Source organism: Vicia villosa, unplaced genomic scaffold (assembly GCF_029867415.1).
Source record: "Vicia villosa cultivar HV-30 ecotype Madison, WI unplaced genomic scaffold, Vvil1.0 ctg.000926F_1_1, whole genome shotgun sequence".
Classification (NCBI taxonomy): domain Eukaryota; kingdom Viridiplantae; phylum Streptophyta; class Magnoliopsida; order Fabales; family Fabaceae; genus Vicia; species Vicia villosa.
In genome coordinates this window covers 580,477-652,565 of record NW_026705416.1, presented here as the reverse complement: position 1 = coordinate 652,565, position 72,089 = coordinate 580,477, and the positions used below count along the sequence as shown (strand labels likewise).

Here is a 72,089-nt window from a genome sequence, read left to right as displayed (position 1 = left end):
CCGAAGCATCATGTTAACACATCAAGCATTAGCTCAAGAGAGCTCACAACATCACATATATCATCATGGTGTTCACCATATTCAAGTGGTTGACAAACCAACATCAAATTTCAAGTATTAAGGCAGCAGCATAAACATGTCGATGTTACAACACCAAAAATTTAGATCACCAAAACACATATGGCATGACACCAACAAGTGTCCAAAGATAAGCCTTCAAGGCTTCTAATCAACTCCTAAAATTCTCCACCTAACAAGGCAACAAAGAGTTCACCAACTCAAACACACAAGCCAACTAGTTCATTAGCATTTAGGTAACAACTAACATGCATATCAAGTCATGGAAATAAGAATGCATGCATGTGCCATATCATGTCATGGTAAGAAGGATAAGGGATAAGCCCGTAAATAAAGAGCTAACAAGCAAATTTAAGCAACACTGATCACACACATGGCACGAGCTAGCTAACACAAGAATCCAAGGTGGATTGCGGCGTGGGAGTCAAAGGACTCTATTCCATTAGAATATGCTCAAGCAAAACTCGAGTGAAGACTCGAAGCGTCAACGTCTAAGAGACGCGATCTAAGTATTGTAAAGATGATGACAAATTGTGAGGTACTGAGCGCATGCCCTTTCCACTTGATCGACTCGATAACAAGAGCAACATTGTTCAAAGCTTCAACGGGTGACGTGAGCTAAGAACGACTTGGGACTTGAAATGTGAAGGTCAAATACGGACCCTTTCCACTTATGCCTTCTTTGAGGACTTATCAACGGGGAATGGGGATGGGGATGCCTTCTTTGAGGTCTTTAGCACAAATGTAAACACACCGAATTGCTTTTATTTGAGGACTTTAAACAAGCAAGCACAAGTAGGAATTTCCTTCTAAAGGTCTTTTAAAACATCAGTGCCCACCTAGAGTAGGGACTCCCAGTCATGCACATCTATTCCTACTTCTCATGGAAAGGAAACAGAAAGACAATGCCGAGATAAGGTAAACAAAGAAAGGTACCGAACGGAGAAGGTTCGTTGCCTCTTCAAAGCCAAGCACGCAATAAGAAAACTCTACAGCTGCTTCCCTAGTGATCCAACAATATAAGATTCAAGCATTTGAGATCAAAATAATCGCATCAAACTTCTATATCAAAATCAAAGCAAATGATTAGAAACAATGATTATATTCATCCTCCATAGAAAATAATAGAAAAAAATTCTAATTACATTCTAAGGGAAAAACATAACAAGATTTATTGTTTTTTATGGCATTTATTAGTCTCTTTTAATCACCTAAAATGATAGGAACAAACTATGTAGCAAAACACCTAAATTCTAACAAGAAAATAGTGGGCTCAAAGGGTATATTATGAAATTATGGTGTATGGAAAACAAGAATGGCGTAGGGGCCCAAAGATTGGCCCAAATCTGATTTTTGTTATGGCCTAAAAAAGAAGCCACAAGGGGAGGTATGTTGGGCTCACAAGAGGAGGTATACCATGAACAGTGAATACAAATGCCAACAGATAACTAGGGGTGGGAAAATGGGCCCGGTCCGCGGGGAAAGCCTATTTTTCCCGCACTTTTTCGTGGGGCGGGGCAAGCTTTTTGGCCCGCTCCCTTTAATGTGTCTGCCCCGCCCCGCCCCATTTTTTGCGGGCATGAGCTTTTTCATATAATTTTACTGTTTTTAGGCCTCAAATATTCAATGCCAGCAGGCTTTCCCCGCCCCGCCCTCATTATTTTGCGTGGCGGGACAAGGTTTTTGACCCGCCCTCTCAAATATGCCCGCCCCGCCCCGTTTTTTCGCGTACTTTTGCGGTGCGGGCCTAAATGGGGCGGGCATGCCCGTTTTCCATCCCTAATGATAACTCCCTCATCTCGCTCCCTCTAATATCTCTCATCTCATTCCCCCTTTTTTCGATTCATTTAGCATCTCAATCCCTCATCATATCTCCCTCTCATCAATCTTCTTTCAATTGCAGGTTTAACAACATTAGTATGGATACGACTTGTAGAAGGAATACGGCTTATCGGTCAGAGACACTCCGACGGTGCTTCAACGCCAATTGTAATGGATAAAAAACCAGAAAATCTTTAGATAATACTTCATGAATCTGCTTCTTCACTTCTTCTTGTTCTTCTTTCTTTTGGTTTCTAGATGCGTGAACATTGTTTCGCTTTTACTGATTTTCGTTGTTGTTCCTTCGAACAAATTTTTGCATATCATCGAAATTATGCTGCAGAGTTTGTTCTTGCGTTGAATTCAAGATGAAGATGGTTGATGCATAAAGATGAAGGTTAATGAAGTGATTGTTGCAGATTTAGCTATGGTGATATTGAAGTTGCAGAGAAGCTTGAAGACTATATTGAAGGTTCACGATTTTTGAGAAAAAGAAGATGAATTTGTTTATGATTTTCTGCAGAATTGTTAATTGTTGAAGATTGGTGATGAGATATTGGAGATCGACAATAGAGAACGGAGGTGAAGGATTAATAAATCAAAATGGTGAATGAATGATCGAGAGCATTGAAGGGAGTGTTGAATCTTTTGATTTGGAGAATTAGAAGAAGAGAGTTTTTCAAGATGCTTGATGAAGATGAAGAATGGATCCAGATGGGAGATCCCAGAGGAATTTCTGTTACAAGTTTGTTATCATTCAGTTACCAGATTTTATTCTCTTCATTTTCTGTTATAGCTTTTCTTTCCCCAAGTTCTATTATGTTGCTTTTTTGTTCATGCAGGGTTTTTTGTTACGATTGAACTGGGGATCGATTCGGTTTTAGGTGCAGGTGAACCGCTTTTTTCTATGCAGATTTTGTATTATTAGAATTGAATGCAGAGTTGTTTGTTTAAATTGTTTCGGAACTGCGACTTTTTGTCAAACCAGTTATTCGGATTCGGTTTAGTGATATTACAGACTTGGTTTTATTTGGATGCAAGTTCGATTTTATGCCAGTTTTGATGAGCTAGCAGGTTAGTATCGATTTTATTTTGGAGTTCGATTAGCTTTATTTTTTTTATTTGGAATTGAGACTTATTTCTGGTGTAGAATTTGGTTATGCAGGTATTATAGACTGGTTAGATTTGGTATCAAAGTTTGAAACAACGACCAAGGGTATATGTTAGAAATTTGATTGAAGACGTGAAGTCAAGCTTGGTCATGAATGCTATTTGAGTGGCAACTTGAAGCTTGGCAAATGTATGCTCCAAGATATTTTGATGTACTCTCTTTCTCTTTTGTGTAATGTTTCAAAATGAAAGGAACGATCTACCAGATAACTTGTAACTTTTGAATGAAAAGATGGTGTTTGTAAAATGTAACTTGGACTTTCTAATGAATGAAAACTCCTCTGACTTGAATATACTTTTCTTTCTTTTTGTTCAAATTATTCAGAATTGAAGTTGTAATGATGGATGAACTTGAATCTTGAAACTTATGTGCCTAAAAGGCCATATGAATGAATTTTCCATATTTTAGCAAGCTTGAATTATTTCTTGATAAATCACATGTTTAAGAACTTGGATTCAATCGATTAATCTTGAACATAAATTTGATTTTATGTGATCACTTGAATCAACAAACCTTGGTACACCACACTTGCACATGAATTTGAATTAAAACCTTGTATGCCACATTTGATCTTTAGTAAAATCTTAGTTCAATACTTGAATCCAAAGTTCAAGTTATCTTGCATTTTGAAGCGAAACACTTGATAAGCATAACTCCTTGACTTAGAAGTATTCAACCCTTCTTCAATTGTCCCACGAAACATGCCTTATGACTTGAACAAGAAAAATTCTTGCATTAATAACCAATGTATCTCTTGTCTTGACAAACTCTGAGCACAAAAGTCTAAAACACTAATCCTTAATCCCTGGAGAAAACCTTGCCACCTGGCGCTGGGAAGAGGAGAATAACCTCGTAGCTTAATGACAAAGAAGTCCACAGTAACCTTTAATAAAAACCTTAACTTCCAACCATAAGCGATAAAGAGACAACTTAAATCAACCTTGAAAGAAGATGAGAGCCTCAAAGAAATAGAGAAACCCTAACACTTAAATATCCTTGATCCCGATGCTGAGTTATTGGTTAATGATGCATGAGTTATGTTACTATCCTAATGGGAAGATGTACATGAGTGTGAAGCTTAAGCCAGTTAGAAATAAAATTGGGAGGGAAATTTTTGGGGTGTAACACCCAGTAAAAGAAAAAAATAGAAAAAACAATTGAAGGAAAACGAAACACCACCACAGCAAAAAGGCCCATCACCAGAGCTCTGAAACACCACTGACCAACCAACCGAAGTACAAACTAGAACTCAAACCACCAGGCCAAAAGAAACTGAAGAAGAGAACTACAAGTTACACCAAAACCACGAACCGCTAAAGAGGTGGACTAGACTACTCAAATCGCTATTGACTAATGCACAAGATAGGATTCCGTAGCCAATTTGCAAAGGAGAGAGAGTTCAGCCCAGACGTATTGAGATATCAAGACCGGGCCAAAAGATACTCTTATCCCCCACCTCTTTCACATTAGAAGATGAAACAGAAAAAAGCTTATCATTCCGCACAAGCCAAATAGACCAAATCACCGCCTACCAATTCATAATAAAACCACCCTTCTTATTAGCCCTTCCTCCTAACAAGTAGACAAACTCAAAGACTCCCTAACACCCTAAGGAGAACCACTTGAAAACCTAACCATCCAAACACCCGAAACAGCACACGAGAAATTACAAGTAACAAATAAATGGGACACATACTCCAACCGGTGAGCACATAATATACAAGAAAGCCCCCCAACTCTCTAATAACCTCCCATTTAAAGAGATTTTCCTTAGACGAGAACCTGTCTTGCAAAACTTACCAATAGAAAATATAGATTTTTGAGGGGGTCCAACACTCCCAAACCCGCGGGAGATTTGGATTCCCCCCCCCCCCCCTCCAAAAAAAAGGTCTCAAGGAGATCCCGAGAGCCCAACTATGACAAGTAAGTAGAAGAGACCGAGAATAACCCATCATTAGAGAATTTTCTGCCTAAACTGTCCCTTTCCTTGGAAAACTGAAAGTCACTAAGGAGAAGGAGAAACTCGGCCGCTAACAATTCTTCATGAATGAAGAAATCTCTCCTCCACCCAAAATCCTATACAACCCTCCCATCTACTAACCTCCCCATCTCCCAAATATTGACGGATTGTCTTTGGGAGATAGTAAAAATCCTATGAAGCCTCGATCTCAAATGGATAGGACCCACCCCGATATCCTCCCAAAAAGAAGTCTGCAACCCAAACTCAACCTCGGGCAAACACGAGACATATCCGAGCACGCTGAAGTCTCGTGCTCGGTAACAGCCAACTCGTGTATTTCCTAGCCTGGCGCTTCGCGTGGGTCCTCAAAAAGTGGAGTCCTTTCCGCATAGAACAATCCTATAAATGGCCCTCTGACCCCAGAGGGCAAGGTAATCTATTTTTTACCCAAAATCTCTCACTTTGTTGTTGTACCTTGTTGTTCAAACACTTACTTTGGCATCGGAGTACCTTGCAGGTACAACCACCTTTTTTTCCTCCAACCGTCCGGATTTAAAGCCTCACCGTTGCTGGCCACCTGTTCTGCTCGGAAAGATCACTTATAATGAATTAGAGAAGAAAAAAAATTAAATAATAATAAGGGTTAAATATGTTATTGGTCCTTATAAATATCTTAATTTTGACTTTTAGTCCTTATAAAAAATATTGACTTTTAGTCCCTATAAAATTACTTTTGCACGCAGTTATAATATGTGTAGAGTGACTAAAACTATGTGCAAAAATACTTTTATAGGGATTAAAAGTTAAAATTTTTTTATAGAGACTAAAGTCAAAAGTAATAATTTTATAGGAGCTAAAAACATATTTAACCATAATAATAATAATAATAATAATAATAATAATAATAATATTAATAATAATAATAATAATAATAATAATAATAATAATAATAATTAATAATAATAATAATAAAAATATTTTAACCCGAGTTTGTCAAAGGGTAAGTCGTTTATATTTTCATTTAAAAAGAAAGTTTTAAAAGAGATTTTGTTGATTCCTTATGTATATTATTACTTTATGTTTCATATATATTTAAAACAATTATATTTGTTATTAAATAACCACAAAAACTCATTCTTTGTATCGGTTGATAATTTTGGATAATATAAAAATAGAAAAAAAATCGAAGTGGAAATATGATAAAAGTTGGTGTCCAGTCAATTAAAACGGCTTGGCAACAATTGATATAAAAGACATTTTATCAAAATCAGTCCAATTTTTATAATTAAATTAAAATTAAAATTTATTATAATATAACTACAATGTGTGAATTAGGAATATATCCTTATAAAGTTAATACTCTGTATTTATTTTTATAAACTAAAATTACTTTAATATATAATATATTTTGACTATCTGACATATATATTAAATAAATTGTTTTTAATATTAAAGATGGTATCAATTATATATGGAAATTTTTTTAAAAAATATGTTGGTACCTGAAGTGCAGGATGAATTTAGACAAAATATTAGCTAATCACCTTGAGTTATTTTATAAATTTGAATTTTCTATAAAAGAATATATTAAAAACGAATTAAAATAATATCTAAATCTATAAACAAAAGCAAAAATTCTCTCTATAAATTAAAGCTCTCCCTAATTTCATTTTCACATTTCATATTACAGTAACTGAGAGTGAGAGAGAATTTCCAGTGTGATATAGCGGTAGCATTGATCGGCTGTTGGTTCCTAGCATCAATCCATTCTCAAAGCTACTCATCAATTGAGGTATATTTTCTTGAACTAAAGTTTTGATTTTCATGCATGATATTAAACTTTTTATTTTCATTTTTTTAATTATCTTATAATCATTTTCGTCTGAACTCGGTAGAAGAAGTTCACTTATAATCTTATATTTTTCTGCTAAAAAATTATTACTGCTGTCTAATGTATAGTTGGTCGTAGAATTGAATTTTACAATTGTATAGTTAATTTCCACAAAAATAATAAACTTTGAGGTCACAATTGTGCTTTTATTTTTGGTCTTTAGCAAAACTCTGTCCAATTTATTAGTAAAACTTGAATTATCAATTATTTTCATGTGGAAGAAGTTTTCAATTAAAAGTTACTTCACTTGTCTTTGAGAGAAGTGTAAATTACGATTGGTGTCATTTTATTTAATAAATAATTTCTCTTTAACATTTTTCTAAAAAAACATATTATTATTTTACATGATTTTCCATTACACTAACAATATATTTTTTTTAATGAAGGCTCATATTGAAAAGAAAAGATAATAAAATGAGATCACAAAAAGGACAACTAAGTTAGCCCTGTCAAAAGGAGAAAAATCTAACGAAAGGTATACCTATTCTATTTTGATAATGAAGTTGATAAGAAGTTGAAGATATTGAAGACATGTTTACATTTCTGGTTGAAAAGTAGATGGGGGGGATTTGTGAGTCATCTTAAGGTTCAACCACCTTGTGAACTTTGATTTGAACTCTCTCCTCTCATAAAATCTTGTGATCTACTTCTCTTGACAAAGCATTACTAGTACCAGTAGAAATAACAGTAGCAGGTGTAACAACATTATTATTTCTACCATTATTGAATGAAGTAGAACTGCCATTATTATTTCTTGTTCAACTTTGAACTTGATGATAGTTTGATGGAGCAGTTCCAAGTTGTCCAATGCTTGAAAACAAAGATGATGGTATGCATGTTGAATTGATACACTGAGCAATACTCCTTCTAGTAATAGGAACTAAAGTGAGAGGTGAACCAAAGAGTATCGGTGGGGATGAGTCAGAAGAAGGAGGAGTCTGATTATCATTATAATTGGTGATATTGATGGTTGTTGGAAGTACCATAGCACAAGAATAATGGTTTTCATCAATATATTGTATATTAGTAGTTTTTGTTGGTTATCACTAATAACACAACAAAAACTACTACTACCCGTTTTACTAATGATAATCATTATCCTTCCGCTATGGTACTTCCAACAACTGTCAATATCACTTTTTATAATGATAATGAAACACCTCCTTCTTCCGACTCTTCCCCACCATGACTTTTTGGTTCATCTCTCATATTAGTTCATACTACCAGAAGAAGTATTGCCTGGTGTGTCAATACAACACGCATGCCAACATCTATGTTTCCAAGCATTGGACAACTTTGAGTTGCTCCATCTAACTAACATCAAGTTCAAAGTAGAACAAGAAATAATAATAATGGTAGTTATACTTCATTCAATAATGGTAGAAATAACAACATTTTTACACCTATTATCGTTACTTCTATCGGTACTGGTAATGCTTCGTTCAAGAGAAGTAGATCACCAAGTTTTGTGAGAGGATAGAGTTTAAATCAAGGCAAAAAAGTTGGTGGAACTTCAAGAAGACGCATAAATCCACCTCCTCCCACTTTTTATCAAGACAAAGTAAACAATAACATGTCTTCAATATCTTGGACTACATTATCAACATGATATAATTACAATGGACTACATTATTAAGACCAAAAACTTATATACCACGACAACCACAACTGCCTTTTGATCCTTCAATAAGTAGTTACCACCTAAAATCTCCACCAGCTCCACCTGGACCAGGATTTAGTGTTGTTGTAGAATCTGACCAACACGTGCAGACCAGTACAACATTGGCTAGATCGAAGAATCATCTTCGTTGTAATAACCACATTCTCATCAGAACTAATCCTCCACTTAGGGCTTTGAGGAACATGGGATGAGGTATTTTCACATTACTTTCTTAATTACTTGTTTATAATATTTTAGTTGAGGATTAGTAACAACTAATTTACTGCCATTAATATACTCACTTTTCAAATACTATGGATTTATTTACCTTACATATAGATGTATCCATGCATTTCGAAGTTTAATACTACAATTGAATGGAAATAATGAAAAGTCTATTATTTACATTGATATGATTAAATTGGTAAAATTATATCTTAATTAGTATTATAATGTTTACTAATGTAGCATTAATCTATTCAAATATTTAAGTATATAATATATGTAACAGGTTTTAAGCACCCTACAACATCTACACATTACAGACTCAATGAAAATAGAGGTAAATAAAATTTTATACATTATACATTTTTCATCTTCTTTCTTATGACTAAGTTATTTGTTGATTTATTATACCAAGTAATTTTAAACATATATTTCACTTGTTTTTCATGAATCTTGAAAATGTATGACATATGACTTGCTGATATTAGATTATTCAATTGTGTTAAATGAGCTTGATTCTCCAAAATGTACAAATGTGATAAATAGTATAGATGATTTGAGATATGAGGAAAAAATTATTATGCATTTATCAATGTATAATTTATTATTTATTTTTGTCTACTTACTCTATTTAGCATTTTCGTTATAACTTATCTGGTTCGAATTTCAAATTTAGTTTTGAATAAATAAGTATAATAAGACTTGAGCTTAATTATGATTAATAGCCATACATTCAATTGAATGTGATTAATTGTCCTGTTTGAATTCAGTTTGAATAATTTGAGAGTTATGAAAACTCATTTAGACAATTATATATGTTGCAAAAGATTTCCTATAATTTATTATTTTTAATGTTGAACTTAAAGCACATTCATTTTCATTGGTATATGAAATGTTTGTAAAATTTTTGTAGTTAAAGCATTTATCATTTCTTTATAAGTAACATATATGAAGTGCACTTTGTTAAGAAATATGTCAAAATCCATAGATTTGCAAGTTTCTCTATGTATGTTGTTTCAACTAGATAGATGAAAATCTAGGTTCACAAATTCATTAACTAAGATTTTCATACATGCAGTCAATTTGATTTATAGCCAAAGTATACTAGTATACCAATGACAAGGTGAGTTGGAGCTTTTTAAGATACATGTTAAATAGAATAGGGTTTGGAGACAAGTGGATGAAATGGATGGAATTATTGGTGTTTAATGGTAATATGCCAGTGCTTGTTAATGGGTGTCCAACAAAAGAATTTATGGTGAGTAGAGGTTTGGGACAAGGCGACCCTCTTTCTCCGTTTCATTTTGTTTTGGTGGCGGAAGGTCTAGCGGGGCTTGTTAGAAAATCGATTGAGGTGAGGGAATTTCAAAGTTTTAATATTAAGGGATCTTGTCCAGTGGATATCCTTCAATTTGCGGATGACACTTTAATCGTGGGAGATGGTAATTGGTAACACGTTTGGGCTATGAGAGCGGTGCTTCGGGCTTTTAAGCTAGTGTCGGGGCTTGGAGTTAACTACCACAAAAGTAAGTTAATTGACATTAATTCTAATATTCATTTTTTGGAGGAGGTTTCTCACTTTCTTTCATGTAAGTTGGAGGATAGAAAATTTTATTTTCTTTGAATACCTATTGGTTTCGATCCTAGGAAAGAAGTTACTTGGAATCCTCGCTTGTCTAAGTTGAAGAACCGTTTGGATGGGTGGACGAACCAATTTTTAAACTTGGGTGGTAGAATTACCCTTTTAAAGTCTGTGCTTAGTTCCTTGACTATTTTTACAATGTCTCTTTACAAAATGCCGAGAAAGGTGGCGAAGAGGTTTACAAGTATTCAAAGCAAATTTTTATGGGGAGGTGTAGAGGAAAGAAGAAGAATTCATTGGTTAAAGTGGGATGATGTTACTTTACCATTGAATAAGGGGGGTTAGGAGTTATAAATATCGTTTTGTTTAATTTGGCTCTTCTTAACAAGTGGAGGTGACAGATTCTACAATGCAAAATTCGTTGTGGTATAAAGTATTGAATATGCGGTATGAAGATTTGTCTTAAAAAATGTTCGGCGGGGGAGGGGAATGTAAAGTAACCTCAAAATGTTCGTTTTGGTGGAAGGATATTTTAAAGATTATTTCTTCTTATTCTCTTGATCCTATTGTTGCTTATAGTAGGTTTTCCATTCATAATGGCTTTAATACCCCTTTTTGGGAGGCTATGTGGTTGGAAGATTTTACTTTGAAAGAGGCGTTCCCGGAATTATACAAGATCTCTCGTTTAAAGAATGTTTCGGTGGCGGCCATGGAAGGATGGGATGATGGAGAGTGGAAATGGGGAGATTTTGGTGTTTGCGACGTAGGTGCGGATGACTTTATTTTAGTGGAGGAAGCTGCGACTTTGAAAGGGCGGGTGGAGGGGTTTAGAGGTTGGTTGGAAGGGAAGGATTCTGTTGTTTGGGGTGAAAACTTGGATTCGGAGTTTTCGGTTGCTTCTTGTTATAATTTTTATGATAAACTTCGTATTCCGTATGGTCCTTCTACTAGGCATGACGAAGCATTTGGGTTATTGTGGAAATTTGAAGTTCCGTTCAAGATCATGGAATTTGGGTGGAGACTTTTTCACAATAGGCTATTGATGAAGGATTTGTTGGTGGTTCGAGGTATTTCTATTCTTTTGGATGATTTAAAGTGCATTTTTGTGTGGATATTGTTTGGAAAGTAGTAATCATTTATTTTTTTAGTTGCTTGGTGGTTAAAAATATTTGGAGGAAGAATGCTTTTGGGTTGGTAAAGGGGATAGGGTAGAGAAAGAGTGTTTGTCGAATTTTATGAATTGACACTTCTTTTTTTCATAGAAAAAAGGTGAAGTATATGAAATTGGGAGTAGTTTGGCTTGCTACTACTTGAATTATTTGGTTGGTTAGGAACGAAAGTAGTTTCTGGAAGGAAGTTTGGAATGTGAATAATACCGTTTGAAATATTAAGCTTTTGGTTTGGAAATGGTCGTTTTGCGGGAAAATTACACACCCCAATTATTCTTTCCACGAGTTTTGCAAGGATCCTTTGTACTTTTGTCGTATAAATAATTGGTTTGTAATCTTTTCTTTTTGCCGGATTTTCCCGTGTAACTGTGTAATCGGATTGGAGAACCCTTAGTTCTCCCTTATATTAATTCTTGCTTACACAAAAAAAAAAAAAAAAAGTCTCGCGGCACTTATATATACACTTTATTACCAAACTTTAACTTATGAAAATAATGCATAGGGGAATTAAATATAAAATTTTAAACTTGTCACGTATAAAATTTATGTCTCACATAAAAAATATAGTCTAGATTATATCTACTAATAAATTCTATAATATAGTAAACTATAAAGTAGAGTGCTAATTTATGTCTGATATCAAGTTTTTTGTAAGCATAGTAATCAATTGCAATTCATAAATTTTAAACTTCATATATAAAAGAAACATGACTTTTCTCTCGCATTAACTTTGAAAACTGTTCATGACTTTTCTCTCACATTAACTTTGAACACTCTTTATAATGCTATGAAAATTAAATGATTTTTCTTGTATATTACTCCCTCCGTTTTTTATTATAAGTCATTTTAGACTTTTCACACAGATTAAGAAAAATAATAATTGTTGTATAAAAATGAGAAATTATGAAGTTTTTTACAAAATTATCCTTCATTAATGACATGTCGAAGATAAATTTATATAATTGAAATGAGAGAGAATAATAAATATTTAAGGCTATAATAGGAAAAATAGCATTAATTATTCATTGGAATAGTAAAACGACTTATATTAAAATACAAAATATTTTTCCAAAACGACTTATAATAAAAAACGAAGGGAGTAATTGATAATACAACTAAAAATTATTAATAAAAATGATATTAATTTAATTAATATAATTTTGGCTAAATTACAGTTTTGGTCCCCCTGTTTTAGGTTTTTCACGATTTTGGTCCCCCTATTTTCTTTTTATACAGTTTTGGTCCCCCATCCCAATTTTGATGCAACTGTTCATGTACTGTTCATGTACGGACATGTACTGTTCATGTACGGACATGTACTGTTCATGTACGGACATGTACTGTTCATGCACTATTCATGGACAAAATTGGGATGGGGGACCAAAACTGTTTAAAAAGAAAATAGGGGGACCAAAATCGTGAAAAATCTAAAACAGAGGGACCAAAACTGTAATTTAGCCTATAATTTTAAAGTTTTAATTAAATAAAATGTTAAACATATTATAAGATCAGATTGAACTTTTAAAAAAGTCAAACCCGACCAAAGATATCTACTTGCAATTCAACTTTTTTTAGAAAGATTTAATATTAGGAAAATATAGATTGTTTCTTTAAGCTTAATATCCTTAAAAAAATTAATTTCAAAGTTTAACATCCTCCAAAGATATGTACTTTCAATCCAAAAGATCCACTAATCCTTGTTGAGATTGACTTAACATTCTTAAAGATCATAGATCACTTTATCATGCTTAACATCGGGAAAAGAATATGAATGCAGAAGCTTAATATATCAAGGAGGTATGACTTTAATAATTTTGTTCTCATGAGACAAACCGCTCCAAACTCTAAAGGAGTTGATTCAATAGAATTAACTGTCTAATTAACTGTTCTCATGTGATTAATTCGTTGAAGGTAATGTGGAATCTTAAACTTCCTCCCAAGATTAAGGTCTTTACTTGGCGGCTTTTTATTGACCGGCTCCCTACTAGAGATAATTTGTTGAAAAGAGGTGTGACTAGTGTTGTGTGTCCGAATTGTGTGATGTGCGGCTCCTCTCTTGAATCTTCTTCCCATTTATTCTTTTTTTGTCAAGAGGTGAAAGCGGTTTGGAACTATGTTTTCACGTGGCTTGATATAGCGGAGGAGATTACTGTGGATGATTTTCTTAGGTTCGAAGTCATCCAAGAAAAGGCGTTAGGTGGCAAGCGTAGAATTGCGATCAATTTTGTTTGGATAGCTACTCTTTGGTGTATTTGGCTTATGAGAAATGCCATGATTTTTAGGGGGGAGATTTTTAGTTTTGAGGTGGTGTGTACTAACATTGTGTTTCTTTCTTGGAGATGGTTAGGTTGTGGATATACGAAGTTTAAACCAAACTACTACGAATGATTTAAACTTCCTTTATCCGAATATCGTATACCATAGTGCCTTGTTTTTTGTAAGGGTTGCACCCCTAGTGCGAGCTTTTCATTCAATCAATCAATTGCTTATTAAAAAAAAAAAAAAAAACTGTCTAATGAATTTCTAACCCAAGGTGTCATTGTTACTATCTTGTGAAGAAGTGTTCATTATCATCTACCTTAGTTTATTTTGACGAAGACAAAAATTTATCAAAGAAGATATATTAAAAAAAGAAATTTAGAATCAAGAATAAAAAATTCAAACACTTATGAATATTTTGGAAGTAAAGAAAATTGATCTTGATGCTAAGGTAGTCAATTGCAATTCATTATGTATTAATCATTTATCTTTTCATCTCTAATGTTCCTAAGTATTATTCATTAAAGCATTTTCAAAACATACTTTTCAAAATTTATAGGGTGATAATTGATTACACTTTTGGTGTAATCGATTACATACTCATTCAACCAGAAATTTTAAAACGTTGAATATACACTATTTAAATCAGGTAACTCATTAACCGATTTAGGAAATCCATTATGTTTGTAATTCAAAAACTATTATGCAGTTTTTAAATATGTGGTGACCGTTTAACTGATTTAAGAAACTGGGTATATAATGTAAAATTGTGTCTTTTTATGAATAATTTTCTATCTAAACTATTGTGAACCATTTTGGAAATGTCTCAAACTTGTGCATATATTCGTAGAGGTTTCTTCGGATGTATTTAAAGCAAAATACATCAGTTTTCAAATTAACTCTTTCTTACACAATTTTTCATACAATTCAAATTCATTTCAAGTGTTCATTCTCAAATATCATTGAAACTTTTTCTGCATAAATTGTCATATATTTTCAAAACGTTTATGTGGAATTAAGGTTATTATATTTAAATTATATATTGAAAGAGAAGAACAATTTTTTGTATTGAAATTGATTCCATAACATTACATATATGCAAAACCTGTTTCAAGCTTTGTTTTGATTATCAAGTGTGTGATGACAATTACTTGTAGTAGAAAGTGGTGTATTTTCTAAGTGTTATAAACAAAAGTATTGTACTTTTTGGTTTATGTGAGAATCATCATAGTGTTTGATGATTTCAGAAAAGGTCATTTGATTCAAAGAGATCCCGAATCCACCATAAGTTTGGTGTTTAAGTTGGAAGATTGTAAGAGAGGCCTTGGCGTGAGGCTTGTACAAAGATCTTGCATGGTAGAAAATCCTTCAAGGTGTTAAGGGACCAGATGTACCATTAATTGATAAGGAGAACTATGATATATACTTGTATCATTAACATTTTATGCACTTTGACTTTCTGCACTTTATATTGCTAAGAATATATCATTATCATATCAAAGGAAAGTTAAGAACAAAGCGAAAAAATGAGAAAAATTGGGCCACCTTTATTCACCTCCCCTCTTAGGTTGCATCTCAAACTTGCAATTGGCAACAGAGCTGGCTAATGTAACTTGTTCCTTGATCCGGGTAGATATAGATTCCACAAAACTGCTCTTGGCAGATGGGGGTAGAACCAACAAATCACCATATTTTGTTTGTGAACACTATGATTTCTGTAAAATTCATATGCAAATGTACTTAGAAGCACAAGAGGATGAAATATGAAGTGTTGTCAAGGATAGATCCTTCATTCTTACAACTATCATAAATAATGTAAAACAACAAAATATGGAAAGTTATACGAACAATGGGAACAAGAAAAATCTTATATAACAAGAAGGCAAAAAAATATACTTGCATCTACCTTAGAAATGAATGTATTTTTTTCAGAGTCTTAAGTTGAAAACAACCAAGGAAATCTGGATTAAATTGGAATAAGCACATGAAGGAATTGAAGAAGTCAAGCCACAACAAACTATCTATAGCCACCACTATATATTTTTTTTGTGAAAGTATTTTCCTTGAAAACATTTGCTCAAGATCATGAAATTTTGGAACTTAAAGAAGCTTGGAAAAGTTTTCTATGATGTATTACAAGTGCAGAAAAATATTTCTAATGTTAGGAACTGATTACTCCTTACTTGGAGCAAATAGTTCCTTATAAGTTGATTGCATGCAATACATAGAACTCTAAAATAATGAGCACAAAATGTATTGCATCCAACATTTTATCTTCTTTGATATTTCAAGAAAATGAGAATCCAATATTCGATCTTCACCAACAGTGATGACGATGAATCAGATTCGGAAATTGTTATATATATATATATATATATATATATATATACACACACACACACACACACATACTTAAAGAAATATTTTGTGTAAAAAGCATAGTATTTAGAGTAAACAATTAATTTATTTATATTTTGTAGTTTGTAACGAGTTTAAACAAAATAAATAAATCTTACCCCTCGGTTTTATTTATAAATAGAGATATATGATGTGCTAGTTTTAAAAATATTAAAAGTGCAGAAGCTGAGGTTCGAACCCATGTGCATAAGATTTTTTCCCTTGGTGTTATAAAAATTGAGGGGTAAAGTTCATACTTTTCATGACGCCTTTCGTTATCTCGCTTCTATAGACGATGTTAAATGAATTTCGCGCCCGAGGTGAAACGTGTTATTTGCAGTACTGCCTTGTTCTAAAATTATTAAATAAAGATTGGTTTTCAAGATAAAATAAGACCATATGATATGGTAAGATTAAAGTTTCATTTGAATTAATTCATTTGAAAAGATTGACACTTTCAGAGAGCATATCATTGGTATCAACATAATCACTTTCGAAGAGCATAAACTTGGATATCAACATTGACATCAAATCATAATGAAGAAGATAAGTCCTTTAAAATATGATGTATCTTTTCTCTATATTACTTAACTTTGAATTTTACACTTTTTCTTTTTATAAGGTAAAAAGGGGGAGAAGAGATGTTTGTTTTTATTAATTTTCATGATACCTAAGATAAGCATGAATTGCAATATAAAGGGGCATCAAATTAAAAAAAAAACTACCCATCAATATATTTTGTCATCATCAAAAAGGGGAATATTGTGAAGATGATGTTCATCATCTATCTTTGTTTGGTTTGATTAAGACAATAGTTAATCAAAGAAAAAATATTAAAGAAAAAAGTTTAGAATCAATAATCAATAATGCATAAGCTTATGGATATTTTGGAAGTAAAGGAAATTGATCTTAATGTTAAGGTACTCAATTGCAATTCGTTATGTATATCTTTAGATGCTAAGAAAATCATTCATCTTTTCATCTCTAATGTTCCTAAGCAATCTGTATCAAAACTACTTAATTCATGTCTTTTCAAAAAATATTTTTCCAATAATTTTTGGGTCTTAATCAGTTACACGTTAGGTATAATAGATAACATACCCACTCTTTCATAAATTTTAAAACAATAGGTTTGCACTTTCTAAGTCAGAGAACTTACTATATGATTTAGGAACCAATTTTATTTGAAATTTGAAAATCGTTATTCACTTTTTAAATAATATAACATTTAATGGATTTTAAAAACCGGGTATAGGATGCAAAATTGTGTCTTTTAATGAATCACTATTCTAAAATTTTCCAAAACTTCATGGAAATGTCTCAAACTTATGCATTTACTGATCATAAAGGTTTATTAGGATTTATTTAAAGAAAAATACATCAGTTTTCAAATTTCAATTTTCACATAATTTTTTCATACAATTGAAATTGTTTTCAAGTGTTCATTCTCAAATATCATTGAAACTTTTTTCTGCATGAATTGTCATATCTTTCCAAAACGTTTATAAGCAATTAAGATTTTTATATTTGAATTGTACATTGAAAGAGAATATCAATTTTCTATATAAGTATTGAATCAAGAACATTGCATATATTTAAAATCTTTTTCAATTTTTGTTTTGATCACCATGTGTATAGTGATAATTATTTGTCATAGAAAATGGGGTGCTTTCTTTTTGTTGTAAACAGAAAGTAGTGTACTTTATTATTTATGTGAGATTCATCAAAGTGTTTTATGACTTTGAAAAAGGTCATTTTCTTTGGGGAGATTTAAAATCCATCAAAGATTTGGTTTTTATGTTAGAAGATTGTAAGAGAGGCCTTTGTGTAAGGCTTATACAAAGATCTAACATAGTAGAAAATCTTTCAAGTTGTTAAAAGACTAGATGTATCCTTGACTGATAATAGGGAGTTAGGATATATCTTGGTGACATTTACATTTCTCCACTTTAACTTTCTGCACTTTATATTTCTAAGAACAATATCATTATCAAATCAAAAAAAAAAAATTAAGAATATAACGCTAAAGCGAGAAGAATTGGACAACCTTAATTCACCCTCATCTTAGGTTTCATCTTATACTTACACGTCAAAGTTTAATATTTGAAGATTTACGAAAGTGGTAGAGGTTTTAGTGTCTCACGAGGAGGAAACAAGTATAGATGGATGTCCCAATCAAAGATGTTTGACAAATAAGAGATACAATGATTTACTTGTCACAAAATCAGACACTTCTTGATATATCGTCATGAAAGGAGAGGCAATGCTAATTATTTTCCGATTGCTTTTGCTCTTAGATGAGGATTGTTATGAAAGTATCGGTGCACTAGTAGTATCGAGTATGAAGATTGAAGAAAGTTAGGTTAAGAACTCAGGTTTCTCTTATCACATGTGTCCAAGAAAAGAATATTTTAAGAATTTGAAGCTAACCCAAGGTGAAGAAGTTTTCCTTGTTAACAATAAGGCTTGTGAGGTTTATGAAATTACACTGTTAGACTTAAAATATTTGATATTGTGAGTTTCTTCTGCATAATGTGACGTATTTTCCAGAAGCTATGCAAAACATGGACCATAACTTATGCATTAGAGTTAAACATGGAACATTGAACATTTTGCATGGTGAAGTGAGCATAGCTAAAGGTTATAAAATTTGTGGCTTATATATTTAAGAATGTTCTAATGTTGTTCACAAATAAAAATACTTTATTTTCCCGCAGGTTTTTTGTCAAAAATATATTTGCAAGAATACCTGTGATTTTTTCTACAGAAATATCAAATTAAACAATTTTCTAAGAATGAAAATTAGCTAAACATTCCGCTGGAATACATTTGCAAAAATTTTTTGTAAAAAATATTTAACATTATGGTGCATCTCTAAAATCATGTAAATTATTTCACATCTTCCTTCATGAATTGGCTCAAATGCTACACAAATAATGCTGCAAGTAGTTATCTTGGAACAACGTCTGGTGATGAAACTTTTAGAAACAAATATGATGATTTAATTGGATGTTTTACTGCTCTTTATGAAAGGCACTGGAGATTCATTTGAATTTAGATGGATTTCGTGCTTATTACCTTGGCCTAGAAAATAAAAATTCCAGTCCCCTGACAAATTCATAGCATATGGCACTGTTGTTTAGCTCTAGTTAAGGATATGAGATGCACCATAACACATACATAGAGAAGGAAATCATTTGTGTTGACAAACATGCCTCCATAGGTTTGCCTACCGATGATTTCACATGGTGGGATCACCCCTTTCGCCATTGGACATCATTTAGTTAGAAACAAGATAGTCATGCTTGAATTTTATTTTTGCTAAGTTTTTGTTGTCGCCTCTTTTGGTTTTATTGGTTAGAGTCTTAGTTTGGCTCTCCCTTTTTTCTTTTGTATATCTTTATTTATCTTTTCTTAATACATGACTCCTATATAAAAAGTAATTGTAGTAAATTTTGTAGGAAATAATTATTCAACGAGTGCAAGCAATCATGGGGAAATTTTGCAGGTATAACTACATGTTTGCTGCTGAAATATTTGGTCGCTGATGGGAAATACATTTCCGAAATTCCACAGAATTACGCATGGATTTTGTGTGGTTAACACCTAAGGATGTTATTGCAAAATATATTGCGTGTTTTTTATGCAGAATTACTTCCAATGAATAGAGGTTAAGGTCAAATTGGACTGTTTGGAATTTAAGGAAGATAAGATATCAGTTGAAAAGACTTTATCAATCATTCATGGTCCAAGTTAAAATTGTTGGGTTAAGACTATCTTGATGTCAAACTCTACAACAACATTGTAAAGGATAACACTTAGTGTATTGGCTACATGGAATAAATTAGGAACCACTATGTGGACGATTGAGAGTACACCCAAACTTGTACTATGGTGTGCCATGAAGTGAAAGAATTGATTGGTTGCCAAGACATAATCGATTTTAGAGGAATCAAGGTTGTCTAATGAACCACATAAACACCCAAATTTATAATACTCAAATCAATATACAGATGCCATAAAGTTTCAGACATTTACTAATTATTTAGTGACAAACATTTTTGTGGTGACTAGTTTTATTATGTTTACCATCGATATAATACTCAATTTAGTAGTGTTTATCATTAATTTGAGTAACATAATCTATTTTTTTCGTTTTTTTTCTAGCTTTAGTTATAAAAAATATTAATAAATAATTTCTTATGATTATTTAATATATTTTAATATATTATTGAAAAAGTTTCATAGAATTTAACTTATTTTATATTTATAATTCAAGAACAAAAAAAAATACATAATAAAATCATTTAATAAGATAAGACTTATGTCAGGGTTTGGGTCACCATTTACATAGTTAGAGATAACAATACAATGATATTTTGTCTCGTCACCCCTCAGAGTCATATTTGACACTCTTCTAGAACTATGTTTTTAATTTTATTTTTTTAATAAATAATAAGATTGCATTAAAGCGAAAATAAAGGGTACTCAATCGGAATACAAAAGGGGAAACAAAACAACACTACTTCATGACCTCTAGAGGATTGGACACCTAAACAATTATCGACTCACTTAAATGTTCAAATGGAAATATAAAAAGACACCAACGTAGTGTCATGAAATTTCAGTACGTGAAACTAAAAGGATATATATATATATATATATATATATATATATATATATATATATATATATATATATGTATATATGTACTTTTAGTAGTAATGTGCTTGTTTTTTAAAGTTTTATTGGAGATTTTCATTTAAAAGAAAGTATTAAAACAAATTAGGATGGTTTCCATATCTATATTATTTATTACCTTACTTAACAATTATATTTTGTATTTATTAATCACAAAACAACCCATTCATTGTATTGACTTATAAATTAAAATAAATAGAAAAATAGAAAAAATAACTAAAGGGGAAATGTGATAAACATTGGTCCTTCGGTCAATAAAAACATTGTATTTTGATGCATGCAAAAATTTTGAAAAATATTATGTTAATAATTTAAAAAGTAAAATTGTTTATGTATAGAATGTATTTGACTAATTGAATATATTTTCTAACTATTAGAGAAGGTTAGCAACTGACGAGGGGATGCATTGAGACAAAAATGTTGTCAGCAACAATGAACAATTACATGATATTTAGAAACGAGTTAAACAAATATTTAAATTTAAATTGAAAAAAAAAATCAAATTCTCTTTATAAATTAAAGCTATACCCAAATTCATTATTGCATTTGATATTTACACAGAGCAGAGAGTGGGAGAGAATTCAGTGTGGCAGCAGTGTTCGGCGAGTGATTGTTAACATCAATCCATTTTTTAATCTACTCATAAATTGAGGTATAGTTTCTTTAACTAAACCTTTTATTTTTATGTATGATATTGATCATTGTATAAAAATATAATAACGGTAGTTTTACATGTATATGGATCTGTTTAATCTATCTAAATCTTGTATATATATATATATGTTTGTGTTTTATTATGATTTAATATGTTTGTGTTTTATCATGTATATGTTTCTTTGTTTCATCTTAATCAACTAGTTGGTTGGTCAATCTTCAAAATCAATTCTGATTTAATATGTTATAATAATTTTGTAAATATTTCTTTTTTGAATTCCTTGAGAATTGAGTTTTTAGTTTGTAAAAAAAAAGTTATTATTCAAATCTACCATGCAAATGTTTCTCTATTAAAAATAAATAAAAAATACCTATGTGTTTGAATTGTGAGTTTTGAATATGGGTTTAAACTTTAAAAATTTAATTTAATTTTTTTTATAAATTATATCTCTATTAGGTTACTATAATTTTTTTACTTCAAAATAACTAATTAATTTTACAACTTTTTAAATTTATTTAAAAAACAATTAATCCTTTTATTATTGAAAAAAAAAACACATTCAAGTATTCTCTATAAATTGAATTTGTGTCTAGTTTCATTTGTGCATTTTATATTTACATTGAAGTGAGAGTGGAGAGAGTGAGAGAGAAATCCGCAGGATATCGATAAAGTTATCAGATTTTTGGAACATTAAGGTATGCATTATTGAACCCTCTTTTTATTATCATAGATGTAATTAATCATTGAATTGTGTATAAATGTTTTTTTTTATTTTGTTTAAATTTGTGTATTTATGCATTGTTTTTTTTGTTATGTCTCTCATTGTTGGATTTATATATAAAAATATCTATTTGCATGAATTAAAACTATATCTACTATATCTAGACAAAGCTCTCAAATTTTTGCTATAAATTAAAATTCTCTTTCATTTGATTTTTGTATTTCATATTTACATAAAAGATACCTTAAGAGAGAGCAACAAAGAAATCAGATCAATATTAAAGTGTTGTTGTGATTTATTTCACGTTCTCTCTTAATCTCTTTGCTTTTATCTAAATATGAAATGCAAAAATGGAATGAGAGAAAATTTTAATTTATAGAAAAAATTTGATTCATGTCTATATATTTTTATAAAAATCAAATTTTTATCGTATTTTTGGTCTTTTCTTCTATATTTATTAGCATTATGACAGTTGCAACATATATAATAATTATTTTAAGAAATACAAATTTGTAGAATCTAATTCAAAAATTTATTTTGTCTTTAGGCCGAGGTAGCAAGCACGAAAAGGTCATTCGATTCAGATTCCACCATAAATTTGGTGTTTAAGTTGAAAGATTGTAAGAGAGGTCTTGGCGTGAGGCTTGTGCAACGATCTTGCATGGTTGAAAATCCTTCAAGGTGTTAAGGGACCAGATGTACCACTGATTGATAAGGAGAACTAGGATATATACTTGTGTCATTTACATTTTATGCACTTTGACTTTCTGCACTTTATATTTCTAAGAATATATCATTATCATATCAAAGGAAAATTAAGAACATAGCGTGAAAATGATACAAATTGGGCCACCTTTATTCATCTCCCCTCTTAGGTTACATCTCAAACTTGCAATTGGAAATAGAGCTGGTTAATATAACTTGTTCCTCGATCCGAGTAGATATGGCACTACAAAAAAAAAGGTCTCCTGCCACGCCCAAGAAACCGAGGCTATATGCAAAATAACCGTGGCGTAACGCTGAGGCCACGGTTTGGCCACGGAAATCCAACTGTGGAGTATGCGACCGTGGCCTAAAGTAAAGTCCACGGTTTTTTGGTATAGACCACGCCTTTTTGACAACCGTGGCTTTTTTAGGCCACAGTTTAGGTAGCTTGATTAAGGCCGCGGTTTGTATTTGCCATGACTGCAAAACTGTGGCTATATGGTAAAGCCACGGTTTCAATTTAACATTTACGATACAGTTTTGGTTCAAGATATAGCCACGGTTTGGTTATGACCACATATTTAAAACCGTTGTTATATGTTATGCTTTCTAAACCATTTATCTTACCACGGTTTATTTCTGTATCATTACATAAATATGTCATTATATATATATATATATATATATATATATATATATATATATATATATATCAATATAAAATTAACAATAATATTGATGATTAGAATCTAATTAATTACAAGCAAATTAACATTAAGGTCAAAAGTAAGTTTTTTTTGTAGTGCCACTAATAATAGTTGGATACTAAATTTTGATGTCATCCCAAATTCAAAATTCAAAACAACCATGGGATCCAAAACAAGAGCTAAATTAAACACAAGTTTCTCTCAAAAAAGAGTCATCCCAAAATAACAAAAAAAAGTTCTAAGAACTAGCTAGCTAGATAATATAAAACACAACTATTCTTCCTGATCTTCTCCTTATTCTTCTTCCACATCTTTGGCACAGCCAGCTTCTTCCACATCTTCAGCACAACCTTCTTCCACATCTTCAGCACAACCTTCTTCCACATCTTCATGATCATCACAAGCTTCTTCCATATGTTCATCACAATCTTCTTCGTCTCCACCCTGCAATAAACATCATTCAGCATTCATAAGTGTACTAGTCATGGTTGTGTAACAGAATCATGAATCAAAAGAAAGAGAGTTTTAGGCCATCACCACCAGAATCATACACCTATTTCAGAGTCATACTATTTCAGAATCATTCCCCTATTTCATACACATATTTCATAATCAAACTATTTCAGACAAATCACCAAACCAATCACCAAACAATTCACCAAACCAAATTCATACACCTATTACATTCTCATAAAACCCACTGCCAAACAAATCACCAAACCACATTCATATGAACATGCATAACACCAATCCATGTCAGTCCATCATTTACCCAATTCCAATTCCATTCATTCATAGCTACTACACATACATGATTCAATTCATTTAGAGTATTCAACTCATTCTAAGTCCATTATTAGCATTCATTCATAGCTACTGCACATACAGGATTGCTTTTCTTTTAAGCGGTGTTTTGGGGATTTTTTCCTGTGTTTACTGCAATATTCACATTTCCTCAAGAAAGAGCAATGTTGAATAAGGAAAGAGCAACATATATGTACAGATTAAGTGCTTACTTTGTGGCTAGAACTACAAGTGACCTTCCATTAGACCTTGTATTACCAGTACTCTTCCTCCTAGTTGTTTACTTCATGGCTGGTTTGAGACTCAGTGCAGGACCCTTTTTCCTTAGTATTCTTACTATTTTTCTCTGCATTGTGGCAGCTCAGGTATGCATTGTAGACTTGTAGTAGTAATTTTGTATATAGTTATTCTCTGCATGTTTTTCTAACTGATCATGATTATAGGGACTTGGACTTGCTATCGGGGCAACACTGATGGACTTGAAAAGAGCAACGACCTTGACTTCGGTTACTGTCATGACTTTCATGTTGGCTGGTGGATTTTTTGTAAAGGTAAATTTGCTTAACTCATAGTAGTGTACTTAAAAAAACAACTCTTTTTGAGATCTTTCTTGTAACGCCTCCAAGCATCATTTATGCGAGAGAAAACCGCTCTACTTCCATTTTCAGGGATAATGAATTTATCCTACAACAAAGAAGGAAATTAGTGACAAGTAAATAAGGAACACAAGTAACAAAATGATTCACACAGTGACAAATTCCCACTTACAGTGACAAATTCCCATATACGGTCCTTGTTTGCTTTCTTCAAAGCTTTGAAGTTAGTATAAACTAAGGGACACAAGTCTGAATTCCTTGCGACAGTGCCAAGGAAACAACTCAAATCTGTCACGGTTCGATCATTGGGTCCAATAGGTTCTCCATCATCGTCTAAGACCACCTCTTCACGATCCGCACTCTTTCTAGCATGGATTTTCAAACATTTAGTTGGTCCACGTGTCCTTTTCTTACTTGCCCCTGTGTTGGATAAAATATAATTAGCATGGGATATAAATTTGAATGAAACAGTAATAAAGAATGATGCATGACACGAAGCTTAGTACGTACCTTCAATTTTTTTTCTTCCATTTTGCTGAGTGCTTTCTTCTTCACCCATTATATTTTCTTCTTCCTCAAGATTCTCACATTCATCTTCTTCACTATTTTCCCCATTTTCTTTGAGGAATTCTTCAACTGATGTCGATTTACACATTGGGCTTCGTTTTGTCTTCTTCAAGCCACTTCCTTGCTCTGTCCCGAAATTTCCACCAACTTCTATCATTGCCCTTTTCATACGATTCTAGTTTGACCTTGAATCAGTAGTGTCAGCCACCCGTTTCCCCTTAGGCTGCTGCTTTGCACTTGAAAGATTCTGCTTTGCACTTGAAGGACGTTGTTGAAACGCACTTGAAGGACGTTGCTGATTCGCACTTGAAGCTTGTTGCTTAGCACTTGAAGCTTGTTGCTTAGCACTTGAAACTTGTTGCTTAGCATTTCCTTGTTGCTACTTTGCACTTGAAGGATTCTGCTTATCACTTCCTTGTTGCTGCCTGGTCCTTGAATCAACAATTTCAGGCCCTGTTTTTTAAGTAAGTTGCTGCCTGGTCCTTGAAGCAACTTCAGGCCCTGTTTTGGGAATTACTTGCTGCCTGGTCCTTGAATCAGTACATTCAGCCCCTACTTTTCTGGGAGTTGTCTGCCTTGTCCTCATTTTGGTTGGATAAAACACATCGGCCGAACTATCAATCCTTAAATCAGCAGTTTCAAACTTAGATAAGTTGAAAAGTTCCCTAGATGCAGGCACAAAAGGAGGTCGAATGCCTACTTTACTAGGTCCTTCACGGTTATTATTTACCATATCACATTTGATATCATACTTCTTAGCCAATTCAGCACTAGATCTAAATAGAGGCAACCGAAAATTGGCGGTAACTTGTTCACCCTTTTGTGCGGCAGCCGTCTTCTTTTGCAAGTTTGAAACCTTCTTCATTTTCTGTTAACATTGCAAAAAAAACATTAGGAATAACTCTGAAAAAAGAGGAAAGAGCCTTAAATGTACATGTCTCATTGCTATAACAGCCAAGGTGAGGTGTCTGAATGCAATACCTCAAGGATTCAACCCCCATGTTAAGTAATTTCAAACTAGGTAGACATGTCAATCTATATCATCACCTCTTGACACTCATTGGACTACTGGGACCAGAATACTTATTGTTTGTTAACAGTTTCTTAAAGTGAAAAAACTTACACTCATTGGACTACTGGACATGAAGATAAAGTCATACATACATTTAGTTACACAAATCTAGTCTATTGGAACCAAACATATTTCTATTTCAATATTTAAAAATATTGTTGTATATTGTGAAGAAAACATATAATGATTCTAATTCTAATTCTAATGATATTAAGATTCGGATAATGAATACAACTCATAAAACCAATCCATGAAAAGTTCAAATGGAAAATAAAAAAGAAAAACCATCCCATCAAAGATAAAGCTAAGCAGTTTCGTGTACGAATCAGAGATGTATTTGCTCAAATAGAAATATGTATCGATGGGCATCAGAGATGTATTAGTAGATAAATACATAGGAGGACAAATAGTTATTGTACTACCTAATGTAAATTTGAACTTCATTGCAATTGAATAAGATGTATCGATGGGCATCATCCTTTGAATTCACATCAAGATGAAAGGGTTCACCTGCCCCCCTAAAGGACGACCGGCAGTTGTAAAGTAATCATCTGGATCTGTTTCAAGTGAATCAGTAACATCATAATTCTGACTCTTCCTATTCAACCTTGTATCTACATTGCCATGCAAATACCTTGAGCAAAATGTTATAGCTTCTTCAGCCAGATACCCCTCGGCAATAGAACCTTCAGGATAAGCTCTATTGCGAACATAGTTCTTAAGTTTACACAAGTATCTTTCGGTGGGATACATCCATCAAAATTGAACAGGACCACCCAATCTAACTTCATTTACCAGGTGAATAGGCAAGTGAACCATTATGTCAAAGAAACTTGGAGGAAATATCATCTCCAACTGACAAACTATCTCTGCAATCTCATCTTCTAGGTAATCTAAACCTTCCACTTGTATAACTTTCTGACATAGAGAGCGGAAAAAGGAACCAAGACGAATTAGTGGGGTTGCCACCTCCTTGGGCATTGTGCTTCTTAATGCAATTTGCAACAAATAGTGTAACATGAAATGCGCATCATGGCTCTTGTAACCAGATATTTTTTTGTCACCAACTTGTACACATTTTGATATATTTGATGCAGTCCCATCTGGTAACTTGGCAGCCTTTATAACTCCACAAAAAAATGACTTCTCGTGCGGAGTCATATTGAGAAACATGCTTTTGCAAACTCTGAACGTCCTCCACCAATCTCCCTTGGATGAAGTCTTTCTCTAATTCCCATTTCTTGCAAATCATAACGGGCTTTAATATGATCTTTTGTCTTCCCCAGGATGTCCAAAAGAGTTCCAACAATACTATCAAATATGTTTTTTTCAATGTGCATTACATCTAAATTATGGCGCAATGTATTTTGAGCCCAGTAAGGCAACTCAAAAAAAATTGACCTCTTCTTCCATGGGCCATCAACTTTCTTCTTTTTCTTCTTCTCGAATTCATTATTGAAATCTTTTAAGAGTTCAAGAATTTCTGCCCCGTTTAACATGGATGGTGTAGTCCTATGTTCTTCTTCTTCGTTAAATGATTTGACATCGTCTCTCGAAGAATGAGTTCTTGGTAAAAAGGTACGGTGGTCCATATAAAACATCTTATGACTGTGTTTGAGGTATAACGAATTGGTGTTAGATTTACAACAAGCACACGCCAATTTTCCTTTGGTGCTCCAGGGTACATTTCTTGTTCCGCCTCTTTAATCAAATTGTAAAAAGTTCTAGCCTCGTCATTGGGACCTTCATGAACTCCGTGTGCTTCTGCCCTATCTCCATATATATCATGCAATAAGCCAGGAATGTCATCATGTGATCCCTCTTGATCTTCCATCCCATCACCAATTTCCATAGACCTTTGTAGTTTCTCCCAATGGCGCAACCAAACGTCATAACCGTTTAGAAAACCTTTGGCTATTATGTGATCCTTAATAATATCCCTTGTTTTCTAATATATATTTTTACACTTAGCACAAGGGCATAGAAGCTCACCTACTTGTGGTCTTCCATTAGTGAAGGCAAAGTCTAAAAATCGAGTAACACCGTTGATGTACTCTTGACTAAACCACGGTAATTTAGTCCACTCTTTGTCCATCACTTGATAATCTATATATTTGAAAGACAACACATAACACATTCAAAACTAAATTCATACAAAAAAAATGTACTAACAGTACCAAAACATGTGCTGCAATGACTTTAATTTCCAAAAACAGAACCAAAACATGTTCTCTCATATGGGAGTAGTTTTTTATTTTCAAGAGATGCAACAGAATATAGCAACAACTAGTAATATCTCTATTATTATTAGTATCCTAACAAATCACGATACTAATGGGATATTTTATTTTGTGTCGGTCATTGAAAAAATATTACAAAAGCATGTAACTTGGCAGCCTCTCAGAAACAAAAACAAGCATTTCATAAGACTAATGAGGTATGAAAAGAACTAACATTATACCTAATTTACAACTAATTACGTAAGAAAAGAACTAACATTCATATCAATCAGAATACATAAATTAAATAAAAAAGGTGTTGTTACCTGGGAGGATGAAATCTTCCAGTAATTTTATGACGAAGCTGGGAAGAACAACTTGTATATCTACATAACAATCAAGATTCACATCAGAATCATCACGGGGTGTATGATTTCGAGAAAAAAAACATAGCGATATTAATGACAACACTTCGAACCATAACAACTATACGACAACACTTCGACAGCTTCACTTTTTATAATATTTTCTTTCTCTTTCTGCTACATTCACTAAATATGCGTAAGAATCTTCCACAACTTCATGATTTTTAGTTTACATACTGATAGAAACTTAAAGTATGTAAACTGAATGGCCACTTAAGAGCAAGAAGTATACATACAATAGCACATACTATATATATCAGATACCGAAACTTAAAGTAGACATTTCAATAATTGAATTGTTCTACGCCAAAGAAAAACAACAACTAATTACAACATAAGAGACACATCCTTACGAGATGCACGAACATTAATATGACCCAATATAAGTTGATGCAAGAAAATTTAAGAAAACAAACTACTAAGTGGTAGTATGAACAGCAGCCACAATAGTAGTGGCACATCAGTTCATCAAATCAAGTCACTAAAACATACGATCAGTTTTAACATTGAATCCTAAGGTTATGTATTGTGGATTGAAAGTAGTTACTAGTTAGTCCCAAATCCCAAGCCAAGAATCAGTTATATCATTCTAGCAAGATTGGTTTTGCCAAAAAATCACTTTTCTACTTAAAGGTCATCAAACACAAACCATTCCGCTACAAACACATGTCAAAATCAATTCTAGCAAGATCTAATCCAACACATAGGAAAGCAGCAGCAAACACAAATCTAAGTGAGCTCAGAAACAAGTTAGAACACTAACCTTAGTGCCAAAAGGACCTTCTGGATGATCTGTTTCAAGAATATTCCTCCCCTAAACAAACAAACAAAAAATACATAATTACAAACTTCCTTCAAATGAATAATCTATAGTATATTGCAGCATAAAGGATCCTCAGAGTAAAATTCAAAAATTATCATACACATACACATATCATAATAACAGATATTCTTCTAATAATCATAAGAAATTCAATTCAATTCATGATATTAAGCATAACTAGCATTTTGATTTCGTCCCAAACAGAAAATCAATTTAAGATTTAACAATACTAACTGTCAAATAACGGAAATAGCAGTTAACTTGAATATAACATAATTTCTCAACCTAAATTCCATATCAGTTTTCAACCCTAACAAAATCTAACCTAAATAACCATAACAAAATCTAACCTAAACTCAGTGCCTCTCTCAGTTTCAAATCACCATAAAAAAATCTAACCTAGATAACAACAACAGATATAACAATGAATAGATTAGGTCAAAATGAAGTCCTCAGTAGATTAGGTCAAAACAAAACATGCATCAAATCACACTATCCAAACATCAGTAGTAGAATTTGTTTAAACATAGATTAGGTCAAAAAGAAACCCTACCGTATTAGCCTCCAGAAGCTTTGGTACCTCACATGCAAAACAAAATATATATTTGGTCAAAACAAAATCAGAGGAGACGAGGGAAGATGAGGAACACGAACAGAGAAGAGCATCGTACCCAGATAATCGTACGCAGATGAATAGAGGAAGCCTCTAGAAGCTTTGGTACCTCAACTGCAAAACAAAATATATATTAGGTCCAAACAAAATCAGAGGAGACGATAGAGAAGATGAGGAACACGAATAGAGAATCGTACGCAGAAAAGATGAGGAGACGAACAGAGAATCGGAGAAGAGAATCGAAAAAGATGAGGAGACGAAGGGAACGTGCAGTACGAGGGAAAGGAAAATGGGAAAAGAAAAGAGGTAAATTGGAAAAGAAAAGATGAATAGAGTATTTAATATTCTTTTTCCTTTTTTTTAATTTAAAAAAATTGGAAAAGAATAGAGGGAAAACGAAAAAAACAAGAGGGAAATTCTGGCTGGGTATATTTTTTGGGTTTGGGGCACAGTTTGATATGAAAAATATAATGCCGCGGTTATTCTATTGCGGCTTAAACTATCTACAGTTTGTTAACCGTGGCAAATGAAGAAAAAGCCACAGTTTCACACTCCGGATTCAATATTTCAAAACATATGGCCACGGTTTTAAAACTCTGGCAAAAACCTATATGTGGCCACGGTTTTTGAGTTGTGGAAAAATTTAGCGTGGCCGTAGGCCATATTTCTAGTAGTGTGGATTCCACAAAACTGTTCTTGGCAGATGGTGGTAGAACCAACAAATCACCATATTTTGTTGGTGAATACTATGATTTCTGGAAAATTCATATGCAAATGTACTTAGAAGCACAAGAGGATGAAATATGAAGTGTTGTCAAGGATAGATCCTTCATTCTTACAACTATCATAAATAATGTAAAACATCAAAATATGCAAAGTTATACGAAAAATGGGAACAAGAAAAATCTTATATAACAAGAAGGCAAAAAACTATACTTGCATCTACCTTAGAAATTAATGTATTTTTTTCCGAGTCTTAAGTTGAAAAACAACCAAGGAAATCTGGAATAAATTGGAATAAGCACATGAAGGAATTGAAGAAGTCAAGCCACAACAAACTATCTATAGCCACCACTATATATCTTTTTTGGGAAAGTATTTTTCTTGAAAACATTTGCTCAAGATCATGAAATTTTGGAACATAAAGAAGTTTGGAAAAGTTTTCTATGATGTATTACAAGTGCAGAAAAATATTCCTAATGTTAGGAACTGATAACTCCTTACTTGGAGCAAATAGTTTCTTATAAGTTGATTGCATGCAATCCATAGAACTCTAAAATAATGAGCACAAAATGTATTGCATCCAACATTTTATCTTCTTTGATATTTCAAGAAAATGAGAATCCAATATTTGATCTTCACCAACAGTGATGACGATGAATCGGATTCGGAAATTGTTATATATATATATATATATATATATATATATATATATATATATATATATATATATATAGACACACACACACATACTTAAAGAAATATTTTGTGTAAAAAACATAGCATTTAGAGTAAACAATTAATTTATTTATATTTTGTAGTTTGTAACGTGTTTAAACAAAATATATAAATCTTACCCCTCGGTTTTATTTATAAATAGAGATATATGATGTGGTAGTTTTAAAAATATTAACAGTGCAGAAGCTGAGGTTCAAACCCATGTGCATAAGATTTTTCCCCTTGGTGTTTTAAAAATCGTGGGGTAAAGTTCATACTTTTCATGTCGCCCTTCGTTATCTCGCTTCTATAGACGATGTTAAATGCATTTCGCGCCCGAGGTGAAACGTGTTATTTGCAGTACTGCCTTGTTCTAAAATTATTAAATAAAGATTGGTTTTTCAAGATAAAATAAGACCATATGATATGGTAAGATTAAAGTTTCATTTGAGTGAAATAACTTGAAAAGATTGACACTTTCAGAGAGCATGTCATTGGTATCAACATAATCACTTTCGAAGAGCATAAACTTGGATATCAACATTGACATCAAATCATTATGAAGAAGATAAGTCCTTTAAAATATGATGTATCTTTTCTCTATATTACTTAACATTGAATTTTACACTTTTTCTTTTTATGAGGTAAAAAGGGGGAGAAGAGATGTTTGTTTTTATTAATTTTCATGATACCTAAGACAAAGCATGAATTGCAAAATAAAGGGGCATCAAATTTAAAAAAAAACTACCCATCAATATATATTGTCATCATCAAAAAGGGGAAGATTGTGAAGAAGATGTTCATCATCTATCTTTGTTTGGTTTGATTAAGACAATAATTAATCAAAGAAGAAATATCAAAGAAAAAAGTTTAGAATCAATAATCAATAATGCATAAGCTTTTGGATATTTTGGAAGTAAAGGAAATTGATCTTAATGCTAAGGTACTCAATTGCAATTCGTTATGTATATCTTTAGATGCTCAGAAAATTATTCATCTTTTCATCTCTAATGTTCCTAAGCAATCGGTATCAAAACCACTTAATTCAAGTCTTTTCAAAAAATATTTTTAAATAATTTTTTGGTGTTAATCAGTTACACGTTAGGTATAATAGATAACATACCCATTCTTCCATAAATTTTAAAACAATAGGTTTGCACTTTCTAAGTCAGAGAACTTACTATATGATTTATGAAACAATTTTATTTGAAATTTGAAAATCGTTATGCACTTTTTAAATAATATAACGTTTAACGGATTTTAAAAACCGGGTATAGGATGCAAAATTGTGTCTTTTAATGAATCACTGTTCTAAAATTTTCCAAAACTTCATGGAAATGTCTCAAACTTATGCATTTACTGGTCATAAAGGTTTATTAGGATTTATTTAAAGAAAAATACATCAGTTTTCAAATTACAATTTTCACATAATTTTTTCATACAATTGAAATTGTTTTCAAGTGTTCATTCTCAAATATCATTGAAACTTTTTTCTGTTAGAATTTTTTGGGTCACACATGTAATAAAATAATGTGTTAGGACCATTATTTAATTAGCCAAATTAAAGTGATCTATTTAATGTAAGATTAATGGCTAATGATGTAATTGTCATGAAAAATATTGTGTAGATACCAAAGGTCTTATTTCTATTTTGTGATGGGTAAAATTGGAATAAAAAAACTTGAATAATCATGACCCTTCATGGAAGGGCATGAGATTCTAAACTTGAATAAGCATGACTCTTCATGAAAGGGCATGTAATTCATATAAATAAGGGGTTATGGTCCCCAATTGTAGACACAACACTAGAAAAATATCATAGAATATTTATTCTCTTTATCCCATTGAAAGAGAAACTAAGGAATTAAGGAATCTACAATTGGAAGGTCATTTTCCTATCAAGATCATCTTCTTCTCATTAAAAATTCATGGATTTTAAAGGTACGCTCCCGCTTTCTATTTCATCTTGAATTAAGTATGGGTTCATAAATTTTTAATTAATTAAGAAAATTTCTCAACAAGTGGTATCAGAGCCACTCATACTTGATTCATGTGTGAATTTTGATAATTCTTGATATTAGTGTTAAATCATTGGATTATTGAAAATTAAAATTTATTAAGCAATTTCATGAATATGGATATTTGATTGAATTGCTTTGAGTTACATTAAATTTAATGAACTGTTTTCTTTACTGCTAATTTTCATTTGATCCTAAAGTGTCCCACTTCTATTGTATTTGTTCAATTTTCGGTCAATTATTGAAAATAGAAGATGCGGCCGGTCACGTGAAATAAAGGTTGTTTTCAATTGATTTTTATTGAAGTAACGGTTCGTACAATTGAAATTCATTTGCTTGTTTCTAATTAACGTAACAAACAAAATTAACAGTCTGTAATGTTCGGAGACTTAAACAAGTTCACATTTGCATAATGCCAATGGTCTAAAGAATATTAATGAAAATTAATATACGGTATAAATATATTTCAGTTTTAGAAATTAATTCGATTCAATTTGTCATAATTTTAAATTAAAGTTATTTGACATTTTAAATAATTCTATTGAGACTAGAAATCACCAAAGTGACCCTTCTTTTATGGATTTGAACATGAGAAATGTTGAATGTTAGTGTGCATATGTTTCTATGTGAGTATTAGTTGGCCCAAAGGAAAATTGATGTTTGACATGATTATATACACACACTTGTAATGATAAACATGTGATAATTTTAAGGTTTCACATGTGAATGATAAATTAATCCAAAGAGGGGTTTATTATTTGACATGTTTTATTATCAATGTTAATTGGATTGTTATAACAATAGTATCACTAGCAATTAATATTATTGTCCAAAACCTTGATATTGATGGTGCACTAGATATCTTGGGATGGGTTATGACATTATTTGAACATATATTATTTGAGTTTATTTATGATTTTTTTTTCAAATTGTCAGTTCTAGTTTTTAATGGTGTCAATCTTAAGGATCGGAAGAAAAATATTTTAATTGTTTTTTTTTGCTGCATGGATCTTGACCTTGCATTAATGATAACTCATCTCCTTCTCCTATAGACATCAATACCTTTAATGAAAGGAAAATAATGAGAAATGGGATCGCTTTAATTGCAAGAGTCTTATGATCATAAAGTGCGGCGTTCTAGAGGCATTCAAGGATACTATATCTAAAGAAAAAACAAATGCTGAAGATTTCCACGCTGAAATTGAAAAGCGTTTTGCTAATAGCGATAAAGTGAAAACAAACACACTTCTTCAAAGTTTGAATTCTATAAAGTATAAAGGCAAAGGAAACATAAGAAAGTATATCATGGAAATGTCTAATATTGCTTCCAACAAATTTAAGGCACAAAATCTTGAGTTGTCGGATGACTTACTCGTGTATTTGGTGTTAATATCTCTTCATGCACAATTTGGTCAATTTAAGATAAACTATAACTGACAAAAGGAGAGAGTACAAAGTGGACAAATTTTTATAGAACATTTAAGGACAAACTCCATGATTACGGACCCTATGACAAAGGGGCTTCCACCCAAGGTCTTTCATGAGCAAACTGCTCACATGGGTGTTATATAATTAGAGAATTCTCTGATTTAGTGTGAGTTAGTCATTGTTATCAGTTATATTCTATGTTTGATAGTATATATACATACCTATATATTCACATTATGTTCTGATCAGAAATAAAGTTTAGTTATTTAGTTTATTGCACTTTATATGATAATATTGATTTTTTTAAAGTAAGGTGGACCAGTTGAAAACTGACATGTATTGATCACCTTCATGTGATTTTCATGCTACATATTTCATGATTAATCTATGTCATTTAGTTGTGTTTATATTTGTGATCATTGATGGGTTTAATTATGACTGATATAATGAAAACCGCTTTTGTCCTATATATGAATATAATTAATGGACGAGGTGAAGATATGTCCAATGTTCATAATGGAAATTTTGAGCTCATAAAGTTTAACACATTTATAAGGATACATCTTCGTCTATCTTATTCTTGCTAATTAAAGGTCTAGTTTTATAATAAGCAGGAAAAAATTTACTCAAAGAGGGGTTATTTCCTCCCGGTAAAGGACCCATGAAAGCGTGAGTTTTTCCAGAAAGTTCAAAAGGAATGATTACCTGAGAAGCGTAGATAGCGCGCGCCTCTGCAACATTTGGGTCTAGATTGTGTTCTTGATTCCCTATCGGTGTAGGATTTTGAAGTTTTTGAATAGGTTGAAGAGCATTTGAAGAAGACGCCATGAGTAAATTTGATTTAAGAAATGGGTTAAACGAGACCAAAGAGGATTTTCTTTTCTGTGATAAACGCATGAGAATAGAAGTGAAAGTTATGTGAGGGTAGAAGTTCAAGTATTTAAAGGTTTAACGGAAACCCTTTCAAATCTTTTGGGTAAAAGTCAAAAGACACGCGGCAGGCGTTGATTTAATCCAACGGCGGTCGAACAATTGTTAGCCTTACTCCTAATATATAGGAGTAATGATCATGAAGTAATGACAGAACATAGGAATGTAAGTTTTGAGAAGACATTTTTGAAAATGACAAGACGTTTTGAAAGTGGAGTCATAAATGATTATGACGTTAGTCAGTTGTCTTGGAACTCTAAAAAGTGAGTAAAACGAAATCTCATCATAACAAGAAACGCCTATTTCTCTTGTTTTCGAAACAGGCATTTATTGTGGGCAATTTGTTGGCTGGAGATTTCGTTTTGAGGAAATATTCTTTGAAGGATTATGATTCGAAGAAAGATGGTTACTGATGACCATTTCTGAGATTAAAAATGGCTACTGATGGCCATGTTTCGAGGATGTTGTTAAGTTGGAGTGAAGATGGTTAGAATCGGAGCTAATTCCAAGTGAATTATCTTTAAGACTTAAATGTTTTTTGCGAAATACGATGGGTACTGAAGCTTAACGTGTTTTCGTGACATTCTCGGTTCTAATCACGTTGCCACGCGTCGAAAGAGGATTCAGGCGGGAGGATTTGAATTTCGAAGTAATCTGTGTAACTGAACAAAGACAGATGGCATCCCAAGGATTCTTGTGAGCAACGTGGCATCAGATTAGTGTAGGACCGTTAGGGTCAAAATTAGTATAAATAAGGGTCTAAATGTTAGGATTTTGTGTGTTCATTTTGTACAAATCACTCACAAATCACTCAAGTACAAGAGCTTAGAGAACGAGTTCGCTGAGAAATGTACGTATGACACCAACACCATTTTAAATACATTTGTATCTTTCTTTATTCAAGTATCTTTTCAATTCCTTTATTTTCATCGTTTAACTTTCATTTCGAAGTAACTTTACATTTCTGCATTTAACATTCTAGCACATTACATTCTTGCACTTTACATTTCTGCAATTTACACGCTTTTATTTATGTTTTCACTACAAGAAATATGGCCTACGGCCACGCTAAATTCTTCCACAGCTCAAAAACTGTGGCTAAATATAAGCTTTGGCCGAGGTTTTCAAACCGTGGAAATATGTTTTGAAATATTGAACCCAGATTGTGAAACAGTGGCCTTTTCTTAATTTTCCACGTTTACAAAATGATATTTATATTTCTACCACAGTTAATAACCGCGGCTTATAAATTTCACTTCAAACTGTGGTCGAAGCCCACAATTTTATACCCCGCCAATCTTTCCCTCTTTTATTTTCAGTTCCCTCTTTTTAATTATTTTCTTTTCTAATTGTTTTTTATTAAAAAAAGGAAAATAAAATTGAAAAACCAATTCCTAACACCGTTTCAGTTTCTCTCTTCTTTTACTCTCATATCATTGCTTTTCTCATCTCTTACCTTCACCTTCAATTTCAAACAAAGAAAACCTTCAGCCATCGCGCCGCCATGCCTCCGACGGCAGTCGCGGCAGCTCTAAACACAAAAACTAACGCAGAGATGATGAATCTCCAGAGCGGCGACGAAGAAGACGATGGCGGCGGCACCGCACCTAGGTCTAATCTCCAATTCGTTTACATTTTCGAAATCCTCTCTCCCTTCTTCTTTCTAACCCGAGTGCGATTATTGCAGGAAATGGGTGGAAGGAGCCGGATCTGAAAGGGGTCGAGTGGAAATCCTAACGGAGAATCTCCAAAAAATTAAGGATTCTGCGATGTGAAGAACGAATCGAGCAACAAAAACCTTCAATCGGCGGAAGTGACGGTGGTGAGCGGTAGTGGAAAGCTTTTCAGGTGAGCTCTTCTTCTTTCTTTTCGTTTTAGGGTTTATTCTTTGGGTCTGCAAAGACTATGAACGAACATGGATAGATTTTAGGGTTTTTTGGAAATTTTTGTCAAAAAGCTGCGCTGGAATGTTTGTGAATAGCTATAGGTTCTAAAAAACATTTTCTGCTCGGTGCTTAGTTTGCACTTTTTTGTAGGTTGCTGCTGAGGTATTTGTTCATCTACTGTGCTCTTTCAAAGAAGAATCTGGAGGTTGTTATGCTCCAAAGGTAAGTTCTTTAGCATACATTTTTGCTTCTAATAATAGAATTCTTACTCCAATACAGAGGGATTGGAAGAGTGAGCCAGAGAGATGGCACCGCCTCTATTTTGGACCCTTTGACGAGATTCTTTGTAGCAGCTTAACTTGTCAAAGTTGTTTGTCCCAGGTATAGGAGACTTTCTTCAGTGCAATCTAACAAACTTTTCCTTGTTTAGTTGATTGCATGCTCACTCTCTGGTTCTTGTTTGTAATTTTAGTCCCCCTTCATAAGAAAACTATGACACTCAAATCTGCATCTTTTGCTGATATGTATAATGTTTGAAATCATTCTATAACTGGCCATCAGGAGGACAGAGGACTGTTGTTCAGCTTGATGTTTTTACTGACTTCCTGTTTTGGTTACTATTGTTGTATTTGGAGGTAAAAAGTAGTAGTGTAACATTACAGCCACTTGCTGAAACATCTTGGAAGAATTAATGCCGGACATTTGAAAATGGCCAGAAATACGAATATAGGAATTTGGCTATAGGTTGGCTTGACTTGGGTTCCAAAAGGTGAAAAAAATGTCAAATTTTATTTTGTTCTATGTTTGACTTTTGTTTTTAGAGTTATTGATCATTGACCTGTTGATAGGTTTAATGATGGTAATGATAAACAGTATAAATCATAAGGTCATAGCATTTGTTGACATGATGACAAGAATTATTGTTGCATGTAGGTTACTAAAATGACTAAATTCATCTCACATAAATACAAACATGTAAGTCAAGTTACTAATGACCTTATCGTGTGCTTTATGGTTGGTCCAGGTTTGTGGTCTGTGTGAGCCATGACACATCCATGTTAATAGCTTTTCTTTTATTGTGATATGCTGCTGATTACATAATTTCTTAATAATAATTATGGTTATATTAGTTTATTATTCTGGTTTTTAATGATAACATCTTCTTTCTTCATTTTTAATGTGATTTTGATAGTGTTCCCATTTTCCTGTCTTTGGTATCTTTTTAAAATATCTTTTAACTTCATATTTGTTCATTTTGCAGATCTCAAATAAATTTGAAAATTTTGATTGGTTGCCTCTTTCGCCCGTGCTTAGTAATAGTTACACTGTTGTAAGTTTTAAAATGAATATCAATGTCATTCCTTTGATGGTTGAAGTACTGCATTCCTACTGTAACTCTGATCGTTAAATTTTACTGGTTGTAGAGAGTTGGTTGTACACTGGTGGATTGCCTGAAGCAGTTCATTGTAGCTGAACACATTGAAAACTACCACTACCGCCACTGTTGGCATAACGCTGCAATCAAGTATCTTTCCTTTATGGAAGGAGACAAGGTCATCCCTATGTGATTCTTTAATTTATTTAGATGTAGATGTCAGTTGATGACTCTAGCAATCAACTGTTTTTATGTTGTCAAGTTGTGAATTTTTTGCCATTGTTACTCAGGTAGAACTTGGAAAACTTAGGAGATGCTCTGACGAAGAATTCTGCGATTGCCAAAAAACATATAATCTTGAAAATCTACCATGGTCAAATAGGTTTTCACATGCTTTGAAGCAGCTAAATATTGCTCGGTGTCCAAAGGTATGCCTAGTTGTGCTATCTGGCATCTCTAATTTTCTCATGTATAGTTGTTCTTTTGTTGTTGAATCTCCGAGCTACTGAAACATTTAATTGTCTGGTGGTAGATTTTATGCATCCAGCTGAAAAGAGCTCACATGAATGATGTTGGAGAGTCATACAAACTCCATGTAATCTCTAATGCAATGTAGCATGGACACGATACATATCTGATACACGATACGTCGGTCACTAAAAAATATATGATATGATATGCTTAAGAGTTAAGATACATATATAAATTAAGATTATACGTTTACTTAAATCATTGCCCAACAAAACCAATTGAATTTGCAAAATTTAATAATTAGTAAAGAGGTTATAAAAAAAAGAAACCATTAAAAAGTGGTAATCCTGATTGAATATCAATTGGGTACACAAACAATGTAGTGCATCCATATTATTTTTTTTCTTTTCTTTAGACATTGCTTTTTATATGTTTATTTACTCTATGGTGTGTACCTTGTTATTTTATTGATGTTTTGTGTGTGTATCCTGGAGGTGGTTTCATAAAGCAAATTTATCGCAGTTCTAAAGATATGTGATGAAAATATGAAATGATATTTGTGTTTATTGTGTTAGTTTGTAATGCATTTGTAGTATAGAATTTGGAACTTGTAAGTAGGGTTTAATAATGGTTTATTTAGACAACGTGGTGCTATAAACTCCATGTGACAACCTGGTGCTATAATGAAAGTGATATAAAAACTATATCTATACTCATTTTCATATTATCATATACTGACATATATGATTCTTACAGGCTTATAAATATTTAAGATAGTCTTAATAGAGTTCAAAATAAAATTATTTAGTCATATTTGGGGGCATACTAAAACTTCATTCGTTCATTATCTTTTGTTCTTATTCGAAAGTTGCAATTCTTCTGACTTTCAATTCTAGAACCTTTGTGGCTTAGTTTGTTATCAAAATAAAGTTTCTTCATAATTCAGCTCAACTAAAATTTACTAAAATATGTTTTAATTAAGCAATTATGTGTGATTTCGGCTGAATCTAAATTTGCTAATGCTAGCTTAGTTTGTTATGTGTGTTTTGGGTTAGCTTTTGATTAAAATATCTATGAACTGAATTGGTAAATTGGTTTATAATTGAGTTTGAAATTAAGTGATCTTTTCATTTTTTATCATGGAATGAGATATATAAAATATCTAATGAGATTAAAATATCTATATTTTTATAAACTCAGTCTTTTTTCTATTTTCAGGCAGCCACTCAGTTGCTATCTGCAACTATGATTATCCATGCCCATTCAGTGCCTCCTACTTCAGTGTCTACTCTGTTTCTGCGTCCATGGTTTCAAGAAGATATAGAATGTTGGATGGAAAGTGGATTCAACATGGTTTCAAGAAGATATTGAATGTTTAATCTTCTAGAAATTATGTTTAACGATTTGAGTTTCATGTATATCTGTTCATTCTTGTCTTTAAGGATAATGTGTAGTTTCTTAGACTACACAATACTAACACATGCCTTTTAAATTTATATGCATTGGCAAAAACGGTCCTTTTATCATGGGCTGAATAAATTAACTTTTTCGTAGAAATTTATGAAAGAATATTGCAAAGCATGTTAATTTGATGATTTAATATGTAATGATACAGAAATAAATCGTGGCAAGATAAATGGTTTAGAATGCATAACATATAACAACAGTTTTAAATTTGTGGTCATAACCAAACCGTGGCTATATCTTGAACCAAAACTGTATCGTAAACGTTAAATTGAAACCGTGGCTTTATCATATAGCCACAGTTTTGCAGTCATGGCAAATACAAACCGCGGCCTTAATCAAGCTACCTAAACCGTGGCCTAAAAAAGCCACGGTTGTAAAAAAGGCGTGGTATATACCAAAAAACCGTGGACTTTACTTTAGGCCACGGCCGTATACTCCACCGTTGGATTCCCGTGGCCGAACCGTGGCCTCAGCGTTACGCCACGGTTATTTTGCATAAAGCCTCGGTTTTCTGGGCGTGGTAGGAGGCCTTTTTTTCTGTAGTGTTTCTTTGTCGAAAGTCATATTAACATGTATAACAAGTGTTGTTTCGAGTGAATAGCCATACGATCTTATCACAAACAAGTTTTCTTGAAGTGAGAACAAACAAACATGAATCAAATCATATCGAAAGACAATTGTTTGACTATGTCCTAGGCTCAATCTAGTCGATCCTGCGAGTAACCAAAGTATATTTTATAGTTTGGAGGACTAGCGGTTGTTTACCGGAAATCACCGTAAACAGGAAGAAGATAGCATAGGGGATGGTAACTATGTTTCCGACGATAATAGTGCAAACAGTGGGGGAAGGAAGGAGAATGGGACAGGTGAGTCGGAAGTTCCTTTTTTGATGAAAAACGATTTGGATGGGAAAGGGGATGTGGGTGCAGAGGATAGCAGAGGCAAAAGTTTGAATAGTTGCAAAAATATATCTTCTTTTGATGCAGAATTATTGAAAGTTGTTGAAACAAAGAGCAGGTTACACAAAAAAGAAATGATTGCGGCTGATTTTATCTTTGATCCTATATCTACTTCTTCTAGTGACACCATGGTCAAAGACACACCGGTTTTATCTTTGGTCCCACAGTTTTAAGCAGGAGAAGACAAAGCGGCAGAGACGGAAAAGTGTGATCCGTTGGCAACAAAATATAAAAAGAAGAAATTGGTTTTCAAAAATCTGGCAGGGTTAAGTGGGCCTCCTTCCTCTTGCCACATTTTAAAATGGCTTAATAAGCTTCCAAAAATTCGGCCCAAGAAGAAAGAAACAAAAAATAACATCGTTTCAATCCTCTTTGCGCTTTTTGTAATGCTCATCCCGAATCTCCTTGTCACTCTTTCTTGGATTGTAAAAAAGTCGAAGGAATTTGGAAGCATATTGCCGGATGGTTGGGTTTGCCTCATGTCATTAATGTGGGATTTAAAGAAAGTTTTCTTTCTTGGAGTGATTCGTGCCGCTATTTGAAATTCAAAAAAGGTAAGGAGGGGAGTGTTTGGCTAGCCGTTTTATGGTCTCTTTGGATTTGTAGGAATGATATTTTTTTCAAGGATGGCGAGTGGAATGCTAGAGATGTTTCTTGGAATTGCAAAGAATTGCTTTGGAGGTGTTCCTATATAGGGAAAATTACCCATTCCAATTACAATTTCTATGATTTTAGCAAAAACCCTTTGCTATACTTATCTTAGAATCTATTTGATGTGTAATTTTCCTTTTTGTTGCTTGCGTTTCGGCCATCTTTTGTAATCGTGTTTTGAACTTTTGTTCTTTCTCAATACAACTTGATTACAAAAAAAAAAGGAGATATTCTTGGAAGCTAAGATATTGAAGACCTTGGTTCTGTGATAATTTGAAATGGATATTTTGCATAAATACCGAGTCTTTAAAGATAATGCAGCATCGCAACGCAACATTCTTACCGTCATTCTGCAAAATTTAGCTTCAGTCATTGTGGTGTCAGACATGTTTGTATGGTTGAGTGCCTCTGCTATTTTTTCGGTACAATCAGCATACGACATGTGGTATTCGTGTGTGGAGAAGAATCTTCTGTAGATCTTCAATCTTGAAGTCTGTTTAGAATTTAAATTTTCAAGTTTTCGCATGGAGGGTTCTCCTTTTAGGGCCCCAAAGGACGGATGAGCTTTCTAAGAGGGGAGTCATTTCAGGCGTTCATAATCTAGTATGTCTGATATGCTTTGGCCACGAGGAGTCTCACTTTGATCTCAATATTGATTATCTTGTTGTTGTTGAGGTTTGGTCCATAAATTTGGATTGGGTAGGAGTGAATAATTTTTGCTTGCTCTAGAGATTTCGTATCCTTTACTGTTATTTAATTTTTCAATGAGGGGAAAGCCAAATAAAAAATATAGGATTCTCATTTGATTATATGTCAAATTTGTTTGAATGTCAAATTCTGTCGAGACTTTGATGTAGTTTTCTTGTTGTTTCCCTTATTGCATTATGGTTGAGTACCTGCTCGCTTAAATACAATGCTTTTACTTATAAAAACATCATGGCTTTATTTCTAAATTACTCCTAAATTTATCATTTTACAATGCTTTAAGATGTTAGATAATAAAATATTAAAAGATCCCAATGTCAAACATTTCACAAAAACAATCATATTAAAATATGTTTGAATATTTTCATTTTTCATTTTAAATATTTTTTATTAAGTTTATGCATATATAAGGAGTTCATTAGGCTTTGTAAGTTTTTTTAATAATGTAACAATAGTCTATTTAATTAAACAGACTGTCTTTTTGAAAAATATGTCATGTTTAAATAGGCCATGTCATAGGCATATGTAAGTAGTTTTGCCCTATTCTCACTCTTAATGAGGGTGACTATTGATTCATTAAGCAATTATCAATTCATTTCATCTACTAAATAATCTATCTAATTTATCAATTATATAAAAAATTAGGTATTGGATTGAATCCAATCCATCAATTTAAAGTCATCAATGTATTCAATCCAACAATTTAAAGTTATGAATGGATTCAATTCATCCAATGTATTCTAAAATTTCAATAGATTATTTATATTTTTATTTAAAATTCAATGGATCATTTTTATTATAAAATAATATAATAATATATTTATACAATAATTTTTTAAATATTATTGTAAATTGCTATTTTATAAAATTGTTAAAAATGTTCAATTTATTTATACAATGTAATTATTATTTGATCCTAAAGATTTATTTAATAATATATATTTTTGAGTAATTCTTTACAGCACAAAATTTTATTGAAAAAAATAATATACATTTTTTATAATTTTAATTTTACAAACTTGTTGTTTTATATAATTTTTTCTCAAATTATATTTTTAACATTGTAAATTTATATTAATTATTGCATTGCTTCCATAATTTATATTTCCTGCATCTGTCGCTATTTATAATTGAGGAAATAAAAAAATTTACTGATAAGATTTTTCAATAAGATAAGAATTTAGGACTATACCAATACTTAAAAAGAAAAAAAGAAAAAGAAGAAAAAAGATAATGATAAAACAGTAATGGTATGTATTTCCATTTTTATTTATGAGAAATTTTAAAACAGATTGTGCCATGGGGGATGCATTGTAAAATTGGTCAGCATTTAGTCAATCACAATGCATTATTATATAAAACTAAAATAAAATAAAATAAAATATACTACCAAATATAGACTTTCATATTCTCCCTATAAACAGAAAGTGTGATATTGAGTAGTAGCAATTATCAACTTCTTGTTTCATAACTTTTCGTTTCCACTGAGGTATATATTGTTAACTCTCCTTTTCATTTTCATGTATATAATTAATCTGATTTATGTATACATCTTTTCAATTTATTTTTCTTAATCTTCTCTATTTATGTATGTGTTTTGTTATGCCTCTCAGTGTTTGATTTTCATCAATTAAGTGGTTGGTTAGTTATCAATTTTATTTATTTTTGTCTATAAATTCTATAATATAAAGTATTATCTATGATTTTTTTTGTTTGTTTATAGTTTTGGTTTCGATGTTCTAAAATTTGTGTTTTAACTTTGTGAAAATAAAGTTAATATTTTTATTTATTTTATTTACACGATATATTGCATGATCAGAATTCTATGTATGTGATATTTTCTTCTCGGGGTATTTTGTTTGTCGCCCGCTTTCCTTTTTTTGTAAGTTCGGTTGAGAACTTGGGTTCTCTTTCATCAATGAATTTCTTGCTTAAAAAAAAAATCTTACATATGTGCAAAAATCCCTTAGGATTTAAACTTTTTTTAGAGAAAGGATATAACTTTTTAAAAATATTTATTTTGTAATTATTTTGTGTAATTTCTTTGTCTATAATGTTACATTGACATTTTTTGACAAACTGAGTGATTGTTGGGAGGGTTGACAAGAGTTAAACGGGTCAAACAGTTATTTTAGGTATTGAAAAAATATTTTATTTTATATTAATAAGAAACTTCTAAAATAAAATAAATTTTTTATTAACTTAAATATTTATATAGATAATAAAAAAATAGAAATTTTAATTTGGAAAAATTAATTTCAATTTAAAAAAAAAAATAGATTACAAAATTTCTAAATCAAGTCGCATGTCATTTTTCATAAAATATTCATTCTAATACTAATATAAACGTTAGAGAATATTATGAAAATAACGTTCTAGTGGTTGGCTGTGTTTCAGTATTTTGTTTGACTACTTTGAGTATTTAGTACAAATTTATCCAATTTATTTTCACGTTTTAGAATGTTTCAATTAATAGTTTATTGGTATTTGTGGTTGGGTTCTAGCTGTATTGTTATGGAAGTTTTTCTTTGAAGTTGTGTTTTGTATGTGAGTTTGTCGGCTTCTTAAGGCTACTGTTTTTCTTTTTGCTGTCTTTTTTTTATTCTTAGCCCGATTATGTTGGGTCGGATCTAGTATTTGTTCAGATCAAACATTGGTAGATGTAATTTTCTCTATATATGAATATATGAATTTCAATTACCCTGACGCAATACTTTTATCTACGTAACCAATAATCACTTCAATTTTTTTATAGTATTGTCAATATCTACAAATTAGTGCATCGGTAATACAGTTATTGTTGTTTATGATATGTATGCAGTTAAGAAGCTTGTAAGAATGGGTCATCAATTCCGTTTAACAAATTGGAATGAAGACGAGAGTCCAACTCGTGATGTTAGGGATCCAAGATATCTGATGGCCTCCTATTCTCTTCCTTCTCTTGCTTTTAACAATCACACAAGATCATTTGGGACCAATCATCAAGTCGTACTTGATAATATCATGCAAAACAATCCTCTTCACTCATACATTACGAATATTCAAGCTACTACTGATAATCATTATCATTCTACTATGGTAATTCCAACACCCATCAATATCAATAATTATAATGATAATCAGACTTCTCCTTCTTCCAACTCGTCTCCACCGAGACTCTTTGGTTCATCTCTAACTTTAGGTCCTACTTCCAGAAGTAGATTACCAAATTTTGTAAGAGGAGAGAGTTCAAATCAAGGTTCACAAGTTGGTGGAACTTCAAGAAGACACACAAATCTTCCTCCTCATACTTTTCAACAAGAAAGTGTGAACAATAATAATTTCATGTCTTTTGAAGTAGGCTCATCTCCGTCCTCTCAAAGTCTAGGTAGGGGGTTTAGTGGTTATAACCACAACAATAACAACTACAACAATAACAACAATTTGGATTTATTTGATTCTATTCATGAGGGAATTGATGAGATATTTGTTCATAGCACCATAAATGCTCAACAACATGTAAGGCATTTACCAGAAGATCATGTGAGTCAATTTGTCACTCCATCTATTGTTCATGTGCGGTCTAATAGTTCTGTACCACGACAACCACAACCTCCTTCCGATCCTTCGACAATTAGTTACCGCGTAAACCCTTCTCCACCTCCTCATGGACCAATGTTCAATACCGCTGAAGAATTTGATAATCACATGGTGACTGGTACAACATTGTCTAGATCTGGGAATCTTCGTCGCTATAATAATCACATTCTCACCTTAACCTCTCCTGAACTTATGAACGAGAGAAACAGACTTAGGGATGAGGTACTTTTACACTAATTTCTTAATTACTTATTAATAATATTTTGGTTCATAATTAGTGCCAGATAATTTATTGTCAATAATATACTTAATTTTCTAATATTTTGGCGTTATTTACGATACCTATATATGTATGCACAATATGGAAGTTTAATACTCTAATTGATTGAAAATAATAAAAAGTGTATGTGTTGCATTGATATGATTAGGTTGTTAGAAATCTATCATAGAAATCTATCTCAGTTGGTAATATAATGTTTATTAACTTAGCATCGACTCAGCACAATATGACTTAAATATTTGAGTATGTGATGTATGTAATAGGTTTTGAGCACCCTACAACATCTGCAGAATGGTCGTTCCGTACGGATAGAGGTAAATAAATTTTCATACAATATACATTTTTATATATTTTTTAAATAAATTATTTTTATAATATTATTATACCAAGTCACTTGAAACATATATTTCACTTCATTTTCAAGTATCTTACAAATGTGTGACACAGGATTTGTTGATACTAGATTACTCGATTGTGCTAAACGTTCTTGATTCTCAAGAACGTATCGACATGCTACATAGTATAGATGATTGGCCATATGAGGTAAAAAATATTATGTATTTATCAAAGTACAATGATTATTTAATTTATATATTTCTTACTCAATTTAGTATTTTCGTCATAATTCATCGTGTTCGGATTCAAAATTAAATAAGTTAAACAATACTTGAGCTTAGTTATGATTAATTGACACACATTAACCAATTAAAAATAATAAGTTGCATTAATGTACAGTTGGCTTTATCTATGGAGGAACACATCGGGAGGGTCGCGACTGGGCTCACTGAAGAGGAAGTCCTCACATATATTGAGACAAAAATTCATGTGTCAAATCCAAACGAAACCAATAGAGAAAATGAAACCTGCACAATCTGTCAAGTGAGGCCAACCACATGTTTCTTAACTTCATAAAATAGAATTTATCTTTTTTTTTTCAATGAAGTATTATAGATACTTAAAAAAATAAATTAAGTTTAACATTAATTTAAAATTCTAATACATGAACGTGTTCACTTCTCATAATCTACCTATCATTTTTATGTTTATTAGGAAGACTATGCGGAAGGGGATATTACTGGAAGATTGGATTGTAGACACATATATCATTTTGAATGCATTAAACAATGGTTGCTGCAGAAGAATATTTGCCCAATCTGTAAGCACACAGCTCTGAGAGTTAATGAAGATGTGGATGAAAGAGATTGATAATTGATTTCATGTAGCCTCTCCGAACTTTATTTTGTTTTGGTGTTTTTTAATTCATTCCAAACATTATTTCATGTTCTGCTTAAAGTTAGTTTGAATGATTTACGAGTCATGGAAACTCACTTAGAGATTATGTTGGAAAAAAATTCTATAACTTTTTACTTTAATTATTGAACTTGAATTACCTTCATTTTTAATGGTATAAGAAATGTTATTTAAAATTCTTTTATTAATACATCTATGCTTTCTTTATGAGCAAATTTTCTACGATGAAATGAGTATAAGATATACTCTAATAGAGTTGACCTATATTAATTTTATTGATGACACCAAATACACAAATAACAATAATCAGAAATTTTGTAAGTGAAAATTTCTATAGTTCGGTTTTATCTATCTAAAAAAGGTTCAATCGAATTATTCTCTGCTTTGCTTGATACACATATGTCAACTCTTATTTTTTATAAGCAATTGAATTTGAATAGAACACGAGTAGAAGGGGTACTCGCCCAATTACAAATAATTGATGATCAAACAAAGTCCAATGGACATTTAAACCAACTATAAAAATCCCTATATCTATTGTACTTTGACCCTATAGAGTGCCAACACCAAGACAACTGAACTATTTTGTCAAACACACCTTCCACATCGAACCCGGCATTATTAAACACCATATCATTACGGGATAACAATATCGCCCAACAAGTTGCTAACCAAAACAACAATACCTTATGTTTCTTACACTTTCCCTTCAGCCCTTCTACAAACTGTAACATATGTTCTATGACTGCGGTATCATCAAAACTAATCATTCCCAACCATGAGATAGCTTTAACCCAGACCATCTTTGAAAAAGGACAAGAAATCAATAAGTGATCGAGAGACTCTAATGAGTTTATACAAAGAATGCAATTACCTACTACGTTGCCGTGGAACAATCCTCTATGCATTAGCTGATCATATGTTGCCACCCGATTCTTGATACACCGCCACCCAAAAGTTAGATTTTTGAAGGAAATTTTGTTTTCCACAAAACAAAAATTGCCGACTCCTTGTTATTATCAAGCATCTCTCCCACCATCAAATCTTTCGTGGCCTTGTAACCCTCCGTCACTAGATAGCTGCCCTCGCCATTAGAGACCCACTTGAAGCTGTCATCACCCGACTCACATGTTGGACCGATATTTTCCAGCATAACGATTAAGTCCTGCAGCTCATGTTGGGCATCCGCATCCACACCTACAAACACATCTAAATCCGCCACTGTCAACAGCCGACAACCATACACCCCATGTCAAAAACAGAAGCATTTTGATTAGACGATAAGTTGAAAAGCAATGGATACACGAACTGCAGCATCTCCCCTCCGCATCACTTGCTTTTCCAAAAGAGAACCCTCCTTCCTGCAGCCACCTTACAAGATATGCGCTTTGTAAACCAGTCTACCAGTGAATCCGTCGAGAGTCCCAAACACCTCAAATCCCTCCACCATAGCGAGTTCTTGCCACTTCTCGAATACTCCTTTCCATTAAAAATAGAATCCTCCAAGGGACCGTACCTATGCACCAACAGAGGTCTCCAAATAGCTTCCTTGTCGACATGAAACTGCCACCTCCACTTGTTCAACATAGATTGATTGAACATGTCGATACTCCTAACACCCAAGCCGCCTTCCTTCTTACTCCTACAAACCTCAGCCCAACTAACCCAAGATATGCATCTCTGATCCATGCCCCCGCACCACAAAAACTCCCTCTGCAACTTCACCATTTCAGCCAGCACCACCTTTGGAATTTTGTAAAACGACAAATAGTACACCGGTATTGCATTAAGAACAGAACTGATTAGAGTGATTCTTCCTCCAATCGACAAACACCTGCATTTCCACGACGACAACCTTCTTCTCATCTTATTTACCACCCCTGCCCACGTCGATCCTTGTCTCTGATTACATCCCAGCTGGATTCCAAGAAAAGGAAAAGGGATTTTACCAACTTTGGAACACAAAAAGTCTGATGCCGTCTGCGTAAACGACTCTGCCACATGAACGCTGATCAGTGGTTTTCACACATATAATTATCGTTGTTTTTCAGTTATCTTTTAGTATTTTATTTTATTTTATTTTTTATTTCATTATTCGTCATTTTATGATTTGGTTTTGTGTTTAAGTGTTTGTAGGCTCGAATGAATGAAATGGGAAAAATCAGTGTGAAAAACTGCAAAACTGGAGAAAATTCATAATGCTGGCCAAACGCGTCCCAAGACACGTGTGACTTGTAGAAAAATACATCTGCTGCTGACACACGTTCCCACACGCGTGTGGGAGTGGAAAATGCAATTTGCTGAGCAAACGCGTCCCATGACCTGCAAGGAGCCAGAAAATCACACTTCTGCCCAGACGCGTGTCCAGACGCGTGCCAGACCATCAAACGCGTGCCCACACGCGTCCCAGAAGCCAGAAAAGCAAAAGAAAATGACCTCTCTGCCAAGACGCATCCCAAGACGCGTTTCACCCTTGCCAAACGCGTGCCCACACGCGTCCACACGTGACATTTTGGGCTGTTTTGCTGAAAAGCCCAGAAACTTCAAAATAAAAGGACCAGAGTGCGTTTGGACAAGGGTTCGACGAATTTGGGAGCGAAAATACACTGTAGAAGGCTAGAGAACTCAGATTTGATGCAAGGATTGAAGAATTCTATGAGCTTTTGCCATTGAAGATTGTATTTCCTTCGTTTATCTGTATTGTCTACAATTTACACTATGGTTTTTGTTATTATTATGAGTAGCTAAACCCCCCATTGCTAGGGGGTGACCCTGATTCTGATTGTGATGAATAACTATTTTGATTTTCATATTTGTTAAGTTGTTCTTCATCTGTTAATAATGCTTTATCTGTCAGAAAAACGGATTCTGAATATGAATGAATAGTGTAGCTGGACGGCATATTATTTGTGGACACGATTAAGAACATATAATATTTATATTACCTAGGACTAGGGATATCATATTGTAACCGGAAATTCTTGTTATTGGAATGCTTGATCATAACCGGAATTATCTATGGACATAGTAATTAGGTTGTGAGGTCAAAGATCTCTTCACTAATGCCTTAGGATTAGATACCCTAAAGAACCGGTAATTAACTATGAAAAGTATGTTGTTGCATTGAAAGAGAAAATTCGTTACATGAAGAATCATTCACCAAACCCTAGCAATCTACTCATCCCGGTCATCGTTCAATATTTTATTTGCTTATTTTTATTACAAAGTATATCAAACCAACCAAAACCCTATTACTTTTTGTTTAATTGAAATTGTTGTGAAACTCTGTATCATCAAACAGTCCTTGAGATTCGATACTTGGGATTTTCCCATTACTACTACATAGGCAAAATAGTACACTTGCTATTTTCCTATTAAATTTTTGGCGCCGTTGCCGGGGACTGCCGAAGATTATAGAGTTTGAGATTTATTTCAATTAGAATTTTGTTGCTCTGCGACTAAAATTTTATTTTCTGCAAATTTTTTTTTTGTTTCCCATTCTGATAATTGTCTAATCTTTTTATGCGAGGTAAGGCCTCAGCTGAATTTATCTTTGACGCAGAAATTGAAAAGACTTTGCACGCAAGGCGCAGACAAGCTTGTCAAGCTAAACTAGAATCCGAGGAAGAAGTGATTACAGTTCATTCTGGTTCAGACACCGAAAGTGAAGAAGAGATCATGGGAGAGGTACCACCACCGGAGAGACTTCTCGGAGACTATGGGGCTACAAACACGCCGGGTGGTAGACTAACAATTGTCAACCAACCTGTAAATGCAGCAAATTTCCAGTTGCATCCGAGCACAATAAATCAGCTGGAAAGAAAACCTTTCGGGGGAAAGGTTAATGAAGATGCAAACAAGCACCTACAGAGGTTTCTGACCACGAGTACGACTTTAAAAATTGAAGGGCATACAAAAGAGGCGAAAAAGCTGAGAATGTTCCCGTTCACATTGGCCGAAGAAGCATAAGAGTGGTTCTATTCTCTTCCAGCAGGCAGTATCACGTCATGGGAAGAGATGGAGAAGGCCTTCTTGAATGAGTATTTTCCCGCCTCGGTCTTTATAAGGAAGAGGTATGACATTTTAAATTTCAAGCAGAAGGAGGGTGAACCCTTAGGAGATGCTAATAAAAGATTCAAGAGGATCTTAGTGGCATGTCCCACTCATAACATGGACAAAACTGACCAGATGCAGATATTTGTCAATGGGCTCAAAATGAAAACAAAGCAGTTGATCGATACAACAGCTGGAGGCTCAACAAATTTCACAACAGCCTCCGGCATTATCAAGATCATTGAAGCGATAGCTGGAAATGAGCATTTGGAGTTATATGACAGGTGTCACAGTAAACCTGAGAGAGTCATTGATCTAAAGTTGGAAACCTCAAAAATTCGGGTTGAAGATGATATAGCTGCAGAGGTAGAAAAGAGATTAAAGGCTATGAATATAGGTACTTAACAGGTTGCTCAAATCCAACAAGCTCAACCTGTGACCTATGAAATTTGTAATGGCCCTCACCAAACTGTGTATTGTGTTGCAACTCCCAAGCAAATTGAAGAAATCAAATTCTTGAGGCAAAACAACCCGTATTCTAACACCTATAATCCAGGGTGGAAGAATCATCCCAACTTCTCTTGGAAAGATCAACAACAAAATCCTCAGAAGGCAGCGTGGGAAGTAGCTATTGAGAGATTGGCTAGACAATGCTATCAGTTTCAAGAAGAGACAAGAAACAACCACAGGAACACCACAGCTTTAACAAAAATTCTGGAAGTTCAAGTGGGTCAAATAGCACAGCATCTCACTATACAGGCACAATGTACCTTTCCGAGCTCAACTGTGAAAAATCCGAAAGACCAAGAGAAGATTAATGTTGTTACAACAAGGAGTAAAAAGGTGTTAGAATCGGAAAAAGAAAAAGAGGAAATAGATGACCATATGGTAATAGAGGTGGATTTGGAAATAAGAGAGAATCTGAAAGAGCCAGAAGTTGTGATACCACCGGTTAAACCATTTGAAGAAAAAAATAAGAAAGATGTTGAACCGGTGATCAAACTACCTTTCCCTTCCAGAGTGACAAACAAGAATTCAAAAGAGAAAGACTTTGAGAAGTTCACTGCCTTGTTCAAAAAGTTAGAGGTAAATCTACCCTTCTTCGAAGCACTTGAACACATGCCCTTATATAGGAAATTTATGAAGGAGGTGATGGCGAAAAAGAGATCACTGGGAGGGGAATCTAAAATTGCAACTGAGAAGTGTGGTATAGTCTCGTCAGCAAGAAAGATCCCAATAAAGAGGAAAGACCCTGGAGCGGTGGCGATACCATGCACTATCAAGAATATAACATTTAAAAAGGTACTCCTCGATTCTGGTTCTAGTGTGAGTTTAATGCCTCTGTCCATTTTCAAAAAGCTTGAATTGGAAAAGATTAGTGAAAGTAAGACACAGTTAAAGTTTGCCGATCACACCATTAAGAAATCATATGGGGTAGTTGAATATGTACTAGTGGAAGTTTATAAGTTTGTATTCCCTGTTGACTTCCACATCATGGACATTCCGGAAGACGAAGAAACTCCTATCCTTCTTAGGAGACCATTTTTGTCGACAGGCCGTTGCAACTTCGATATTGAAAAAAGGACACTAACGCTGAAATCATTTGATGAAGAAGTAACCTTGAAGATGTTAGGTGTTAAGAAACATAGGATGGTTGTAAATGATCAAACTTCTGGTGGTATGGCAGAAAGTGAGGAAAAAGACAAAAAGCCTAAACATCTCCAAGAAAAAGTTTTAAGCATAGCCTCTCGGGTAGAAACAACTCGTGGAGCTATCAAAAGTCCTAAGAAGGCTAAGAAAGTCAAGAAGAATGTGGGAAGTGAATTGAAGAGAAAGGTTGTCCATGCCTTTCATCTTCATGAGTTCTTGGTTGAGGAGGTAAAAAGTAACCAGGTATGGAATAGAAAATACCCTCCATAATAAAGGGTGATGGACCGTCGAGCCATGCGACGTTAAACGAAGCGCTTCATTGGAGGCAACCCACACTTTTAATAATTACTTTGTCTTTTTGTTTATTTTATTTCAGGAAATAAAAAGGGCATTTCAAATGGAAGCTTTGGAGTGCATTACCCTCTGTGAGTCACCTCTCTCGGGCTTGTTTTAAAACATTGAGGCCAATGTTTCGTTCAAGTTTGGGGGAGGTTTTACTCTTTGCATTTTAAATTATATTGCTGCTATAATATGTGTAAGACTTATAGAATCATACTTGTCCCAAATTTTGACCGAAATTTTTGTTTTGAAGAGTTTTGATCTTAAAGAGCGATCGGGAATAGTATATAGAGATGAAGGGAGGATTGTTTGAGGATAGGAAGTTCGGAATAATGTGGCAAGAAGAGGTTTGTTTAAACACCCTTGGTTCCCTAAAAGAAATACGAGTCTAACGTGTAGATTTGCACCATAGTACTTCCCTCCTGAGAAGTACTCCTCGAGTAGTTTATTGATACAGTCTGGCATAATTCATATTCACGTGCATGATGACTGGTTAAAAAATGTATAAAGTTGGCACCAGATGATGAAAAGGCGGTAAAAGCCAACCGGCTCGCTAAGTTGGGTAACCCTCACCCGGTTATTCAGCCCAAAGGAGGTTGATCCCCAAACGTCGTCCAAAAGGACAATATATAACTGCAAAGTTTGAAAATTTCATCTGTAGTTAAAAAGTAGAAAATGCTGCTCGTTTGGTGCCAGAAAAAGAAAATAAAAAGCCTTGATTTGTCTCATGCATGTGATGATTATTATAAGAAATGCAGTGCCTTAATGTGATTGTCCGAATGAAAGAGGAGAAAAATAAGAAAGAGACTTAAGTGCAAAGCATAGTTGGAGAGGTATCCAAAAGGGGAGCTTAAGGTATATTGTTGTAGCAGAAACTCGTCGCGTCATGTGAATGTCGGACCAACTCTTTCTTGATCAATACAAACAGATATCTCACGTATGAACACCAGTGTGCTTTGAAGGTCATTAACTCTTGTAATTGTCGCTTGAGGTCAAGCAACGGTTTACCGTTGTTTTTCAGTTATCTTTTAGTATTTTATTTTATGTTTTATTTCATTATTCGTCATTTTATGCTTTGGTTTTGTGTTTAAGTATTTGTAGGCTCGGATGAATGAAATGGGAAAAATTAGTGTGAAAAAGTGCAAAACTGGAGAAAAGTCATAATGCTGGCCAAACGCGTCCCAAGACGCGTGTGACTTGTAGAAAAATACATCTGCTGCTGACACGCGTTCCCACACGCGTGTGGGAGTGGAAAATGCAATCTGCTGAGCAAACGAGTCCCTAGACGCGTCCCATGACCTGCAAGGAGCCAGAAAATAACACTTTTGGCCAGACGCGTGTCCAGACGCACGCCAAACCTTCAAACGCGTGCCCACACGCGTCCCAGAAGCCAGAAAAGCAAAAGAAAATGACCTCTCTGCCAAGACGCGTCCCAGGACGCGTTTCACCCTTTCCAAACGCGTGCCCACACGCGTCCACACGTGGCATTTTGGGCGGTTTCACTGAAAAGCCCAGAAACTTTGAAATAAAAGGACCAGAATGTGTTTGGACAAGGGTTCGACGAATTTGGGAGCGAAAATACACTGTAGAAGGCTGGAGAACTCAGATTTGATGCAAGGATTGAAGAATTCTATGAGCTTTTGCCATTGAAGATTGGATTTCCTTCATTTATCTGTAATGTCTACAATTTACACTATGGTTTTTGTTATTATTATGAGTAGCTAAACCCCCCATTGCTAGGGGGTGACCCTGATTCTGATTGTGATGATTTTATTCAATTGATGCAATAACTATTTTAATTTTCATATTTGTTAAGTTGTTCTTCATCTGTTAATAATGCTTTATCCGTTAGAAAAACGGATTCTGAATATGAATGAATAGTGTAGCTAGACTGCATATTATTTGTGGACACGATTAAGAACATATAATATTTATATTACCTAGGACTAGGGATATCATATTGTAACCAGAAATTTTTGTTATTGGAATGCTTGACCATAACTGGAATTATCTATGGACATAGTAATTAGGTTGCGAGGTCAAAGATCTCTTCACTAAGGCCTTAGGATTAGATACCCTAAAGAACTGGTAATTAACTATGAAAAGTATGTTGTTGCATTGAAAGAGAAAATTCGTTACATGAAGAATCATTCACCAAACCCTAGCAATCTACTCATCCCTGTCATCGTTCAATATTTTATTTGTTTATTTTTATTACAAAGTCTATCAAACCAACCAAAAACCCTATTACTTTTTGTTTAATTGAAATTGTTGTGAAACTCTGTATCGTCAAGCAGTCCTTGAGATTCGATACTTGGGATTTTCCCATTACTACTACATAGGCAAAATAGTACATATGATATTTTCCTATCAAACGCCTATTAGACTTCTTTTTGACAGATTCACTTGTAAACCTGAAACAAGCTCAAAGCCCCTCAAAAAAGCTTTGATGCACCAGAGATTACTCTAACATCCCTCACCTACGATAATTGTATCGTCCATAAAAAATTGCAGAAACTCAAATGAAAAACTATTACTAACACGAAATCCCTTAAAGGAACCATCCACCTTAGACTTTGCCAAAATCCTTGCTATACCTTTAGGGACAATTGTGAAAATAAAAGGAGATAGTGGATCTCCCTGTTTCAATCCTTTTTCCGCCTCAAAATCTGTGGTTAGAGACCCATTGACCAAAACTGACATTGAGCTTTTAGAAACACAATCTCATATCCAACTGACCCATTTCACCCCGAAACCGCATTTCCTAAGCATGTACAGTAGAAAATTCCAGTTGACATTGTCGTACGCCTTCTCGAAATCAACCTTCAAAATGATACAACTCTTCTTACTCCTTCTTGCCATATCCACCAATTCATTAAGCACCACCACGCCATCTTGGATCTGTTTACCCGGTATAAAAGTTGTTTGAGTTTTTGAAACCAATTTATCCATTACCCTCATCATCCTTGTCACCAAAACTTTTGCAATGACTTTATACAAGCTCCCCACAAGAATAATGGGACGAAACTCTCCAAGGTTTTGAGGATTTTTAACCTTCGGAATTAAAGCTACGAATGACGCCGTTATCGCTTTTGGTAATCTAGCTTTGCAATAAAATTCTACAACAAAGTTGAAAATGTCCAACGAAAACATCTCCCAACCCTTCTTTAGGAAATTGAAGTTTTATCTATCCAGCCCTGGGCATTTGTCGCCATCACAGCTCCAAACCACGTCCTTTACTTCCTCCGTAGTGAAAGGATGTTCCAATTCCTCCGCCTCCCCTGTTGTTATATAATTGAATTCGATACCGTCTAGAACCGGTCTTCTTAACGGAGACTCTTTGTATTTAGCCTCAAAAAAGCGTCTAACCTCCCCTTTCATTCCTTCCACAGTTTCAACTCTGCCTAAAGGGGATTCAATACCCACCAAGCTATTTCTCTTCCTTCTTTCCTTAACAGATCTATGGAAAAAATTTGTATTCGTGTCCCCTTCATTCAGCCAAGCAGCCCTTGATTTTTGTTTTAGGATGCACTCCCTCAGCTTCAAGGTATTCCAAAAATCGAATTTTGCTTTCTTGCGATTGTCCGACAAAACGCCTTCAGAATCAACTACTAATTGCAGCTGATCATTGCAGAAATTCATGTCCTCCACTGCTTTCTCAATCTTCAGATTAACCCAACCGAACACTTCACCATTCCACCATTTTAATCTCTCTTTTAGAAGCTTGAATTTTTCTTTGATCTTATATGAGCACGACCCGTCACCAACAACTTCTTCCATTCTTGATCCACAAACCATTTAAACTCTCTATGATCCAACCACGCGTTCAAAGTCCCAAACGGTTTGGGTCCCCAGTTCAAATTGTTGCACCGAAGACATACCAGATTGTGATCTGAGATATCCTTCACTCCAACTTCTTGACTCGAAGCACTAATCAAATTCACCAAATCCTTCGATAGTAAAATCCTGTCTAATCCAAATCGTCACATCCCTAGAAAGACTTTGCTATAAGATCTGACACCACTGGTAATTTTGTTTCCTGCAAAAAACACATAAGTTTAAGCTTAAAGTAACAACCGAAGCATCATGTTAACACATCAAGCATTAGCTCAAGAGAGCTCACAACATCACATATATCATCATGGTGTTCACCATATTCAAGTGGTTGACAAACCAACATCAAATTTCAAGTATTAAGGCAGCAGCATAAACATGTCGATGTTACAACACCAAAAATTTAGATCACCAAAACACATATGGCATGACACCAACAAGTGTCCAAAGATAAGCCTTCAAGGCTTCTAATCAACTCCTAAAATTCTCCACCTAACAAGGCAACAAAGAGTTCACCAACTCAAACACACAAGCCAACTAGTTCATTAGCATTTAGGTAACAACTAACATGCATATCAAGTCATGGAAATAAGAATGCATGCATGTGCCATATCATGTCATGGTAAGAAGGATAAGGGATAAGCCCGTAAATAAAGAGCTAACAAGCAAATTTAAGCAACACTGATCACACACATGGCACGAGCTAGCTAACACAAGAATCCAAGGTGGATTGCGGCGTGGGAGTCAAAGGACTCTATTCCATTAGAATATGCTCAAGCAAAACTCGAGTGAAGACTCGAAGCGTCAACGTCTAAGAGACGCGATCTAAGTATTGTAAAGATGATGACAAATTGTGAGGTACTGAGCGCATGCCCTTTCCACTTGATCGACTCGATAACAAGAGCAACACTGTTCAAAGCTTCAATGGGTGACGTGAGCTAAGAACGACTTGGGACTTGAAATGTGAAGGTCAAATACGGACCCTTTCCACTTATGCCTTCTTTGAGGACTTATCAACGGGGAATGGGGATGGGGATGCCTTCTTTGAGGTCTTTAGCACAAATGTAAACACACCGAATTGCTTTTATTTAAGGACTTTAAACAAGCAAGCACAAGTAGGAATTTCCTTCTAAAGGTCTTTTAAAACATCAGTGCCCACCTAGAGTAGGGACTCCCAGTCATGCACATCTATTCCTACTTCTCATGGAAAGGAAACAGAAAGACAATGTCGAGATAAGGTAAACAAAGAAAGGTACCGAACGGAGAAGGCTCGTTGCCTCTTCAAAGCCAAGCACGCAATAAGAAAACTCTACAGCTGCTTCCCTAGTGATCCAACAATATAAGATTCAAGCATTTGAGATCAAAATAGTCGCATCAAACTTCTATATCAAAATCAAAGCAAATGATTAGAAACAATGATTATATTCACCCTCCATAGAAAATAATAGAAAAAATTCTAATTACATTCTAAGGGAAAAACATAACAAGATTTATTGTTTTTTATGGCATTTATTAGTCTCTTTTAATCACCTAAAATGATAGGAACAAACTATGTAGCAAAACACCTAAATTCTAACAAGAAAATAGTGGGCTCAAAGGGTGTATTGTGAAATTATGGTGTATGGAAAACAAGAATGGCGTAGCGGCCCAAAGATTGGCCCAAATCTGATTTTTGTTATGGCCTAAAAAAGAAGCCACAAGGGGAGGTATGTTGGGCTCACAAGGGGAGGTATACCATGAACAGTGAATACAAACGCCAACTGATAACTAGGGGTGGGGAAATGGGCCCGGTCCGCGGGGAAAGCCTATTTTGCCCGCACTTTTTCGTGGGGCGGGGCAAGCTTTTAGGCCCGTTCCCTTTAATGTGTCTGCCCCGCCCCGCCCCATTTTTTGCGGGCATGAGCTTTTTCATATAATTTTACTGTTTTTAGGCCTAAAATATTCAATTCCAGCAAGCTTTCCCCGCCCCTCCCTCATTATTTTGCGGGGCGGGACAAGGTTTTTGACCCGCCCTCTCAAATATGCCCGCCCCGCTCCGTTTTTTCGCGTACTTTTGCGGTGCGGGCCTAAATGGGGCGGGCATGCCCGTTTTCCATCCCTAATGATAACTCCCTCATCTCGCTCCCTCTAATATCTCTCATCTCATTCCCCCTTTTTTCGATTCATTTAGCATCTCAATCCCTCATCATATCTCCCTCTCATCAATCTTCTTTCAATTGCAGGTTTAACAACATTAGTATGGATACGACTTGTAGAAGGAATACGGCTTACCGGTCAGAGACACTCCGACGGTGCTTCAACGCCAATTGTAATGGATAAAAACAAGAAAATCTTTAGATAATACTTCATGAATCTGCTTCTTCACTTCTTCTTGTTCTTCTTTCTTTTGGTTTCTAGATGCGTGAACATTGTTTCGCTTTTACTGATTTTCGTTGTTGTTCCTTCGAACAAATTTTTGCATATCATCGAAATTATGATGCAGAGATTGTTCTTGCGTTGAATTCAAGATGAAGATGGTTGATGCATAAAGATGAAGGTTAATGAAGTGATTGTTGCAGATTTAGCTATGGTGATATTGAAGTTGCAGAGAAGCTTGAAGACTATATTGAAGGTTCACGATTTTTGAGAAAAAGAAGATGAATTTGTTTATGATTTTCTGCAGAATTGTTAATTGTTGAAGATTGGTGATGAGATATTGGAGATCGACAATAGAGAACGGAGGTGAAGGATTAATAAATCAAAATGGTGAATGAATGATCGAGAGCATTGAAGGGAGTGTTGAATCTTTTGATTTGGAGAATTAGAAGAAGAGAGTTTTTCAAGATGCTTGATGAAGATGAAGAATGGATCCAGATGGGAGATCCCAGAGGAATTTCTGTTACAAGTTTGTTATCATTCAGTTACCAGATTTTATTCTCTTCATTTTCTGTTATAGCTTTTCTTTCCCCAAGTTCTATTATGTTGCTTTTTTGTTCATGCAGGGTTTTTTGTTACGATTGAACTGGGGATCGATTCGGTTTTAGGTGCAGGTGAACCGCTTTTTTCTATGCAGATTTTGTATTATTAGAATTGAATGCAGAGTTGTTTGTTTAAATTGTTTCGGAACTGCGACTTGTTGTCAAACCAGTTATTCGGATTCGGTTTAGTGATATTATAGACTTGGTTTTATTTGGATGCAAGTTCGATTTTATGCCAGTATTGATGAGCTAACAGGTTAGTATCGATTTTATTTTGGAGTTCGATTAGCTTTATTTTTTTTTTTGGAATTGAGACTTATTTCTGGTGTAAAATTTGGTTATGCAGGTATTATAGACTGGTTAGATTTGGTATCAAAGTTTGAAACAACGGCCAAGGTATATGTTAGAAATTTGATTGAAGACGTGAAGTCAAGCTTGGTCATGAATGCTATTTGAGTGGCAACTTGAAGCTTAGCAAATGTATGCTCCAAGATATTTTGATGTACTCTCTTTCTCTTTTGTGTAATGTTTCAAAATGAAAGGGAACGATCTACCAGATAACTTGTAACTTTTGAATGAAAAGATGGTGTTTGTAAAATGTAACTTGGACTTTCTAATGAATGAAAACTCCTCTGACTTGAATATACTTTTCTTTCTTTTTGTTCAAATTATTCAGAATTGAAGTTGTAATGATGGATGAACTTGAATCTTGAAACTTATGTGCCTAAAAGGCCATATGAATGAATTTTCCATATTTTAGCAAGCTTGAATTATTTCTTGACAAATCACATGTTTAAGAACTTGGATTCAATCGATTAATCTTGAACATAAATTTGATTTTATGTGATCACTTGAATCAACAAACCTTGGTACACCACACTTGCACATGAATTTGAATTAAAACCTTGTATGCCACATTTGATCTTTAGTAAAAACCTTAGTTCAATACTTGAATCCAAAGTTCAAGTTATCTTGCATTTTGAAGCAAAACACTTGATAAGCATAACTCCTTGACTTTGAAGTATTCAACCCTTCTTCAATTGTCCCACGCAACATGCCTTATGACTTGAACAAGAAAAATTCTTGCATTAATAACCAATGTATCTCTTGTCTTGACAAACTCTGAGCACAAAAGTCTAAAACACTAATCCTTAATCCCTGGAGAAAACCATGCCACCTGGCGCTGGGAAGAGGAGAATAACCTCGTAGCTTAATGACAAAGAAGTCCACAGTAACCTTTAATAAAAACCTTAACTTCCAACCATAAGCGATAAAGAGACAACTTAAATCAACCTTGAAAGAAGATGAGAGAGCCTCAAAGAAATAGAGAAACCCTAACACTTAAATATCCTTGATCCCGATGCCGAGTTATTGGTTAATGATGCATGAGTTATGTTAATATCCTAATGAGAAGATGTACATGAGTGTGAAGCTTAAGCCAGTTAGAAATAAAATTGGGAGGGAAATTTTTGGGGTGTAACACCCAGTAAAAGAAAAAAATAGAAAAAACAATTGAAGGAAAACGAAACACCACCACAGCAAAAAGGCCCATCACTAGAGCTCTGAAACACCACTGACCAACCAACCGAAGTACAAACTAGAACTCAAACCACCAGGCCAAAAGAAACTGAAGAAGAGAACTACAAGTTACACCAAAACCACGAACCGCTAAAGAGGTGGACTAGACTACTCAAATCGCTATTGACTAATGCACAAGATAGGATTCCGTAGCCAATTTGCAAAGGAGAGAGAGTTCTGCCCAGACGTATTGAGATATCAAGACCGGGCCAAAAGATACTCTTATCCTCCACCTCTTTCACATTAGAAGATGAAACAGAAAAAACTTATCATTCCGCACAAGCCAAAAAGACCAAATCACCGCCTACCAATTCATAATAAAACCACCCCTCTTCATAGCCCTTCCTCCTAACAAGTAGACAAACTCAAAGACTCCCTAACACCCTAAGGAGAACCACTTGAAAACCTAACCATCCAAACACCCGATACCAAACAGCACACGAGAAATTACAAGTAACAAATAAATGGGACACATACTCCATCCGGTGAGCACATAATATACAAGAAAGCCCCCCAACTCTCTAATAACCTCCCATTTAAAGAGATTTTCCTTAGACGAGAACCTGTCTTGCAAAACTTACCAATAGAAAATATAGATTTTTGAGGGGGCCCAACACTCCCAAACCCGCGGGAGATTTGGATTCCCCCCCCCCCCCCTCCAAAAAAAAGGTCTCAAGGAGATCCCGAGAGCCCAACTATGACAAGTAAGTAGAAGAGACCGAGACTAACCCATCATTAGAGAATTTTCTGCCTAAACTGTCCCTTTCCTTGGAAAACTGAAAGTCACTAAGGAGAAGGAGAAACTCGGCTGCTAACAATTCTTCATGAATGAAGAAATCTCTCCTCCACCCAAAATCCTATACAACCCTCCCATCTACTAACCTCCCCATCTCCCAAATATTGGCGGATTGTCTTTGGGAGATAGTAAAAATCCTATGAAGCCTCGATCTCAAATGGATAGGACCCACCCCGATATCCTCCCAAAAAGAAGTCTGCAACCCAAACTCAACCTCGGGCAAACACGAGACATATCCGAGCACGCTGAAGTCTCGTGCTCGGTAACAGCCAACTCGTGTATTTCCTAGCCTGGCGCTTCGCGTGGGTCCTCAAAAAGTGGAGTCCTTTCCGCATAGAACAATCCTATAAATGGCCCTCTGACCCCAGAGGGCAAGGTAATCTATTTTTTACCCAAAATCTCTCACTTTGTTGTTGTACCTTGTTGTTCAAACACTTACTTTGGCATCGGAGTACCTTGCAGGTACAACCACCTTTTTTTCCTCCAACCGTCCGGATTTAAAGCCTCACCGTTGCTGGCCACCTGTTCTGCTCGGAAAGATCACTTATAATGAATTAGAGAAGAAAAAAACTAAATAATAATAAGGGTTAAATATGTTATTGGTCCTTATAAATATCTTAATTTTGACTTTTAGTCCTTATAAAAAATATTGACTTTTAGTCCCTATAAAATTACTTTTGCACGCAGTTATAATATGTGTAGAGTGACTAAAACTATGTGCAAAAATACTTTTATAGGGATTAAAAGTTAAAATTTTTTTATAGAAACTAAAGTCAAAAGTAATAATTTTATAGGAGTTAAAAACATATTTAACCATAATAATAATAATAATAATAATAATAATAATAATAATAATATAATAATAATAATAATAATAATAATAATAATAATAATAATAATAATAATAATAATAATAATAATAATAAAAATATTTTAACCCGAGTTTGTCAAAGGGTAAGTCGTTTATATTTTCATTTAAAAAGAAAGTTTTAAAAGAGATTTTGTTGATTCCTTATGTATATTATTACTTTATGTTTCATATATATTTAAAACAATTATATTTGTTATTAAATAACCACAAAAACTCATTCTTTGTATCGGTTGATAATTTTGGATAATATAAAAATAGAAAAAAAATCGAAGTGGAAATATGATAAAAGTTGGTGTCCAGTCAATTAAAACGGCTTGGCAACAATTGATATAAAAGACATTTTATCAAAATCAGTCCAATTTTTATAATTAAATTAAAATTAAAATTTATTATAATATAACTACAATGTGTGAATTAGGAATATATCCTTATAAAGTTAATACTCTGTATTTATTTTTATAAACTAAAATTACTTTAATATATAATATATTTTGACTATCTGACATATATATTAAATAAATTGTTTTTAATATTAAAGATGATATCAATTATATACGGAAACTTTTTAAAAAAATATGTTGGTACCTGAAGTGCAGGATGAATTTAGACAAAATATTAGCAAATCACCTTGAGTTATTTTATAAATTTGAATTTTCTATAAAAGAATATATTAAAAACGAATTAAAATAATATCTAAATCTATAAACAAAAGCAAAAATTCTCTCTATAAATTAAAGCTCTCCCTAATTTCATTTTCACATTTCATATTACAGTAACTGAAAGTGAGAGAGAATTTCCAGTGTGATATAGCGGTAGCATTGATCGGCTGTTGGTTCCTAGCATCAATCCATTCTCAAAGCTACTCATCAATTGAGGTATATTTTCTTGAATTAAAGTTTTGATTTTCATGCATGATATTAAACTTTTTATTTTCATTTTTTTAATTATCTTATAATCATTTTCGTCTGAACTCGGTAGAAGAAGTTCACTTATAATCTTATATTTTTCTGCTAAAAAATTATTACTGCTGTCTAATGTATAGTTGGTCGTAGAATTGAATTTTACAATTGTATAGTTAATTTCCACAAAAATAATAAATTTTGAGGTCACAATTGTGCTTTTATTTTTGGTCTTTAGCAAAACTCTGTCCAATTTATTAGTAAAACTTGAATTATCAATTATTTTCATGTGGAAGAAGTTTTCAATTAAAAGTTACTTCACTAGTCTTTGAGAGAAGTGTAAATTACGATTGGTGTCATTTTATTTAATAAATAATTTCTCTTTAACATTTTTCTAAAAAAAAGTATTATTATTTTACATGATTTTCCATTACACTAACAATATTTTTTTTTTAATGAAGGCTCATATTGAAAAGAAAAGATAATAAAATGAGATCACAAAAAGGACAACTAAGTTAGCCCTGTCAAAAGGAGAAAAATCTAACGAAAGGTATACCTATTCTATTTTGATAATGAAGTTGATAAGAAGTTGAAGATATTGAAGACATGTTTACATTTCTGGTTGAAAAGTAGAAGGAGGGGGATTTGTGAGTCATCTTAAGGTTCAACCACCTTGTGAACTTTGATTTGAACTCTCTCCTCTCATAAAATCTGGTGATCTACTTCTCTTGACAAAGCATTACTAGTACCAGTAGAAATAACAGTAGCAGGTGTAACAACATTATTATTTCTACCATTATTGAATGAAGTAGAATTGCCATTATTATTTCTTGTTCAACTTTGAACTTGATGATAGTTTGATGGAGCAGTTCCAAGTTGTCCAATGCTTGAAAACAAAGATGATGGTATGCATGTTGAATTGATACACTGAGCAATACTCCTTCTAGTAATAGGAACTAAAGTGAGAGGTGAACCAAAGAGTATCGGTGGGGATGAGTCAGAAGAAGGAGGAGTCTGATTATCATTATAATTGGTGATATTGATGGTTGTTGGAAGTACCATAGCATAAGAATAATGGTTTTCATCAATATAATGTATATTATTAGTTTTTGTTGGTTATCACCAATAACACAACAAAAACTACTACTACCCGTTCATCTAATGATAATCATTATCCTTCCACTATGGTACTTCCAACAACTGTCAATATCACTAATAATAATGATAATGAGACACCTCCTTCTTCCGACTCTTCCCCACCATGACTTTTTGGTTCATCTCTCATATTAGTTCATACTACCAGAAGAAGTATTGCCTGGTGTGTCAATACAACACGCATGCCAACATCTATGTTTCCAAGCATTGGACAACTTTGAGTTGCTCCATCTAACTAACATCAAGTTCAAAGTAGAACAAGAAATAATAATAATGGTAGTTATACTTCATTCAATAATGGTAGAAATAACAACATTTTTACACCTATTATCGTTACTTCTATCGGTACTGGTAATGCTTCGTTCAAGAGAAGTAGATCACCAAGTTTTGTGAGAGGATAGAGTTTAAATCAAGGCTAAAAAGTTGGTGGAACCTCAAGAAGACGCATAAATCCACCTCCTCCCACTTTTTATCAAGACAAAGTAAACAATAACATGTCTTCAATATCTTGGACTACATTATCAACATGATATAATTACAATGGACTACATTATCAAGACCAAAAACTTATATACCACGACAACCACAACTGCCTTTTGATCCTTCAATAAGTAGTTACCACCTAAAATCTCCACCAGCTCCACCTGGACCAGGATTTAGTGTTGTTGTAGAATCTGACCAACACGTGCAGACCAGTACAACATTGGCTAGATCAAAGAATCATCTTCGTGGTAATAACCACATTCTCATCAGAACTAATCCTCCACTTAGGGCTCTGAGGAACATGGGATGAGGTATTTTCACATTACTTTCTTAATTACTTGTTTATAATATTTTAGTTGAGGATTAGTAACAACTAATTTACTGCCATTAATATACTCACTTTTCAAATACTATGGATTTATTTACCTTACAGATAGATGTATCCATGCATTTCGAAGTTTAATACTACAATTGAATGGAAATTATGAAAAGTCTATTATTTATATTGATATGATTAAATTGGTAAAATTATATCTTAATTGGTATTATAATGTTTACTAAAATTATATCAATGTATAATTTATTATTTATTTTTGTCTACTTACTCTATTTAGCATTTTCGTTATAACTTATCTGGTTCGAATTTCAAATTTAGTTTAGAATAAATAAGTATAATAAGACTTGAGCTTAATTATGATTAATAGCCATACATTCAATTGAATATGATTAATTGTCCTGTTTGAATTCAGTTTGAATAATTTGAGAGTTATGAAAACTCATTTAGACAATTATATATGTTGCAAAAGATTTCCTATAATTTATTATTTTTAATGTTGAACTTAAAGCACATTCATTTTCATTGGTATATGAAATGTTTGTAAAATTTTTGTAGTTAAAGCATTTATGATTTCTTTATAAGTAACATATATGAAGTGCACTTTGTTAAGAAATATGTCAAAATCCATAGATTTGCAAGTTTCTCTATGTATGTTGTTTCAACTAGATAGATGAAAATCTAGGTTCACAAATTCATTAACTAAGATTTTCATACATGCAGTCAATTTGATTTATAGCCAAAGTATACTAGTATACCAATGACAACGTGAGTTGGAGCTTTTTAAGATACATGTTAAATAGAATGGGGTTTGGAGACAAGTGGATGAAATGGATGGAATTATTGGTGTTTAATGGTAATATGCCAGTGCTTGTTAATGGGTGTCCAACAAAAGAATTTATGGTGAGTAGAGGTTTGGGACAAGGCGACCCTCTTTCTCCGTTTCATTTTGTTTTGGTGGCGGAAGGTCTAGCGGGGCTTGTTAGAAAATCGATTGAGGTGAGGGAATTTCAAAGTTTTAATATTAAGGGATCTTGTCCGGTGGATATCCTTCAATTTGCGGATGACACTTTAATCGTGGGAGATGGTAATTGGTAACACGTTTGGGCTATGAGAGCGGTGCTTCGGGCTTTTAAGCTAGTGTCGGGGCTTGGAGTTAACTACCACAAAAGTAAGTTAATTGACATTAATTCTAATATTCATTTTTTGGAGGAGGTTTCTCACTTTCTTTCATGTAAGTTGGAGGATAGAAAATTTTATTTTCTTTGAATACCTATTGGTTTCGATCCTAGGAAAGAAGTTACTTGGAATCCTCGCTTGTCTAAGTTGAAGAACCGTTTGGATGGGTGGACGAACCATTTTTTAAACTTGGGTGGTAGAATTACCCTTTTAAAGTCTGTGCTTAGTTCCTTGACTATTTTTACAATGTCTCTTTACAAAATGCCGAGAAAGGTGGCGAAGAGGTTTACAAGTATTCAAAGCAAATTTTTATGGGGAGGTGTAGAGGAAAGAAGAAGAATTCATTGGTTAAAGTGGGATGATGTTACTTTACCTTTGAATAAGGGGGGTTAGGAGTTATAAATATCGTTTTGTTTAATTTGGCTCTTCTTAACAAGTGGAGGTGGCAGATTCTACAATGCAAAATTCGTTGTGGTATAAAGTATTGAATATGCGGTATGGAGATTTGTCTTAAAAAATGTTCGGCGGAGGAGGGGAATGTAAAGTAACCTCAAAATGTTCGTTTTGGTGGAAGGATATTTTAAAGATTATTTCTTCTTATTCTCTTGATCCTATTGTTACTTATAGTAGGTTTTCCATTCATAATGGCTTTAATACCCCTTTTTGGGAGACTATGTGGTTGGAAGATTTTACTTTGAAAGAGGCGTTCCCGGAATTATACAAGATCTCTCGTTTAAAGAATGTTTCGGTGGCGGCCATGGAAGGATGGGATGATGGAGAGTGGAAATGGGGAGATTTTGGTGTTTGCGACGTAGGTGCGGATGACTTTATTTTAGTGGAGGAAGCTGCGACTTTGAAAGGGCGGGTGGAGGGGTTTAGAGGTTGGTTGGAAGGGAAGGATTCTGTTGTTTGGGGTGAAAACTTGGATTCGGAGTTTTCGATTGCTTCTTGTTATAATTTTTATGATAAACTTCGTATTCCGTATGGTCCTTCTACTAGGCATGACGAAGCATTTGGGTTATTGTGGAAATTGGAAGTTCCGTTCAAGATCATGGAATTTGGGTGGAGACTTTTTCACAATAGGCTATCGATGAAGGATTTGTTGGTGGTTTGAGGTATTTCTATTCTTTTGGATGATTTAAAGTGCATTTTTGTGTGGATATTGTTTGGAAAGTAGTAATCATTTATTTTTTTAGTTGCTTGGTGGTTAAAAATATTTGGAGTAAAATTGCTTTTGGGTTGGTAAAGGGGATAGGGTAGAGAAAGAGTGTTTGTCGAATTTTATGAATTGACACTTCTTTTTTTCATAGAAAAAAGGTGAAGGATATGAAATTGGGAGTAGTTTGGCTTGCTACTACTTGAATTATTTGGTTGGTTAGGAACAGAAGTAGTTTCTGGAAGGAAGTTTGGAATGTGATTAATACCGTTTGAAATATTAAGCTTTTGGTTTGGAAATGGTCGTTTTGCGGGAAAATTACACACCCCAATTATTCTTTCCACGAGTTTTAAAAGGATCCTTTGTACTTTTGTCGTATAAATAATTGGTTTGTAATCTTTTCTTTTTGCCGGATTTTCCCGTGTAACTGTGTAATCGGATTGGAGAACCCTTAGTTCTCCCTTATATTAATTCTTGCTTAAAAAAAAAAAAAGTCTCGCGGCACTTATATACACACTTTATTACCAAACTTTAACTTATGAAAATAATGCATAGGGGAATTAAATATAAAATTTTAAACTGTATAAAATTTATGTCTCACATAAAAAATATAGTCTAGATTATATCTACTAATAAATTCTATAATATAGTAAACTATAAAGTAGAGTGCTAATTTATGTCTGATATCAAGTTTTTTGTAAGCATAGTAATCAATTGCAATTCATAAATTTTAAACTTCATATATAAAAGAAACATGACTTTTCTCTCGCATTAACTTTGAAAACTGTTCATGACTTTTCTCTCACATTAACTTTGAACACTCTTTATAATGCTATGAAAATTAAATGATTTTTATTGTATATTACTCCCTCAGTTTTTTATTATAAGTCGTTTTAGACTTTTCACACAGATTAAGAAAAATAATAATTGTTGTATGAAAATGAGAAATTATGAAGTTTTTTACAAAATTATCCTTCATTAATGACATGTCGAAGATAAATTTATATAATTGAAATGAGAGAGAATAATAAATATTTAAGAATATAATAGGAAAAATAGCATTAATTATTCATTGGAATTGTAAAACGACTTATATTAAAATACAAAATATTTTTCCAAAACGACTTATAATAAAAAACGGAGGGAGTAATTGATAATACAACTAAAAATTATTAATAAAAATGATATTAATTTAATTAATATAATTTTAAAGTTTTAATTAAATAAAATGTTAAACATATTATAAGATCAGATCCAACTTTTAAAAAAGTCAAACCCGACCAAAGATATCTACTTGCAATTCAACTTATTTTTGAAAGATTTAATATTAGAAAAATATAGATTGTTTCTTTGAGCTTAATATCCTTAAAAAAATTAATTTCAAAGTTTAACATCCTCCAAAGATATGTACTTTCAATCCAAAAGATCCACTAATCCTTGTTGAGATTGACTTAACATTCTTAAAGAACATAGATCACTTTATCATGCTTAACATCGGGAAAAGAATATGAATGCAGAAGCTTAATATATCAAGGAGGTATGACTTT

At 33.4% G+C, this 72,089-nt stretch overlaps 5 protein-coding genes across 5 annotated transcripts; 3 read left to right on the top strand and 2 right to left on the bottom strand.

Annotated features, from left to right (window-relative positions):
• Positions 1-10,857: 10,857 nt before the first annotated feature.
• On the top strand, positions 10,858-13,945 carry LOC131632311 (uncharacterized). Its single transcript, XM_058903084.1, has 3 exons — positions 10,858-11,493; positions 11,651-11,710; positions 13,469-13,945. Exons 1-3 carry the CDS (start codon positions 10,858-10,860, stop codon positions 13,943-13,945), a joined length of 1,173 nt encoding a protein of 390 aa, XP_058759067.1.
• A 24,458-nt stretch (positions 13,946-38,403) lies between these two features.
• LOC131632293 (ubiquitin carboxyl-terminal hydrolase 27-like) lies at positions 38,404-41,892 on the top strand. The gene is made up of 9 exons (XM_058903070.1): positions 38,404-38,482; positions 38,671-38,725; positions 38,800-38,901; positions 39,454-39,495; positions 39,782-39,850; positions 39,945-40,073; positions 40,186-40,323; positions 40,428-40,490; positions 41,585-41,892. Exons 4-9 carry the CDS (start codon positions 39,463-39,465, stop codon positions 41,735-41,737), a joined length of 585 nt encoding a protein of 194 aa, XP_058759053.1. The 5' UTR covers positions 38,404-38,482; positions 38,671-38,725; positions 38,800-38,901; positions 39,454-39,462; the 3' UTR covers positions 41,738-41,892.
• Positions 41,893-46,986: 5,094 nt separating this feature from the next.
• LOC131632310 (probable E3 ubiquitin-protein ligase RHG1A) lies at positions 46,987-49,213 on the top strand. The gene is made up of 4 exons (XM_058903083.1): positions 46,987-47,949; positions 48,271-48,321; positions 48,455-48,550; positions 49,058-49,213. The coding sequence occupies exons 1-4, from the start codon at positions 46,987-46,989 to the stop codon at positions 49,211-49,213; spliced, it is 1,266 nt and encodes a 421-aa protein (XP_058759066.1).
• Positions 49,214-50,216: 1,003 nt separating this feature from the next.
• Positions 50,217-51,124, bottom strand: LOC131632309 (uncharacterized). Its single transcript, XM_058903082.1, has 2 exons — positions 50,635-51,124; positions 50,217-50,479 (listed from the first exon to the last, which is right to left on the bottom strand). The coding sequence occupies exons 1-2, from the start codon at positions 51,122-51,124 to the stop codon at positions 50,217-50,219; spliced, it is 753 nt and encodes a 250-aa protein (XP_058759065.1).
• A 7,359-nt stretch (positions 51,125-58,483) lies between these two features.
• On the bottom strand, positions 58,484-59,080 carry LOC131632308 (uncharacterized). The gene has a single exon (XM_058903081.1). It carries the CDS (start codon positions 59,078-59,080, stop codon positions 58,484-58,486), a length of 597 nt encoding a protein of 198 aa, XP_058759064.1.
• Between the last annotated feature and the right edge of the window lie 13,009 nt (positions 59,081-72,089).

What these genes read in the sequence shown, in the direction of transcription:
- LOC131632311 (XM_058903084.1), top strand. Translation starts at nt 10,858, where the DNA reads ATGTTCGGCGGGGGAGGGGAATGTAAAGTAACCTCAAAATGTTCGTTT. An exon ending in ATGATTTAAAGTGCATTTTT is followed by an intron (nt 11,494 to 11,650) that starts GTGTGGATATTG and finishes TTTTTTTCATAG; the next exon opens with AAAAAAGGTGAAGTATATGA. An exon ending in GCTACTACTTGAATTATTTG is followed by an intron (nt 11,711 to 13,468) that starts GTTGGTTAGGAA and finishes AATTCGTTGAAG; the next exon opens with GTAATGTGGAATCTTAAACT.
- LOC131632293 (XM_058903070.1), top strand. Translation starts at nt 39,463, where the DNA reads ATGACTAAATTCATCTCACATAAATACAAACAT. An exon ending in TCTCACATAAATACAAACAT is followed by an intron (nt 39,496 to 39,781) that starts GTAAGTCAAGTT and finishes TTCATTTTGCAG; the next exon opens with ATCTCAAATAAATTTGAAAA. An exon ending in TTAGTAATAGTTACACTGTT is followed by an intron (nt 39,851 to 39,944) that starts GTAAGTTTTAAA and finishes TACTGGTTGTAG; the next exon opens with AGAGTTGGTTGTACACTGGT.
- LOC131632310 (XM_058903083.1), top strand. Translation starts at nt 46,987, where the DNA reads ATGGGTCATCAATTCCGTTTAACAAATTGGAATGAAGACGAGAGTCCA. An exon ending in GTCGTTCCGTACGGATAGAG is followed by an intron (nt 48,322 to 48,454) that starts GTAAATAAATTT and finishes TGTGTGACACAG; the next exon opens with GATTTGTTGATACTAGATTA. An exon ending in TAGATGATTGGCCATATGAG is followed by an intron (nt 48,551 to 49,057) that starts GTAAAAAATATT and finishes TATGTTTATTAG; the next exon opens with GAAGACTATGCGGAAGGGGA.
- LOC131632309 (XM_058903082.1), bottom strand. Translation starts at nt 51,124, where the DNA reads ATGAGAAGAAGGTTGTCGTCGTGGAAATGCAGGTGTTTGTCGATTGGA. An exon ending in GTTTACAAAGCGCATATCTT is followed by an intron (nt 50,480 to 50,634) that starts GTAAGGTGGCTG and finishes GGCTGTTGACAG; the next exon opens with TGGCGGATTTAGATGTGTTT.
- LOC131632308 (XM_058903081.1), bottom strand. Translation starts at nt 59,080, where the DNA reads ATGGAAGAAGTTGTTGGTGACGGGTCGTGCTCATATAAGATCAAAGAA.